The 60,948-nt window shown below is 41.8% G+C and overlaps 1 long non-coding RNA gene across 3 annotated transcripts; it reads left to right on the plus strand.

Annotated features, from left to right (window-relative positions):
- The first annotated feature begins 33,288 nt into the window (after positions 1-33,288).
- Positions 33,289-37,102, plus strand: LOC127343823 (uncharacterized). Of its 3 annotated transcripts, none has more exons than XR_007877514.2 (4): positions 33,289-33,883; positions 34,083-34,173; positions 35,185-35,424; positions 36,854-37,102. It is a non-coding gene; the product is annotated as an uncharacterized lncRNA (long non-coding RNA). The 3 variants fall into 3 exon arrangements; XR_007877517.2 differs by lacking the exon at positions 36,854-37,102 and adding an exon at positions 36,533-36,550; XR_007877516.2 differs by lacking the exon at positions 36,854-37,102 and adding an exon at positions 35,715-36,339.
- Positions 37,103-60,948: the final 23,846 nt, after the last annotated feature.

Below are 60,948 nucleotides of genomic sequence, written 5' to 3' on the forward strand. Positions count from 1 at the left end.
TATCTAGTCATTTGTACTTTTAATCAAGTGGCCTGTGCATATTGCACGGCTAGACTTGTGTCAAGCTTATGTGTGTTGTAGGTGAATTTTGTAATATGTTTATCTTCATTAAATGCATAGTTGTTTCATATAATATCTGATCTGCATTGTGTCCTTAAACTTTTAATAATTGTGAAAAAATAGAAAAGCATATGAGTATGTATATACTAAATCATCTATGTTCTTTACCAACTTTGGGGTCTTATTGTCATGAAATAGTTGTAACACTCATTTATGCCAGTAGCTTGCTACCTTATGAAATAAAGTATGACAGACGGTGCAATTTGACCTTAATGATTTCAGATCTAGTTAGAATTTCATACTTGAGTACGGCAGTGTCATGATATTATGGATAAATATATATTATAAACATCATTATTCAGTTTGCGATTTTTAATACTGTTTTTCTTGTATTTCAAACGGCAACGCTATAATGGACATGTAATATGAGTATAAATTTTAAATTATTTGACACGAATAGCTTGCCTGAAGTGTTGAAGATTCTAGTGCTAGTGTCGGACTAAATCTTCCATTACCCTGTATAATTTAGATAAATCTAAAACATCTTTTATGGACGAAGGGAGTAGAACTAACATACACAACATTTTCTCACCGGAGATGAAACTATAGCTTTTATATAGCTAACCCTGAGTAATTTACATAGCTTTTATATACCAGTATGCTCTGCCAGGAATCACTGAAGATCGGTATTGAGATGGTCCGTCATTGAAAATATTCAGCAACGCCATAGTCTAGAAAAGAGTATTTATACCAAACCTGCAACAAAAATATGTTAACACATATTATATACACATTAGCACATGGAAATTTTTCAATCAAAATCATATAATGCACGACATTAATAAAAATACTCTCAATAATTTATGGAAAATAATGCCGAATAGAAGATAGAAATACAAACCAGCCTAAGGTTTTAATCAGCATTTTGTTTAGCTCGGCGTTGTAATGAGATTTGACTACATGGAAGCATTTGCATGATGAGATGCTGCGGATAGGCCGATAAGATCTCGACGGCGAGCTTGTCGATGATTTGATGACCCTCTACAATCTGTAGCCGTGAAGACTGCCATCAGTCGAAGCCGGTGACCACAGCTTGGTGCTCTCCTCGTGATTCCCCAGTGATTCTCTTTCCTCATAATCTCATTGGCATCCCCAGATCCTTGCATAGAAACTGACAATGAAGTGCACTTGAGCTCCTCGCTCATGAATCCACCAAGGGCACGACGATGGTAGCATGCATAGGGGGGGGGGCATCCCGGCCGAGCTCTTGCCCAGCACGGAGGGGAGCATATGCTGAGGGCTGTAGATGCTCGTTCGCTATGTGCGAGTAGTGCTGCCAAGGCTGTCCAGCTCTACTCTGGAAGCTCACATGCAGCTCGGGCTTGCCGATGGGCATGGATCGCAGCTCCATAGATGCCTCGAGCGATTGCCCATGTTGACGGATCTGCAATGCATCATGCGCAATTTCAATCGGAAAGATATATAGTAGAGAAAGGTTTGAAGTAGAGATAAGTTAGATCGGAAAATTTCTACACGTTAGCCTAGTTGTGTACGAAATATATGCCTATATTTGATCCCATTATCCCATCAGTGTAATTAAACCACATGCATATATCTCACAAACACACACATATATGTAGGAATGTAGGATAGCTGCTAACTATACGATTATGTATAATAACATGCATTAAATCAAACGTACCTGCTTGGAGTTGCTAAACAGACACGATGATTTATTCGACGCCAATTATGCCGTCCAGGTCCACCGGTCACACGTCTTCAATCAGAGGCGCGTCGAAGCGTGGTATACTAAATCTTGTCTAGGTAGTCAACACTGGTAGAGCCTGCCGCTTGCCTCCTTAGTATTGGTGCGTTGGCTTGCAAGACCGCATGCGCCAGCATGATCACCATGCTTGACGTGGTGACTGCATAATTAAACATAGTAGCTGCGGCGCCCGGGGCTGAAAACGCCAGCATGATTTACATGAGGTGGTGATTCCTCGTTGCTGCACCAAACTCGAAGCCAACAAACGTACGCCCGCTGGCCGGAGAGAATCGCCATGTCACACATACACACATGAAAGTCATACAGTAGGATCAACGATCAACCTTGGATGGCACCTGCTTGTATTGCGGCCACGCCCACGCAGGTCCTGACAGGAGGCGCGTGATCTGATTTTGTGCTTGGAGACCTCGCCGTTTTTCATGCTAGCAAGGCTGCCTTTTGAGATCGGGGCTGGTGCCGACTTGGCGGTGCGAGAGATCGCTGCTCTCCATCTTTTTGGCGAGGCTGACACCCTATGTAGAGGGCAGGCGATCTACTTGCTTGGGAATCGTGACTGTCGGCAGAGCGGAGAATAGGAACAGAAGAATAACTTGCTTTGTAATGATGGCGCCATGGTAAAGAATCTGCAAAGCTCGGAGAAGACGCCGGCCACGGACAGAGAGAAGAAATTAGCCGATGGAAGAAGATCCAGCCGAGCCATGCGGAGCGGCGGCAATGACGGCCGCAAGGAGTGGCGGCGATAGATTAGGGTTCGTTTCATCATCCTAGAAGGCTAGAATTGTATTTGCGGAAGGACGGGCTATAGGCCCGTATCAAAATCGATATATACCAGCAGCGCCGTAGCAATTCAATCTTGGCCATTATTTTTGATTTGCTTATTCTCAGCTAATCTGGATCGTTGGTTGTTTGTTGTTTTAATAATATAATAGATCCTTTGGATAATTCTTTCAATAAAGTGCTTAAAGCAATCACTTCTATCAGCCCCGACTAGTGCAGGGAGTCCCAAATATTTATCCGATAAAGCTTATGTATCAATATGAAGAGCTGATACGTCTCAAACGTATCCATAATTTCTTATGTTCCATGCTACTTTTATGATGATACTCACATGTTTTATACACACTTTATGTCATTATTATGCATTTTCCGGCACTACCTATTGACGAGATGCCGAAGAGCCAGTTGCTGTTTTCTGCTGTTTTTGGTTTCAGAAATCCTACAAAGGAAATATACTCGGAATTGGACGAAATCAACGCCCAGGGTCTTATTTTTCCACGAAGCTTCCAGAAGACCGGAGAGGATACGAAGTGGGGCCACGAGGCGCCGCCACCATAGGGCCGCGTGGCCTAAGGGGGGCCCGCGCCGCCCTATGGGGTGGGCCCCTCGTCAGCCCTCCGACTCCGCCCTTCCGCCTACTTATAGCCTTCGTCGCGAAACCCTCTGTACCGAGAGCCACGATACGGAAAACCTTCCAGAGACGCAGCCGCCGCCAATCCCATCTCGGGGGATTCAGGAGATCGCCTCCGGCACCCTGCCGGAGAGGGGAATCATCTCCCGGAGGGCTCTTCATCGCCATGATCGCCTCCGGATCGATGTGTGAGTAGTTCACCCCTGGACTATGGGTCCATAGCAGTAGCTAGATGGTTGTCTTCTCCTCATTGTGCTATCATGTTAGATCTTGTGAGCTGCCTATCATGATCAAGATCATCTATTTGTAATGCTACATGTTGTGTTTGTTGGGATCCGATGAATATGGAATACTATGTCAAGTTGATTATCAATCTATCATATGTGTTGTTTATGTTCTTGCATGCTCTCCGTTGCTAGTAGAGGCTCTGGCCAAGTTGATACTTGTAACTCCAAGAGGGAGTATTTATGCTCGATAGTGGGTTCATGCCTCCATTGAATCTGGGACAATGACAGAAAGTTCTAAGGTTGTGGATGTGCTGTTGCCACTAGGGATAAAACATCGATGCTTTGTCCAAGGATATTTGTGTTGATTACATTACGCACCATACTTAATGCAATTGTCTGTTGTTTGCAAATTAATACTGGAAGGGGTTCGGATGATAACCTGAAAGTGGACTTTTTAGGCATAGATGCATGCTGGATAGCGGTCTATGTACTTTGTCGTAATGCCCTGATTAAATCTCATAGTACTCATCGTGATATATGTATGTGCATTATTATGCCTTCTTTATTTGTCAATTGCCCAACTGTAATTTGTTCACCCAACATGCTATTTATCTTATGGGAGAGACACCACTAGTGAACTGCGGACCCGGTCCATTCTTTACATCAGAAATACAATCTACTGCAATACTTGTTCTTTACTGTTTTTCGCAAACAAACATCATCTTCGACACTATACGGTTAATCCTTTGTTTTCAGCAAGACGGTGAGATTGACAACCTCACTGTTACGTTGGGGCAAAGTACTTTGATTGTGTTGTGCAGGTTCCACGTTGGCGCTGGAATCTCTGGTGTTGCGCCGCACTACACTCCGTCACCAACAACCTTCACGTGTTCCTTGACTCCTACTGGTTCGATAACCTTGGTTTCTTACTGAGGGAAAACTTGCTACTGTACGCATCACACCTTCCTCTTGGGGTTCCCAACGGACGTGTGTTAACTGCACACATATTTCAAGATATGTACGTGATGTCTACGTGTGCTTCTATTCTTGTAGACAGTGTTGGGCCTCCAAGAGCAGAGGTTTGTAGAACAGCAGCAAGTTTCCCTTAAGTGGATCACCCAAGGTTTATCGAACTCGGGGAGGAAGAGGTCAAAGATATCCCTCTCAAGCAACCCTGCAATCACAAAGCAAGAAGTCTCTTGTGTCCCCAACACACCAAATACACTTGTCAGATGTATAGGTGCACTAGTTCGGCGAAGAGATAGTGAAATACAAGTAGTATGGATGTATATGAGTGGTAATAGCAATCTGAATAAAATATGGCAGCGAGTAAACATGCAACAAAATAGTAAACAAACGGAGATTCGATGCTTGGAAGCAAGGCCTAGGGATCCTGCTTTCACTAGTGGACACTCTCAACTTTGATCACATAATAAAGCCACTCTACACTCCTTTGTTGGATGATGAACACCACTAATTGTGTAGGATTACACGAACCCTCAATGCCGGAGTTAGCAAGCTCCACAATATTCGATATTCATGTTTAAATAACCTTAGAGTGCACGATAGATCAACACAACTAAACCAAGTACTAACATAGCATGCACACTGTCACCATCACACTATGAAGGAGGAATAGATCACATCAATACTATCATAGCAATAGTTAACTTCATAATCTACAAGAGATTACAATCATAACCTACGCCAAGTACTACACGATGCACACACTGTCACCATTACACCGTGGAGGAGGAATAGAGTACTTTAATAACATCACTAGAGTAGCACATAGATGATATTCAACTGGATCACATAAAGAGAGAGATGAACCACATAGCTACAGCGGAGCCCTCAGCCTCGGGGGAGAATTACTCCCTCCTCATCATGGAGACAGCGATGGCGGTGAAGATGGCGGTGGAGATGCGTTCCGGGGGCACTTCCCCGTCCCGGCAGGGTGCCGGAACAGAGACTTCTGTCCCCCGAATTGGAGTTTCGCGATGGCGGCGGCTCTGGAAGGTTTTCTCTGGTTTCGTCAATCCGGCTCGAGGATTTAGATCAGGGACGACTAAATAGGCGAAGAGGCGGAGTCGGAGGGGCCACGGGGTGGTGACACAATAGGGGGGCGCGCCCCCCCTTTGGGCCGCGCCGCCCTGGCGTCTGGTGGCCCTGTGGCCCCCCTCTGGTTGCTCTCGGGTGTTCTGGAAGCTTCGTGGAAAAATAGGATGCTGGGCATTGATTTCGTCCGATTCCGAGAATATTTCCTTACTAGGATTTCTGAAACCAAAAGCAGCAGAAAACAGGAACTGCCACTTCGGCATCTCGTTAATAGGTTAGTTCCGGAAAATGCATCAAAACGATATAAAGTGTGTATAAAACATGTAGGTATTGTCATAAAACAAGCATGGAACATAAGAAATTATAGATACGTTTAAGACGTATCAAGCATCCCCAAGCTTAGTTCCTACTCGCCCTCGAGTAGGTAAACGGTAACAAGGATAATTTCTTAAGTGACATGCTACCAACATAATCTTGATCAACCTTATTGTAAAGCATATGAGATGAATGAAGTAATTCAAAGCAATGGTGAAGACAATGACTAAACAACTGAATCATATAGCAAAGACTTTTCATGAATAGTACTTTCAAGACAAGCATCAATAAGACTTGCATAAGAGTTAACTCATAAAGCAATAAATTCTTAGTAAAAGACATTGAAGCAACACAAAGGATGATTAAGTTTCAGCGATTGCTTTCAACTTGTAACATGTATATCTCATGGATAGTTGTCAACATAAAGCAATATAACAAGTGCAATAAGTAAATATGTAAGAATCAATGCACACAGTTGACACAAGTGTTTGCTTCTAAGATGGAAAGAAGTGGGTAAACTGACTCAACATAAAGTAAAAGAATGGCCCTTCGCAGAGGGAAGCAGGGATTAAATCATGTGCTAGAGCTTTTTAAGTTTTGAAATCATATAGAGAGCATAAAAGTAAAATTTTGAGAGGTGTTTGTTGTTGTCAATGAATGGTAGCGGGTACTCTAACTACCTCATCAACCATACTTTCAAGAGCGGCTCCCATGAAGGACGTTATCTCTACCAGCAAGGTAGATCATCCCTCTTCTCTTTGTTTACACATGTACTTTAGTTTAGTTTATGTTTTTTATTTTTATTTTTTTAGATGACACTCCTCCCAACCTTTGCTTTCTCAAGCCATGGCTAACCGAATCCTCGGGTGCCTTCCAACAATCACATACCATGAAGGAGTGTCTGTTTGCAAAATTAAGTTGCTTACTGATGAATCAGAGCAAAACATGTGAAGAGAATTATTAATGCAAGTTGTAATTAATTGGGGCTGGGAACCCCATTGCCAGCTCTTTTTGCAAAATTATTGGATAAGCGGATGAAGCCACTAGTCCATTGTGAAAGTCTGTCAGAAGTAAATGACAAGATCAAAAGATAAAACACCACATACTTCCTCATGAGCTATAAAACATTGACACAAATAAGAGATAATAGCTTTTGAATTGTTTAAAGGTAGCACATGAAGTATTTGCTTGGAATGGCAGAGAAATACCATGTGGTAGGTAGGTATGGTGGACACAAATGGCATGGTTTTTGGCACAAGGATTTGGATGCACGAGAAGAATTCCTCTCAATACAAGGCTAGGCTAGCAAGGTTGTTTGAAGCAAACTCAAGTATAAAACGGTGCAACAAGACTCACATATGAACATATTGTAAGCATTATAAGACTTTACATCGTCTTCATTGTTGTTCAAACACCTTTACCAGAAAATATCTAGACTCTAGAGAGACCACTCATGCAAACCAAATTTTAACAAGATCTATGTATTTCTTCACTAATAGGTGCAAAGTATATGATGCAAGAGCTTAATCATGAGCACAACAATTGCCAAGTATCAAGTTATTCAAGACATCATACCAATTACTACATGTAGCATTTCCCGTTTCCAACCATATAACAACTAACGAAGCAGTTTCAACCTTCGCCATGAAAATTAAAAGCTAAGAACACATGTGTTCATATGAACCAGCGGAGCGTGTCTCTCTCCCACACAAGCATTTATTCAAACAAAAACAGAAACAAAAACAAACAGACGCTCCAAGTAAAGTACATATGATGTGACCGAATAAAAATATAGTTTCAAGAGAAGGAACCTGATAATTTTGTCGATGAAGAAGGGGATGCCTTGGGCATCCCCAAGCTTAGACGCTTGAGTCTTCTTGAAATATGCAGGGATGAACCACCGGGGCATCCCCAAGGTTAGACTTTTCACTCTTCTTGATCATAGTATATCATCCTCCTCTCTTGACCCTTGAAAACTTCCTCCACACCAAACTCAAAACAACTCATTAGAAGGTTAGTGCATAATCAAAAACTCACATGTTCAGAGGTGACACAATCATTCTTAACACTTCTGGTCATTGACCAAAGCTACTAGAAGTTTTTTTTTGCGGGGAAAAGAGATTTCTCCTATAAAGGTTGCAAGACTACCCAGCCATCCAGGGGGTTTGAGAGGGGCAAACGAATCTGGTTCACCCATTGGTAAACAACTGAGCCCACTTTTCACCCTGGCCGTTGGATGTGGTGATTTTTTCTTTACCTCTGCCTCCTCGTTTATGGTCAATGACGCGTGGGCCTGTTTCATGCGGGGCCAGTTGCGAGATGGTAGGGTGCGTTTGTTCCGAGTCAGTCGTTTCTCCTGGCAACGCCCGTGCCTGCACCCGGGGTGAAAACCCTAGATCGTAAAATATCTGGCCCATTCTCAGCACCGCGTCTCCTCTCTTCCGTCCCTCAACCGCGCCAGCCGCCGCGTCGCTGCCGCCGCCGAGCTCTCTCATGTCGCCAGCGGACGGCAGCCCGGAGCCGCCGCAGTCGCGCGTCCCCCCTCGACCTACCCAGCGTCGGCGTGGCGCGTTGCCTCGCCTCCTCGCGCCTCCTCCTCGACGACCCCGAGCCGCCGTCGTCGCGCCTCTCTCCCTCGACCTACCTAGCACCGGAGGTGGAGGATGATGACGCGTAAAGCACACGCTCGTTGGGAACCCCAAGTGGAAGGTGTGATGCGTACAGCAGCAAGTTTCCCTCAGTAAGAAACCAAGGTTTATCGAACCAGTAGGAGTCAAGAAGCACGTTGAAGGTTGATGGCGGCGAGATATAGTGCGGCGCAACACCAGGGATTCCGGCGCCAACGTGGAACCTGCACAACACAACCAAAGTACTTTGCCCCAACGAAACAGTGAGGTTGTCAATCTCACCAGCTTGCTGTAACAAAGGATTAACCGTATTGTGTGGAAGATGATTGTTTGCAGAAAACAAAGAGAACAAAGATTACAAGAGATTGTATTTCAGTAAAGAGAATTGGACCGGGGTCCACAGTTCACTAGAGGTGTCTCTCCCATAAGATAAACAGCATGTTGGGTGAACAAATTACAGTTGGGCAATTGACAAATAAAGAGAGCATGACCATGCACATACATATCATGATGAGTATAGTGAGATTTAATTGGGCATTACGACAAAGTACATAGACCGCCATCCAGCATGCATCTATGCCTAAAAAGTCCACCTTCAGGTTATCATCCGAACCCCCTCCAGTATTAAGTTGCTAACAACAGACAATTGCATTAAGTATTGCGCGTAATGTAACTAGTGACTACATCCTTGAACATAGCACCAATGTTTTATCCCTAGTGGCAACAGCACATCCATAACCTTAGAGGTTCTTGTCACCCCTCCAGATTCACGGAGACATGAACCCACTGATACGTCTCCGACGTATCGATAATTTCTTATGTTCCATGCCACATTATTGATGTTATCTACATGTTTTATGCACACTTTATGTCATATTCGTGCATTTTCTGGAACTAACCTATTAACAAGATGCCGAAGTGCCAGTTCTGTTTCTGCTGTTTTTGGTTTCAGAAATCCTAGTAACGAAATATTCTCGAATCGGACGAAATCAACGCCCAAGTTCCTATTTTCACCTAAGCATCCAGAACACCCGGGAAGGACCAGAGGGGGGGCACTGGGCCCCCAGACCATAGGCCGGCGCGGCCCAGGCCCTGGCCGCGCCGCCCTATGGTGTCATCGCCCCTTCGACCCTCCTGCGCCGCCTCTTCGCCTATATAAAGCCCCTGGATCGAAAACCCTGATACGTTCGACAAAACCCACAGAAACCTTCCAGAGCCGCCGCCATCGCGAAGCCAAGATCTGGGGGACAGGAGTCTCTGTTCCGGCACGCTGCCGGAACGGGGAAGTGCCCCCGGAAGGCTTCTCCATCATCACCACCGCCATCTTCATCATCGCTGCTGCTCCCATGAGGAGGAGTAGTTCTCCATCGAGGCTCGGGGCTGTACCGGTAGCTATGTGGTTCATCTCTCCCATGTACCTCAATACAATAATCTCATGAGCTGCTTTACATGATTGAGATTCATATGAGTTTGTATCACAATTTATCTATGTGCTACTCTAGCAATGTTATTAAAGTAGTTTTATTCCTCATGCACGTGTGTAAAGGTGACAGTGTGAGCACCGTGTTAGTACTTGGTTTATGCTATGATCATGATCTCTTGTAGATTGCGAAGTTAACTATTGCTATGATAAAATTGATGTGATCTATTCCTCCTACATATGCATGAAGGTGACAGTGTGCATGCTATGTTAGTACTTGGTTTAATCTGTTGATCTATCTTACACTACAAGGTTACTAAAATATGAACAGTAATTGTGGAGCTTGTTAACTCCGGCATTGAGGGTTCGTGTAATCCTACGCAATGTGTTCATCATCCAACAAAAGTGTAGAGTATGCATTTATCTGTTCTGTTATGTGATCAATGTTGAGAGTGTCCACTAGTGAAAGTGTAATCCCTAGGCCTTGTTCCTAAATACTGCTATCGCTGCTTGTTTACTGTTTTACTGCGTTACTACTGCTGCAATACTACCACCATCAACTACACGCCAGCAAGCTATTTTCTGGCACCGTTGCTACTGCTCATACTTATTCATACCACCTGTATTTCACTATCTCTTCGCCGAACTAGTGCACCTATTAGGTGTGTTGGGGACACAAGAGACTTCTTGCTTTGTGGTTGCAGGGTTGCATGAGAGGGATATCTTTGACCTCTTCCTCCCTGAGTTCGATAAACCTTGGGTGATCCACTTAAGGGAAAACTTGCTGCTGTTCTACAAACCTCTGCTCTTGGAGGCCCAACACTGTCTACAGGAAAAGGAGGGGGCGTAGACATCAAGCTAATTTTCTGGCGCCGTTGCCGGGGAGGAAAGGTAAAAGGTACTCACACTCCGGACCTCGGCTACTAAGCTATTTTCCGGCGTTGTAAGTACTCGAAGCTATTTCCTTTAGATCCTGCAATTGCATCTTTTTGTTTCTTGTTTACACTAGTTTGGCATAATGGACAACAATGAGCTTTTTACTCTATTTCCTGATTTAAGACATGGATGGTTTGATCTGAAAATTAAAAAACCCATGGAACATATTAATATGAACACTTTGAACACCATTGTTGCTAATGATATGGAAAATTCTAAGCTTGGGGAAGCTGGTTTTGATGAGCATGATCTTTTTAGTCCCGCAAGCATTGAGGAGAAAATTTACTTTGATGATACTCTACCTCCTATTTATGATGATTATAATGATAGTAGTCTTTTGGTACCACCTGTTATGGAGGATAAATTTGATTATGATTACAATATACCTCCTATATATGATAGCTACTTTGTTGAATTTGCTCCCACTACAACTAATAAAATTGATTATGCTTATGTTGGGAGTAGTAATAATTTTATGCATGAGACTCATGATAAGAATGCTTTATGTGATAGTTATATTGTTGAGTTTGCTCATGTTGCTACTGAAAGTTATTATGAGAGAGGAAAATATGGTTGTAGAAATTTTCATGTTACTAAAATGCCTCTCTATGTGCTGAAATTTTTGAAGCTACACTTGTTTTATCTTCCTATGCTTGTTACTTTGCTCTTCATGAACTTGTTTATTTACAAGATTCCTATGCATAGGAAGCATGTTAGACTTAAATGTGTTTTGAATTTGCCTTTTGATGCTCTCTTTTGCTTCAAATATTATTTCTTGCGAGTGCATCATTAAAACTGCTGAGCCCATCTTAACGGCTATAAAGAAAGAACTTCTTGGGAGATAACCCATGTGTTATTTTGCTACAGTACTTTGTTTTATATTTGTGTCTTGGAAGTTGTTTACTACTGTAGCAACCTCTCCTTATCTTAGTTTTGTGTTTTGTTGTGCCAAGTAAAGTCTTTGATAGTAAAGTCAATACTAGATTTGGATTACTGCGCAGAAACTGTTTTCTTGCTGTCACGAATCTGGGCCTAATTCTCTGTAGGTAACTCAGAAAATTATGCCAATTTACGTGAGTGATCCTCAGATATGTACGCAACTTTCATTCAATTTGGGCATTTTCATCTGAGCAAGTCTGGTGCCATTTTAAAATTCGTCTTTACGGACTGTTCTGTTTTGACAGATTCTGCCTTTTATTTCGCATTGCCTCTTTTGCTATGTTGGATGAATTTCTTTGATCCACCAATGTGCAGTAGCTTTATGCAATGTCCAGAAGTGTTAAGAATGATTGTGTCACCTCTGAACATGTGAGTTTTTGATTATGCACTAACCCTCTAATGAGTTTGTTTTGAGTTTGGTGTGAAGGAAGTTTTCAAGGGTCAAGAGAGGAGGATGATATATTATGATCAAGAAGAGTGAAAGCTCTAAGCTTGGGGATGCCCCGGTGGTTCACCCCTGCATATATCAAGAAGACTCAAGCGTCTAATCTTGGGGATGCCCAAGGCATCCCCTTCTTCATCGGCAACATTATCAGGTTCCTCCCCTGAAACTATATTTTTATTCCATCACATCTTATGTACTTTACTTGGAGCGTCTGTTTGTTTTTGTTTTTGTTTGTGTTTGAATAAATTGGATTACATCATGCTTGTGTGGAAGAGAGACACGCTCCGCTGGTTCGTATGAACACATGTGTTCTTAGCTCATAGTATTCATGGCGAAGTTTCTTCTTCGTTAAATTGTTATATGGTTGGAATTGGAAAATGATACATGTAGTAATTGCTATAATGTCTAGGGTAATGTGATACTTGGCAATTGTTGTGCTCATGATTAAGCTCTTGCATCATATGCTTTGCACCTATTAATGAAGAAATACATAGAGCATGCTTAAATTTGGTTTGCATATTTGGTTTCTCTAAGGTCTAGATAATTTCTAGTATTGAGTTTGAACAACAAGGAAGACGATGTAGATTCTTATAATGTTTGCAATATGTCTTTTATGTGAGTTTTGCTGCACCGGTTCATCCTTGTGTTTGTTTCAAATAACCTTGCTAGCCTAAACCTTGTATCAAGAGGGAATACTTCTCATGCATCCAAAATACTTGAGCCAACCACTATGCCATTTGTGTCCACCATACCTACCTACTACATGGTATTTTCCGCCATTCCAAAGTAAATTGCTTGAGTGCTACCTTTAAAATTCCATCATTCACCTTTGCAATATATAGCTCATGGGACAAATAGCTTAAAAACTATTGTGGTATTGAATATGTAATTATGCACTTTATCTCTTATTAAGTTGCTTGTTGTGCGATAACCATGTTCACTGGGGACGCCATTAACTATTCATTGTTGAATTTCATGTGAGTTGCTATGCATGTCCGTCTTGTTTGAAGTAAGAGCGATCTACCACCTTATGGTTAAGCATGCATATTGTTAGAGAAGAACATTGGGCCGCTAACTAAAGCCATGATCCATGGTGGAAGTTTCAGTTTTGGACATATATCCTCAATCTCAAATGAGAAAATTATTAATTGTTGTTACATGCTTATGCATAAAAGAGGAGTCCATTATCTGTTGTCTATGTTGTCCCGGTATGGATGTCTAAGTCGAGAATAATCAATAGCGAGAAATCCAATGCGAGCTTTCTCCTTAGACCTTTGTACAGGCGGCATAGAGGTACCCCTTTGTGACACTTGGTTAAAACATGTGCATTGCGATGATCCGGTAGTCCAAGCTAATTAGGACAAGGTGCGGGCACTATTAGTATACTATGCATGAGGCTTGCAACTTGTAAGATATAATTTACATGATACATATGCTTTATTACTACCGTTGACAAAATTGTTTCATGTTTTCAAAATCAAAGCTCTAGCACAAATATAGCAATCGATGCTTTTCCTCTATGAGGACCATTCTTTTACTTTCATTGTTGAGTCAGTTCACCTATTTCTCTCTACCTCAAGAAGCAAACACTTGTGTGAATTGTGCATTGATTCCTACATATTTGCATATTGCACTTGTTATATTACTCTATGTTGACAATTATCCATGAGATATACATGTTACAAGTTGAATGCAACCGCTGAAACTTAATCTTCTTTTGTGTTGCTTCAATGCCTTTACTTTGAATTATTGCTTTATGAGTTAACTCTTATGCAAGACTTAATTGATGCTTGTCTTGAAGTGCTATTCATGAAAAGTCTTTGCTATATGATTCACTTGTTTACTCATGTCATATACATTGTTTTGATCGCTGCATTCACTACATATGCTTTACAAATAGTATGATCAAGATTATGATGGCATGTCACTCCAGAAATTATCTGTGTTATCGTTTTACCTGCTCGGGACGAGCAGAACTAAGCTTGGGGATGCTGATACGTCTCCGACGTATCGATAATTTCTTATGTTCCATGCCACATTATTGATGTTATCTACATGTTTTATGCACACTTTATGTCATATTCGTGCATTTTCTGGAACTAACCTATTAACAAGATGCCGAAGTGCCAGTTCCTGTTTTCTGCTGTTTTTGGTTTCAGAAATCCTAGTAACGAAATATTCTCGGAATCGGACGAAATCAACGCCCAAGTTCCTATTTTCACCGGAAGCATCCAGAACACCCGGAAGGACCAGAGGGGGCACTGGGCCCCTGCACCATAGGCCGGCGCGGCCCAGCCCCGGCTGCGCCGCCCTATGGTGTCGTCGCCCTTCGACCCTCCTGCGCCGCCTCTTCGCCTATATAAAGCCCCTGGATCGAAAACCCTGATACGTTCGACAAAACCCACAGAAACCTTCCAGAGCCGCCGCCATCGCGAAGCCAAGATCTGGGGGACAGGAGTCTCTGTTCCGGCACGCTGCCGGAACGGGGAAGTGCCCCCGGAAGGCTTCTCCATCATCACCACCGCCATCTTCATCACCGCTGCTGCTCCCATGAGGAGGGAGTAGTTCTCCATCGAGGCTCAGGGCTGTACCGGTAGCTATGTGGTTCATCTCTCCCATGTACCTCAATACAATAATCTCATGAGCTGCTTTACATGATTGAGATTCATATGAGTTTGTATCACAATTTATCTATGTGCTACTCTAGCAATGTTATTAAAGTAGTTTTATTCCTCCTGCACGTGTGTAAAGGTGACAGTGTGTGCACCGTGTTAGTACTTGGTTTATGCTATGATCATGATCTCTTGTAGATTGCGAAGTTAACTATTGCTATGATAAAATTGATGTGATCTATTCCTCCTACATATGCATGAAGGTGACAGTGTGCATGCTATGTTAGTACTTGGTTTAATCTGTTGATCTATCTTACACTACAAGGTTACTAAAATATGAACAGTAATTGTGGAGCTTGTTAACTCCGGCATTGAGGGTTCGTGTAATCCTACGCAATGTGTTCATCATCCAACAAAAGTGTAGAGTATGCATTTATCTGTTCTGTTATGTGATCAATGTTGAGAGTGTCCACTAGTGAAAGTGTAATCCCTAGGCCTTGTTCCTAAATACTGCTATCGCTGCTTGTTTATCGTTTTATGCGTTACTACCGCTGCAATACTACCACCATCAACTACACGCCAGCAAGCTATTTTCTCGGCACCGTTGCTACTGCTCATACTTATTCATACCAATTCGTATTTCACTATCTCTTCGCCGAACTAGTGCACCTATTAGGTGTGTTGGGGACACAAGAGACTTCTTGCTTTGTGGTTGCAGGGTTGCATGAGAGGGATATCTTTGACCTCTTCCTCCCTAAGTTCGATAAACCTTGGGTGATCCATGTAGGATAACGTTGCATAGAAAACAAAAAATTTCCTACCGCGAACACGCAATCCAAGCCAAGATGCAATCTAGAAGACGGTAGCAACGAGAGGGTATCGAGTCTCACCCTTGAAGAGATTCCAAAGCCTACAAGAGGAGGCTCTTGTTGCTGCGGTAGACGATCACTTGCCGCTTGCAAAAGCGCGTAGAAGATCTTGATCACGATCGGTTCCGGCGCCACGAACGGGCAGCACCTCCGTACTCGGTCACACGTTCGGTTGTTGATGAAGACGACGTCCACCTCCCCGTTCCAGCGGGCAGCGGAAGTAGTAGCTCCTCTTGAATCCGACAGCACGACGGCGTGGTGTCGGTGGCGGTGTAGAAGTCCGGCGGAGCTTCGCTAAGCTACGCGGGCAATATGGAGTGGAGGAGCAAAGCTAGGGTTTGGGAGGGGGTGGCCGGCCACTCAAGGGGGGCGGCCAGCTTCTGGTCTTGGGGTGGCCGGCCCCCTCCCTTGGATCCTCATTATATAGGTGGATCCCAAGTGTTGGTGTCCAAGTCTTCGAATAAGACCCGAAACCAAAACCTTCCATAGGAGGGGGGAAACCTAGCCCAACTAGGACTCCCACCCAAAGGTGGGATTCCCACCTCCCATGTGGGGGGTGGCCGGCCCCCTATGGTGGAGTCCACTTGGGACTCCACCCCATCTAGGGCTGGCCGGCCATGGTGGTGGAGTCCCATGTGGACTCCACCTTCCTTGGTGGTTTCTTCCGGACTTTTCTAGAACCTTCTAGAACCTTCCATAGAACCTTCCGCGACATTTTATTTCACATAAAATGACATCCTATATATGAATCTTATTCTCCGAACCATTCCGGAACTCCTCGTGATGTCCGGGATCTCATCCGGACTCCGAACAAATATTCGAACTCCATTCCATAATTCAAGTGCTACCATTTCAACATCCAACTTTAAGTGTGTCACCCTACGGTTCGAGAACTATGCGGACATGGTTGAGTACTCACTCCGACCAATAACCAATAGCGGGATCTGGAGATCCATAATGGCTCCCACATATTCAACGATGACTTTAGTGATCGAATGAACCATTCACATATATTACCAATTCCCTTTGTCTCGCGATATTTTACTTGTCCGAGGTTTGATCTTCGGTATCACTCTATACCTTGTTCAACCTCGTCTCCTGACAAGTACTCTTTACTCGTACCGTGGTATGTGGTCTCTTATGAACTCATTCATATGCTTGCAAGACATTAGACGACATTCCACCGAGAGGGCCCAGAGTATATCTATCCGTCATCGGGATGGACAAATCCCACTGTTGATCCATATGCCTCAACTCATACTTTCCGGATACTTAATCCCACCTTTATAGCCACCCATTTACGCAGTGGTGTTTGGTGTAATCAAAGTACCTTTCCGGTATAAGTGATTTACATGATCTCATGGTCATAAGGACTAGGTAACTATGTATCAAAAGCTTATAGCAAATAACTTAATGACGAGATCTTATGCTACGCTTAATTGGGTGTGTCCATTATATCATTCACACAATGACATAACCTTGTTATTAATAACATCCAATGTTCATGATTATGAAACTAATCATCCATTAATCAACAAGCTAGTTTAAGAGGCATACTAGGGACTTCTTGTTTGTCTACATATCACACATGTACTAATGTTTCGGTTAATACAATTCTAGCATGATATATAAACATTTATCATAAACATAAAGATATAAATAATAACCACTTTATTATTGCCTCTAGGGCATATCTCCTTCAGTCTCCCACTTGCACTAGAGTCAACAATCTAGTTTACATTTGTAAAGATATAACACCTTGGCCTTCTGGTGCTTTATCATGTATTGCTCACGGGAGAGGTTTTTAGTCATCGGATCTGACACGCTCAGAAACGTATGTATTTTGTAATTCATTTGCGTCTCAACGCATCACTCATTTCCAAATGAGTTGGCATTATATATGTTTGATCTTCTGGTGGAACCTTAATTCCGCTGTCTGAAATATGTCACTTATATTGTCACACACAATATAGCTTCAAAGTTCTGACTCTGTCGGAACTACACCAAGTTCTCAAAGAACCTCTTGACTTAACATCCTTTGTCATTGTCAAAACAATGACATACTCTGCCTTCTTTTGTAGAATCCGTCACAATATTTAGAACTCTTCTAAATCTAGTATAGACAACTTCTAGCTCATTGTGCTACCTTTTAAACAACACTTCGTCTAATTTGAGATTATATTTTATATGTGACAAAACCAATATCGGTGTAACACCTTACAGCGATTTGTTTGTCATTTCTTCATATATAAAAAAAAATATATATATATATCCTTAGTTCTTCTAAAGTACTCAAGGATATTCTTACTGTCGTCCAATGATCATCATATGAATCATTCTGGTATATGCTCATAACACTTTATAGCACATGATATCTGATTGTGTACATATTATTCGTGATCTATAATCACTCATGTGTTTTTACTCATTGAGTGTCAGATACACTCAAGTCTTGTTAAAACTTTCACATGACAAGAACATTTTCTTAATATTTCTATATTGAACTACTTCAATATCCATCATATGTACTTTGACTTAAACTTATTTATGTGTTTCAATCTATCTTCATAGATCTTGACACTAAATTTGTTTCAGTCCATATCCTTTCATTGAAGTTAATTCTCAATGAAACCTTTTAATCAAGTATATAATTACATCATTTATAACCAACTATATGTCACCTACATAAAGTATTATAAATGTGTCTTAGCGCTCCCACTTAATTTCTTGCAAATGCAAGTCTCTTCATCGTCTCTGATGAAATCAAAAACTCTTTGACTATTTCATCTGGTGAAGATTCCAACTCCGCGATACTCACTTCATCCAATTGAAGTTCGTATACCTATCTAGTATTCTACGGACTAGCAAAACAATTGGTTGTATCTTATATACTCCTTTAATACACACTTCTGTTAAGTAGTGTATTTTGCCATCCTACTAACATATCTCATAAAAAAAATATGTAGTGATTACTAGAATAATCCACATAGACTATAAGCATTGCTACGGAAGATCTAATCTTATCATATTCAACTCTTTGAACTTTGTCGTAAACGACTTTTCGACAAGTCAAGCTTCTTCAAGGATATTCCATCCAAGTCCATCAATTTTATAGATCCATTTACTTTCAAAAAGTTTTTATCTATCTTGGATTTCATGGCATATAGCCATTTTAACGGAGTCAGGGCCCATCATAACTTCTTTGTTTGTAGTTGGTTTATCATTTTTCAAAATCAATCCTTTGTCCACAAATCATTTATTTGATCACAAAGTAAACCATACCTACAAGGTTCAATATGTACTTCGATCTCCATGGCTAAAACACTTTGTAGTCATGGGAGCCATGATCGTCGTGGCCGCTTCCGAAACAAATTCCGATGCTGCGCTACTCTGATCATTATGCTCAGGTTCATAAACCTTATCAAATTATATTGTCCTCCCACTCAAAAACTTCACTAGAAACAATTTCTTGGAAATAAGAAACATTGACAAACACTTTTGTCTTTGTCTCCATAGTGGCAAGAATTCCCAATCAATTCTCTGGGATAACCAACAAAGACATTCATCCGATTTTGGTTGTAAACTTATTTACTTATGCTATGCATACCAAAATTTTAAGAAAAGACTATTAGGATTCATACCCATACCATAACTCGTATGGTGTCATTTCAACGGATCATGATGATGCTCTATTAAGTGTAAAAGCGGTAGTCACTAAAGCATAATCCACAAAAATATAATGGCGTCATAATATTTTATCATTAATCCAACAAGGTTTGGATACATCTCTCGGATACTTTATCATCACTATGATACTCCAAGAAACGTGAGTTGTAGAACAATTTCATAACTCTCTTAGATGTTCGCTAAAACTCGTAATTCAAATATTTCCACCATGATCCTATCATAGATATTTAACTTTTCTATTACGATGATTTCTACTTCATGCTGAAATTTATTTGAATCCATTCAAATGTTTCAAACTTCTTCCTTATTGAATATATCCACATATATATACTCAATTCATTGTTGGAAGTTTTCATGAAGTAGAAGAATCTCCCGCACACAACTATGCCCAGTGAACCATATACATCATCATGTATTTTTCACTAAGTTAGTTGCCCATTCAACTCTTGGCCTATGAACGGTATTTTAATCATTCTCTTTAGAAAAGATTTGCAAGCACCAAATGATTCAAAAAATCAAATGACTCCAGAAATCCATTTGCATGGAGTTCCTTCATGCGTTCCTTTCTAACATGACCTAAATGGCGGTTCCACAAATAAGTGGAATTCAAATCATTTGCCTTATGGCATTTTAGCGCTTTTATGTATGTGTGTTTCACCATTAAGATTTATAATAACTTATCCATCGTATATGGAGTAATGTCATAATTTGAACAACTCATTGTTTTCATTTGACCAGAGCAAAATAACAATTATTAAGTTCTTTATTATAAATTCTAAGGGCTAGATAGAATGCTAACGACGAACATAATAACACTTTATTTTGTTCCAGTCGTGCATTCCTATCATATTCCTTGTCAGTCACTTAGGCCATTGTATTCTTGTATTGCGTTGTTTTGTATGACACTTCATACCAACCAATATAGTACTAATACCCAAGAATTTCATATTGTGACCTAACTAGGAATACAACCATAACATGTATATCATTTATATACACCGAGCTAGACTTTCTAGTCTTTTCTTTCTTTCTGCCAATAATCTTTTGTAGTTTCTCTTTTAGCTTCCCTCATTATTCAGAAAAACACATCAACATCATTAACTTCTAGGTTTGTTGGTCAAATACCAATAACCTTGAGGTTCTTACTTTGAAGTTGATCATCATATGACAAGTGTTCCAGATTTCACTATTAGTAACTTTGTAATATGATGAACAGTTTCACTCATAATTTTATCCATCATATCATGACGACTTTCCGAGACCATGTCTCGTACATGCTAGGCTCGTAAAGTTTTAACCTTGGTATTTGCATGTGCAAATCTAGCTTGCACCCGTGCTTTATGCACACGTAGAATCTATCACACCCGATCATCACGTGATGCTTCAAACGACGAGTCTTAGTAACGGTGCATATTTAAGGATGGTCACTTCATGGATATGCGAATATCGTTAGTGCCCCAATAGTTGGAGGATTGTGACGCCTTGCGTCTTCAACCTTCGTACATTCCCATAAAACTTATGAGTTCATGTAGTCTCACCAAATTATATTCTATCATCTTGCAATAAGGTCTTAGATATCACATATATCTCATACCTTGATTATTTCTGAAAACTAAATTTTCAGCTCCTTACTTTTCAAACAGATTTGAACTTCAAGTTTCACGGAGACAAGATAACTTTAGGTACTAATTGAAACCATAGCTCTTTGAATCAACAATGTGAGGTTTACTAAAAGTTTGCAATAGGACTTAATTAATTCTTGATCTTTTAACAATACGGTACCAAACCGTAAAGTTTCTTGTCAGATTTTAACAGTATTTCTATCTCAATTACAAGACTAGCGCATAGAAGTAAACGGATGCCAATACTACAAAATTAATTCAAAATACTACTCAGACTATGTTTAAGATAATTAGTTCATGGTTTAATCTAATTACTAATGAACTCCCACTTAATACAACATCCCTCATAGTTGTTAAGTGGTACACGATCCAAATTCACTACACCAAAAACCGATCATCACGTGAGATGATGTAGCTTCAATGGTGAACATCAACATGTTGATCATATCATCCATATGACTCGTGTTCAACCTTTCGGTTTCCGTTGTCCCGAGGCCATGTCCGTACATGCTAGGCTCGTCAAGCAAACCCAAGTATTCCGCGTGTGCAACATGGCTTACACCCGTTGTATGTGAATCGTTGAATCTATCACATCCGATCATCACGAGATGCTTCGAAACGACGAACTGTTACAACGGTGCATACGAGGGAAGAACACTTTATTATCTTGATATTAATGTGAGGGATCATCTTATAATGCTACCGTCGCGATCTAAGCAAAATAAGATGCATAAAAGGATTAACATCACATGCAGTTCATATGTGATATGATATGGCCCTTTTGTCTTTGCGCCTTCGATCTTCATCTCCAAAGCACGGACATGATCTCCATCATCAACGAGCATGATCTCCATCATCGTCGGCGTAGCGTCAAGGTTCATGGCGCCGTCTTCATGGTTGTTCACCTCATGTATCAACTATTACAACTACTTTGAAATACTACTCAACATGAAAATTAAAGACAACCATAAGGCTCCTGCCGGTTGCCACAATACAATAATGATCATCTCATACATATTCATTATCATATTATGGCCATATCACATCACCAAACCCTGCAAAAACAAGTTAGACGTCTCTAATTTGGTTTGCATATTTTACGTGGTTTAGGGTTTTCGAGAGAGATCTAATCTACCTACGAACATGAACCACAACGTTGATACTAATGTTTTCAATAGAAGAGTAAATTGAATCTTCACTATAGTAGGAGAGACAGACACCCGCAAAGCCTCTTATGCAATACATGTTGCATGTCGAACGAGGAACAAGTCTCATGAACGCGGTCATGTAAAGTTAGTCCGAGCCGCTTCATCCCACTATGCCATAAAGATGCAAAGTACTCAAACTAAAGATAACAAGAGCATCAACGCCCACAAACCATTGTGTTCTACTTGTGCAACCATCTATGCATAGACACGGCTCTGATACCACTGTAGGATAACGTTGCATAGAAAACAAAAATTTTCCTACCGCGAACACGCAATCCAAGCCAAGATGCAATCTAGAAGACGGTAGCAACGAGAGGGTATCGAGTCTCACCCTTGAAGAGATTCCAAAGCCTACAAGAGGAGGCTCTTGTTGCTGCAGTAGACGATCACTTGCCGCTTGCAAAAGCGCGTAGAAGATCTTGATCACGATCGGTTCCGGCGCCACGAACGGGCAGCACCTCCGTACTCGGTCACACGTTCGGTTGTTGATGAAGACGACGTCCACCTCCCCGTTCCAGCGGGCAGCGGAAGTAGTAGCTCCTCTTGAATCCGACAGCACGACGGCGTGGTGTCGGTGGCGGTGTAGAAGTCCGGCGGAGCTTCGCTAAGCTACGCGGGCAATATGGAGTGGAGGAGCAAAGCTAGGGTTTGGGAGGGGGTGGCCGGCCACTCAAGGGGGGCGGCCAGCTTCTGGTCTTGGGGTGGCCGGCCCCCTCCCTTGGCTCCTCATTATATAGGTGGATCCCAAGTGTTGGTGTCCAAGTCTTCGAATAAGACCCGAAACCAAAACCTTCCATAGGAGGGGGGAAACCTAGCCCAACTAGGACTCCCACCCAAAGGTGGGATTCCCACCTCCCATGTGGGGGGTGGCCGGCCCCCTATGGTGGAGTCCACTTGGGACTCCACCCCATCTAGGGCTGGCCGGCCATGGTGGTGGAGTCCCATGTGGACTCCACCTTCCTTGGTGGTTTCTTCCGGACTTTTCTAGAACCTTCTAGAACCTTCCATAGAACCTTCCGCGACATTTTATTTCACATAAAATGACATCCTATATATGAATCTTATTCTCCGAACCATTCCGGAACTCCTCGTGATGTCCGGGATCTCATCCGGGACTCCGAACAAATATTCGAACTCCATTCCATAATTCAAGTGCTACCATTTCAACATCCAACTTTAAGTGTGTCACCCTACGGTTCGAGAACTATGCGGACATGGTTGAGTACTCACTCCGACCAATAACCAATAGCGGGATCTGGAGATCCATAATGGCTCCCACATATTCAACGATGACTTTAGTGATCGAATGAACCATTCACATATATTACCAATTCCCTTTGTCTCGCGATATTTTACTTGTCCGAGGTTTGATCTTCGGTATCACTCTATACCTTGTTCAACCTCGTCTCCTGACAAGTACTCTTTACTCGTACCGTGGTATGTGGTCTCTTATGAACTCATTCATATGCTTGCAAGACATTAGACGACATTCCACCGAGAGGGCCCAGAGTATATCTATCCGTCATCGGGATGGACAAATCCCACTGTTGATCCATATGCCTCAACTCATACTTTCCGGATACTTAATCCCACCTTTATAGCCACCCATTTACGCAGTGGTGTTTGGTGTAATCAAAGTACCTTTCCGGTATAAGTGATTTACATGATCTCATGGTCATAAGGACTAGGTAACTATGTATCAAAAGCTTATATCAAATAACTTAATGACGAGATCTTATGCTACGCTTAATTGGGTGTGTCCATTATATCATTCACACAATGACATAACCTTGTTATTAATAACATCCAATGTTCATGATTATGAAACTAATCATCCATTAATCAACAAGCTAGTTTAAGAGGCATACTAGGGACTTCTTGTTTGTCTACATATCACACATGTACTAATGTTTCGGTTAATACAATTCTAGCATGATATATAAACATTTATCATAAACATAAAGATATAAATAATAACCACTTTATTATTGCCTCTAGGGCATATCTCCTTCAATCCACTTAAGGGAAAACTTGCTGCTGTTCTACAAACCTCTGCTCTTGGAGGCCCAACACTGTCTACAGGAAAAGGAGGGGGCGTAGACATCACCCACTATCGAGCATAAATACTCCCTCTTGGAGTTACTAGCATCAACTTGGCCAGAGCATCTACTAATAACGGAGAGCATGCAAGATCATAAACAACACATAGATATAACTTTGATAATCAACATAACAAGTATTCTCTATTCATCGGATCCCAACAAACGCAACATATAGAATTACAGATAGATGATCTTGATCATGTTAGGCAGCTCACAAGATCCGACAATGATAGCACAATGGGGAGAAGACAACCATCTAGCTACTGCTATGGACCCATAGTCCAGGGGTAGACTACTCACACATCACACCGGAGGCGACCATGGCGGCGTAGAGTCCTCCGGGAGATGATTCCCCTCTCCGGCAGGGTGCCGGAGGCGATCTCCTGGATCCCCCGAGATGGGATCGGCGGTGGCGGCGTCTCAGTAAGGTTTTCCGTATCGTGGCTCTTTGCGGGGGTTTCGTCACGGAGGCTTTAAGTAGGCGGAAGGGCAAGTCAGGAGGGGGCACAGGGGCCCCACACCATAGGTCGGCGCGGCCAGGGGGTGGGCCGCGCCGCCCAAGGGTTTGGCCACCCTGTGGCCCCACTTCGTTTCGTCTTCGGACTTCTGGAAGCTTCGTGGAAAAATAGGCCCCTGGGCGTTGATTTCGTCCAATTCCGAGAATATTTCGTTACTAGGATTTCTGAAACCAAAAACAGAAAAACAAAGAATCGGCACTTCGGCATCTTGTTAATAGGTTAGTTCCAGAAAATGCACGAATATGACATAAAGTGTGCATAAAACATGTAGATAACATCAATAATGTGGCATGGAACATAAGAAATTATCGATACGTTGGAGACGTATCAGCATCCCCAAGCTTAGTTCTGCTCGTCCCAAGCAGGTAAAACGATAACACAGATAATTTCTGGAGTGACATGCCATCATAATCTTGATCATACTATTTGTAAAGCATATGTAGTGAATGCAGCGATCAAAACAATGTATATGACATGAGTAAACAAGTGAATCATATAGCAAAGACTTTTCATGAATAGTACTTCAAGACAAGCATCAATAAGTCTTGCATGAGAGTTAACTCATAAAGCAATAATTCAAAGTAAAAGCATTGAAGCAACACAAAAGAAGATTAAGTTTCAGCGGTTGCTTTCAACTTGTAACATGTATATCTCATGGATATTGTCAACATAGAGTAATATAATAAGTGCAATAAGCAAGTATGTAGGAATCAATGCATAGTTCACACAAGTGTTTGCTTCTTGAGGTGGAGAGAAATAGGTGAACTGACTCAACATTGAAAGTAAAAGAATTGTCCTCCATAGAGGAAAAGCATCGATTGCTATATTTGTGCTAGAGCTTTGATTTTGAAAACATGAAACAATTTTGTCAACGGTAGTAATAAAGCATATGTATCATGTAAATTATATCTTATAAGTTGCAAGCCTCATGCATAGTGTACTAATAGTGCCCGCACCTTGTCCTAATTAGCTTGGACTACCGGATCATCACAATGCACATGTTTTGACCAAGTGTCACAAAGGGGTACCTCTATGCCGCCTGTACAAAGGTCTAAGGAGAAAGCTCGCATTGGATTTCTCGCTATTGATTATTCTCAACTTAGACATCCATACCGGGACAACATAGACAACAGATAATGGACTCCTCTTTTATGCATAAGCATGTACCAACAATTAATAATTTTCTCATATGAGATTGAGGATATATGTCCAAAACTGAAACTTCCACCATGGATCATGGCTTTAGTTAGCGGCCCAATGTTCTTCTCTAACAATATGCATGCTTAACCATAAGGTGGTAGATCGCTCTTACTTCAGACAAGACGAACATGCATAGCAACTCACATGAAATTCAACAATGAATAGTTGATGGCGTCGCCAGTGAACATGGTTATCGCACAACAAGCAACTTAATAAGAGATAAAGTGCATAATTACATATTCAATACCACAATAGTTTTTAAGCTATTTGTCCCATGAGCTATATATTGCAAAGGTGAATGATGGAATTTTAAAGGTAGCACTCAAGCAATTTACTTTGGAATGGCGGAGAAATACCATGTAGTAGGTAGGTATGGTGGACACAAATGGCATAGTGGTTGGCTCAAGTATTTTGGATGCATGAGAAGTATTCCCTCTCGATACAAGGTTTAGGCTAGCAAGGCTTATTTGAAACAAACACAAGGATGAACCGGTGCAGCAAAACTCACATAAAAGACATATTGAAAACATTATAAGACTCTACACCGTCTTCCTTGTTGTTCAAACTCAATACTAGAAATTATCTAGACCCTAGAGAAACCAAATATGCAAACCAAATTTTAGCATGCTCTATGTATTTCTTCATTAATGGGTGCAAAGCATATGATGCAAGAGCTTAATCATGAGCACAACAATTGCCAAGTATCACATTACCCAAGACATTTATAGCAATTACTACATGTATCATTTTCCAATTCCAACCATATAACAATTTAACGAAGGAGAAACTTCGCCATGAATACTATGAGTAGAAACCAAGGACATACTTGTCCATATGCTACAGCGGAGCGTGTCTCTCTCCCATAAAGTGAATGCTAGGATCCATTTTATTCAAACAAAACAAAAACAAAAACAAACCGACGCTCCAAGAAAAAGCACATAAGATGTGATGGAATAAAAATATAGTTTCAGGGGAGGAACCTGATAATGTTGTCGATGAAGAAGGGGATGCCTTGGGCATCCCCAAGCTTAGACGCTTGGTTCTTCTTGATATATGCAGGGGTGAACCACCGGGGCATCCCCAAGCTTAGAGCTTTCACTCTCCTTGATCATGTTGCATCATACTCCTCTCTTGATCCTTGAAAACTTCCTCCACACCAAACTCGAAACAACTCATTAGAGGGTTAGTGCACAATAAAAATTAACATATTCAGAGGTGACACAATCATTCTTAACACTTCTGGACATTACATAATGCTACTGGACATTAGTGGATCAAAGAAATTCATCCATCATAGCAAAAGAGGCAATGCGAAATAAAAGGCAGAATCTGTCAAAACAGAACAGTTCGTATTGACGAATTTTAAAATGGCACCAGACTTGCTCAAATGAAAATGCTCAAATTTAATGAAAGTTGCGTACATATCTGAGGATCATGCACGTAAATTGGCTTAATTTTCTGAGCTACCTACAGAGAGGTAGACCCAGATTCGTGACAGCAAAGAAATCTGGAACTGCGCAGTAATCCAAATCTAGTACTTACTTTTCTATCAACGGCTTAACTTGGCACAACAAAACACAAAACTAAGATAAGGAGAGGTTGCTAAAGTAGTACACAACTTCCAAGACACAAATTAAAAACAAAGTACTGTAGGTAAAACATGGGTTGTCTCCCATAAGCGCTTTTCTTTAACGCCTTTCAGCTAGGCGCAGAAAGTGTGTATCAAGTATTATCAAGAGACGAAGTGTCAACATCATAATTTGTTCTCATAATAGAATCAAAAGGTAACTTTATTCTATTTCTAGGGAAGTGTTCCATACCTTTCTTGAGAGGAAATTGATATTTTATATTACCTTCCTTCATATCAATAATAGCATCAACAGTTTGAAGAAAAGGTCTTCCCAATATAATGGGACAAGATGCATTGCATTCAATATCCAAGACAACAAAATCAACGGGAACAAGGTTATTGTTAACGGTAATACGAACATTATCAACTTTACCCAAAGGTTTCTTTGTAGAATGATCAGCAAGATTAACATCCAAATAACAATTTTTCAGCGGTGGCAAGTCAAGCATATTATAAATTTTCGTAGGCATAACAGAAATACTTGAACCAAGATCACATAAAGCATTACAATCAAAATCTTTAACCTTCATCTTAATGATGGGCTCCCAACCATCCTCTAGCTTTTTAGGAATAGAGGCTTCGCGCTCTAGTTTCTCTTCTCTAGCTTTTATGAGAGCATTTGTAATATGTTGCGTGAAAGCCAAATTTATAGCACTAGCATTAGGACTTTTAGCAAGTTTTTGCAAGAATTTTATAACTTCAGAGATGTGTCAATCATCAAAATTCAAACCATTATAATCTAAAGCAATGGGGTCATCATCCCCAATGTTGGAAAAAATTTCAGCAGCTTTATCACAGGCAGTTTCAGCAGTTTTAGCAGTTTCAGGCAGTTTTTCGCGCTTTGCATTAGAAGGGGAAACATTGCTAACACCAATTCTTTTATTAGTATTAGTAGGAGGTGCAGCAACATGTGTAGCATTAGCATTACAAGTGGTGGTAATAGTCCAAACTTTAGCTACATTCTTCTCTTTAGCTAGTTTTTCATTTTCTTCTCTATCCCACCTAGCACGCAGTTCAGCCATTAATCTTATATTCTCATTAATTCTAACTTGAATGGCATTTGCTGTAGTAAAAAATTTATTATGATGATTTTCATTAGGCATAACTTTCGATTTCAAAAGATCAACATCAGCAGCAAGACTATCGACTTTAGAAGCGAGTATATCAATTTTCCCAAGCTTTTCTTCAACAGATTTGTTAAAAGCAGTTTGTGTACTAATAAATTCTTTAAGCATGGCTTCAAGTCCAGGGGGTGAACTCCTATTATTGTTGTAAGAATTCCCATAAGAATTACCATAGCCGTTGCCATTATTATAAGGATATGGCCTATAGTTGTTACTAGAATTGTTTCGGTAAGCATTGTTGTTGAAATTATTATTTTTAATGAAGTTTACATCAACATGTTCTTCTTGTGCAACCAATGAAGCTAATGGAACATTATTAGGATCAATATTAGTCCTATCATTCACAAGCATAGACATAATAGCATCAATCTTATCACTCAAGGAAGAGGTTTCTTCGACAGAATTTACCTTCTTACCTTGTGGAGCTCTTTCCGTGTGCCATTCAGAGTAGTTGATCATCATATTATCAAGAAGCTTTGTTGCTTCACCAAGAGTGATGGACATAAAGGTACCTCCAGCAGCTGAATCCAATAAATTCCGTGAAGAAAAATTTAGTCCTGCATAGAAGGTTTGGATGATCATCCAAGTAGTCAGTCCATGGGTTGGGCAATTTTTAACCAGAGATTTCATTCTTTCCCAAGCTTGAGCAACATGTTCAGTATCTAATTGTTTAAAATTCATTATGCTACTCCTCAAAGATATAATTTTAGCAGGGGGATAATATCTACCAATAAAAGCATCCTTGCATTTAGTCCATGAATCAATACTATTCTTAGGCAGAGATAGCAACCAATCTTTAGCTCTTCCTCTTAATGAGAAAGGGAACAATTTTAATTTTATAATGTCACCATCTACATCCTTATATTTTTGCATTTCACATAATTCAACAAAATTATTAAGATGGGCAGCAGCATCATCAGAACTAACACCAGAAAATTGCTCTCGCATAACAAGATTCAGTAAAGCAGGTTTGATTTCAAAGAATTCTGCTGTAGTAGCAGGTGGAGCAATAGGTGTGCATAAGAAATCATTATTATCTGTGGTTGTGAAGTCACACAACTTAGTATTTTTAGCGTTGGCCATTTTAGCAACAGTAAATAAAGCAAACTAGATAAAGTAAATGCAAGTAAACTAATTTTTTTGTGTTTTCGATATAGCAAACAAGATAGCAAATAAAGTAAAACTAAGCAAGACAAAAACAAAGTAAAGAGATTGAGAAGTGGAGACTCCCCTTGCAGCGTGTCTTGATCTCCCCGGCAGCGGCGCCAGAAATTTAGCTTGATGACGCGTAAAGCACACGCTCGTTGGGAACCCCAAGTGGAAGGTGTGATGCGTACAACAGCAAGTTTCCCTCAGTAAGAAACCAAGGTTTATCGAACCAGTAGGAGTCAAGAAGCACGTTGAAGGTTGATGGCGGCGAGATATAGTGCGGCGCAACACCAGGGATTCCGGCGCCAACGTGGAACCTGCACAACACAACCAAAGTACTTTGCCCCAATGAAACAGTGAGGTTGTCAATCTCACCGGCTTGCTGTAACAAAGGATTAACCGTATTGTGTGGAAGATGATTGTTTGCAGAAAACGAGAACAAAGATTAGAGATTGTATTTCAGTAAAGAGAATTGGACCGGGGTCCACAATTCACTAGAGGTGTCTCTCCCATAAGATAAACAGCATGTTGGGTGAACAAATTACAGTTGGGCAATTGACAAATAAAGAGAGCATGACCATGCACATACATATCATGATGAGTATAGTGAGATTTAATTGGGCATTACAACAAAGTACATAGACCGCCATCCAGCATGCATCTATGCCTAAAAAGTCCACCTTCAGGTTATCATCCGAACCCCCTCCAGTATTAAGTTGCTAACAACAGACAATTGCATTAAGTATTGCGCGTAATGTAACTAGTGACTACATCCTTGAACATAGCACCAATGTTTTATCCCTAGTGGCAACAGCACATCCATAACCTTAGAGGTTCTTGTCGCCCCTCCAGATTCACGGAGACATGAACCCACTATCGAGCATAAATACTCCCTCTTGGAGTTACTAGCATCAACTTGGCCAGAGCATCTACTAATAACGGAGAGCATGCAAGATCATAAACAACACATAGATATAACTTTGATAATCAACATAACAAGTATTCTCTATTCATCGGATCCCAACAAACGCAACATATAGAATTACAGATAGATGATCTTGATCATGTTAGGCAGCTCACAAGATCCGACAATGATAGCACAATGGGGAGAAGACAACCATCTAGCTACTGCTATGGACCCATAGTCCAGGGGTAGACTACTCACACATCACACCGGAGGCGACCATGGCGGCGTAGAGTCCTCCGAGAGATGATTCCCCTCTCCGGCAGGGTGCCGGAGGCGATCTCCTGGATCCCCCGAGATGGGATCGGCGGTGGCGGCGTCTCAGTAAGGTTTTCCGTATCGTGGCTCTCGGTACTGGGGGTTTCGTCACGGAGGCTTTAAGTAGGCGGAAGGGCAAGTCAGGAGGGGGCACAGGGGCCCCACACCATAGGTCGGCGCGGCCAGGGGGTGGGCCGCGCTGCCCTAGGGTTTGGCCACCCTGTGGCCCCACTTCGTTCGTCTTCGGACTCGGAAGCTTCGTGGAAAAATAGGCCCTGGGCGTTGATTTCGTCCAATTCCGAGAATATTTCGTTACTAGGATTTCTGAAACCAAAAACAGCAGAAACAAAGAATCGGCACTTCGGCATCTTGTTAATAGGTTAGTTCCAGAAAATGCACGAATATGACATAAAGTGTGCATAAAACATGTAGATAACATCAATAATGTGGCATGGAACATAAGAAATTATCGATACGTTGGAGACGTATCAGAGGAGCAGCGAGGATCGGCGCTGGTACGGAGGTGGAGGAGCAGTGAGGTGATGCGCTGGGACAGAGGTGGAGGAGCAGCGACGGGCGGCGGCTTGGGTGGCGCTGGGTGAAGGGGGCTCTGGTGGCAGGCCGACCGGTGTCGGCCGCGCTCCCTCAGCCGTGCCCTCGCTCTTCATCATCTGCCGTCACGCCTCTCTCCCTCGTCCTAGCATGGTACGTGGTTCCAAGGCAGCGCCTCCCTCTCGTCTACATCGAGATCCAGCGAATGGCGGTGAGGTGCACATGGTGAGGGATCTATCCTCACAGTCTTCTGCAGGTCCTTCAACGTGTTGTAGATCTTATGTACCTACTTTGTGGATATGCTATGCCGCTGCAGGATGTGGATGGACTCTGCCTAGACCTTGGCCGTCTCCCCTGTCTTCCTCCTCTTTTGGTGAGGTCTTCTTCACTCGGTTTGGTTCTTTGTTATACACAGCTGGCTTCAATAATTTTGGGACATTATGAGGTTGATTAGTACCTTGTCGTGCAGGTTGGCGGAGGTTTGTGGATGAAGCATCCGAGTTGGTCAGTAGCTTCTACCGAAGGACATCATGCTCAGACCTCCCAAGCATCAGATGGAAACACTACATGGACAGTAGGAATATTGCAATGAAGTCGATTGTTTGAAGATGATGGTGGAGCTCTAAACACTATGCGTGCAAATCTGATGAAGAATCTCACGGAAGAGTTTCATGAAGGAGAACAAGGTGATCTCTCTCTTGTGAATACAATGAAGTTTGTTCCTGCATTTTTATGTTATTATTTATTCTAGCACTGCTTAGATTTGTTTCAGTATATGCTAGATTAATTATTGTCTTTGCTTATATTCCAGTGATATATGTTGTATACAAAAATAATATATTTTGGACTGCTTTTTTTATGAAATTCTCATGGTGCATCTTCCAGGTTATACTCTATTCAGGAGCCACTGTACATGATTTGTGTTGGCTTTGGTGTTTCCAAACGAATGTTGTTGGAAGTCATGTAAGATTAATGGTACTGAATTGTCATATTAATAAGTATTGATGAACTGGGCTAGGTAATGAGAAGAAAACAAGTTGCTGATCTGTTTTTGCAAAACAGTAGTTATATAGCTTTTGTTCATAGATTTCAGTGCTGTAAATAAATACAACCTTTCAGCTCATATGCCGATTTGTAGGATTGTACAGGTCATTGTGTTCATGTTGATGAAATTGTGAACGGTTTTATTCTTATTTGCAGGCAACAATCGCACGATTGAAAACTTGATTGGTTAATTAGGACATGGTTAATTATTTCTGCATCTTTCTTTCTTGAAAGGTGTAATTTTTGCAGTGTTCAAAGGTACAATTTTCTATTCAATATTTACTTATTTCATAGACTATGTTATTTGAAATTTTCATGGTTTTGTGATTTGATTGTGAACGAGATTAATCTAACATATGTATCCTTTTAAGTTATGCTCATTCAAGTGATTCCTTGGTATTGCAGCCTTTTGATTGCACATAAGTCGTTTGTTGCATGCTGATTGCTTGTATTTGACCCCGCAATATCTTTTCTCGCTTGATAATTTGATAATATTTTACAGGAGCACAGTATTTTGGCCCCTCTATTCATGTGGGTATCGAACATGCCAAAACAGGCTGTATGTTCTTCATATCACTTATTATCACCATTTTCTTGTTGTTGTTTTACAAAGATTTTTCTTTCCATTTGGTGTTTCTCATCTCAAAATGGATTCAAACCAGATCAATTTTTATATATAGGTAAACCGCTTTGTCTTCATTCTGTCTTTGTTTCTTTGAGGTGTCAAAATCTTATCAAATGCATACTATGTGGTGCTAAATTAAAATTATAAGCTATCGCAACAGTATACAATATTTAGCATGTTTATTACATTACTTGTACAATATTACGGGGTGCTTTTAGCTTCCTTTTGTATGTAAATGGTCCCTTTGGTATTTTCAGAAGTTTTGAGTTTTATTTGCGTGCTTACATCTTTAGTTTTTGATTTCTTTTGTACATTTTCGTCCTCCTCTCTGCAATAATTTTCTGGAGGCCAAGGTCTGCTTTCCTCCCCCATTTCATCGTCTAACCAGGATTATGATTCAGCTCAGTGTTTTGTTCTTCAGTCAAACCGAACTGGTAAATGCATGCTTGTCTGGAAAGTCACATACTCAAGTATTGTATCAATTGGCACTCACCTCAGGTACACACTTCTCATTTTTTTCACATTGTTAATTGGATACATGCCTATGATTATGAATTTTATTTGTCGTACCCCTATAACTGAATGTTTTCTTATGTAAGATCAGAGAAGTCGCCATTATTTTACACTACAGTGTTTCTCCATATTAATTGCAACTTACTTTCCCATTCTGTTTTGCTCGCCATTGTTGTATGCTTAGGACTTGTGAGCTCTCTGATTGGCGATTTATGAAATCCTCTAAAGATCAATATTACCTGGAGTATGTTGTTCTTTGAGTTGTCTCACACCAGGTACATTTTCTTAGCATGGCATACTCTTAAACACCATAAACTTTATCGGGTCAAATCCACGTGTTGCCAAATTATGTATGTCGTCAGTCCAATTAGGCAGTTCTAAGAAGTTAGTACTCCATATCTTTCTATTCATGTCAATTACAGGTGGAGTGCTACTTGCAGTTGTTTGTGTTTTGCAATTCTTATTTTATATTTGCATATAATATATTTTCTCAAGTATGCCGCCACTTCATTTAATGTTTTTTTATCATGGTGGCATGGTTGGTTCGATATGGTTTGCTTGTTCCGTTCATGTACTGATTCGAAAGCTAGGGCAGCAGTTAGTTTTCAAGAATCAGTTTTGTGACTTCTAGCACAGAACTAATCTGCAGTTCGCTAGCTCCCTCTCTACCTAGGTTCAGCTAGAGGAGGTACTCTTGCTGATGCCTCAAGACACTAATCTTTTACTTGAATTCTATCCATAATTTCAAATTATTCTTGAAACATAAGTTGTAGAATATGTTTCAGGCTTTCCATAGAGTATCTATTGTGCAGTTTGGCTGGACGGTTTGCTTGCAGCGGTCAGTTCAGTGTAATGTCCAGAACAGATTTTTTTATTGCATGGAGTGATCTTTTGTGCAACTTTAGTCATTTTTGACATTTTAATTAAATTATGAGCTAAACATGAAAACTCTGGAGGATGTTTTGTTGATGTTATAACTTTTATTGTTTGCAAGATTTCGTTTAGAATATTGGTGCAGTGATTTTTCCAACTCTGGCATAAATTAGTAGATGTGATATACATTCAAACCGTAATAATAAAAATGCAGCTCAAATCAATACCAGCCTTGAATATGAAGCAATCAATTACCTTTTTTTTCCTTTACCATGGTAGCGCGCTCATTAATTTCAGATTTAGTTGTGTATTATTTTATTTATGAACTATGCATGCATTGCTGCATAATATGGAAATCAAGGTCAAGCATTACCTGACATTCTATTCGTTACACTCTTTTGAACTAAAAAAAGTTACTCCCTCCGACCTCTACGGCCTGCTGCCACGCCACCGTCTGTAGATCCTGCACAAAGTCCATGGCGTCCTATCTCTACGGCACGGGCTGCCGCCACACCACCATCTGCAGCTCCTGCGGTAAGGCCATGGCGCACGCCCTGCTCCGCCTCGGTCACCAATTCCTTTTGACGCCTCCTAATCGACGGTGGAGGCGCCGACGACGAAGCAAGCAGCCGGCCGCCGCAGCCACGGTCGCGGTACGCCTCTACTCAGCTAACTGTCTTTGTTTCAGTCGCAACCCTCTGTTCCTCCTTTTCCTCGTAATTATTGGCAGACAGAGTAATTCGTGTGTGAATGGTGCCGAAGTTGTATTTACCGTGATTTAGTTTCATCAAACAACATGTTGAGCATGCTATTTGTTCTCTTCCATCTTTAGACCAGTTGTTAGATTCATTCAGGAGAATTATTTTAGTGGCCAAGCAGTAACAACAACGATTTCTGTACTCAATTTTTTTACTCATCTGGGTTTTGATAGTTCCTGCTCCAGATGCTATCCCTCATCCAGGTACTGTGCTACTAGATACCTATACTGTCACAAGTTGAGTTTATTTTTGGATAAAGATGTGGTTCCAGATTAACCAACCATCTATATAGTTGTTGAATGCAAGAAACCTTCCCTAAGTAAGGTTTGAGACAGTATTTCCTTCATAAGCAAGTGCTTCGACTACCAATGGATACATCAATTTGTTTTTATCTTGTAGTTTTGCACTGATGCTAATAATAGCTTGCTAGCAAAGATGTCATGAATTGCAAAGAGTGAAATTCCAGATGACTGAGTAGATAGATAAGCACAATGCTCTATAAACACCAAGATCCTCCTACTCCATCTTGACTTGGGCTTCCTTGGGCATGGTATAAGTAGAGAGCCACCAATTCAGACTAATGATAGGACACCAATTCAGAATATAATGGTAAGATATTAGGAGACCGATTCAGAATATAATGGACACCATTCCTTGGGCATGGTGTAAGTAGAAGTCCCTGCTTTCTTTGTACAGAATATAATGAACACATAGGACAATGTTAGGACACCAATTCAGACCACATATATACAATTGCTTAATGTCATATATACACTTGACACCATGGTCTTTAAGGCGACGCCTTAGCGCCTTAAGGAGGGAGGGCGCTTTGGTGCCTAGGCGGGCACTTTGGACGCCTAGGCGCCTAAAGCGGCCGTTTTTACAAAGCGGAGGGGGAGCGCCTTGACGCCTAGGCGTCGCCTAGGCGACGACTAAGCGACGCTTTTTAAACCATGCTTGACACAATTACATAGGTTGACTCCACTCTTGGATCTCATGCTAGGATGGCTTCGGGTATTTCTACATCTTCAGCTTTGGGTACTTGTACATCTTCTTCCTCTTCCTCGTGTGGACTAAAGTTAAGATCCAAATAAATCACCATTTGTGGAGGCAAGTTGAGATCGAGGTCCATCTCCTCTTGTCGTACCTGCACTAAAAGAAACAAAAAAAAAACAGTAATGCATCAAAAGGAACAAAAATTATCAGTAATGCATCATAGATGATCCCTTATTTATTTCATTGGTTTCTCTTAATGCTTCATATGAATGTGCAAGTGTGTGTTCCTTTGTTTCTCTACTAACAAAGGAACAATGCATATTTTCAGCTTCAGAGTTGGAGCTGGAGGGGAAGATGCAAATAATGGGAAATCTGGAGTTGGCGATCGACAAATAGAAGCTAAGCCTGATACGCTGACAGTTGATACTGGTGCTGGGGTTCCATTCCATCAAATATTTTAGTCAGTTTTCAAGTTCTTTGTATATGACCAGATATACAGAAAGCATGCTCAACAACAAGGTAGAGCTGCAAATATCTCTTCAAAGAATAATTATGTCCTTATGAAGAAGGTACAGCTGCAAATATCTCTACAAAAATATTTCTGTATATGACCAGGTATACAGAAAGCATGCTCAACAACAAGTTTCTTTAATACACTGAATCGACCATTCGAGACTTTGAACCCACTCTCAGAAGATATCTGCATGATTCCTCTTAAGAAGCTGAAGAGTTTGCCTTCTGGATTTACTTTGATGACAGTTGCATTTTTGGTGTAGAATTTATCAAGGTTATCACTGTGAAAACAACAGATACTACTTCAGAAAACCTGTATATTCAGCAGAGCAACACCTTTGATGACCATGGAGTGTATACTTGGATTATTGAAGGCTTCACCACACCTCAGACCCCATGCAACTCTCCAACATTTGTAACTGGCGGATACAGATGGTACAGTATCTGATTTTGACCTTGCAATATTTATCTGGTTGTTTTATGTTGCTTCCTTGTCTCCATTAACCTGTTTTGCATAGCACTGATATTGCAGCTATTGTGCTATGCATCCTTCTTGAACAAAATTGTTTTCTAGGAGTTGTCTTTAATGCTTTAATATAAGTCTACAATGCGATTTATAATGGACTAAATGGAACAGTGTCTGATCTTCAGGTATCTAAGTATCAAGACATCTAACATGGATGTGGATGGCAGCACGAATTTTCTCTCTCTGTTCCTGCATCCGTAAGATATGCTCCCCAGAAATCATGGAATACTGGTAGAAGTCAGCTTTTCTCTCATGGACCAAGCAAATGGCAACCACAGGAAGTTCAGAGGTTCACATTCAGTCTAAACTTCAGTGGCCGAGAACAGTTTGGATGGAGCAAACCTTACAGTTGTCATTTGACAGGAATTGGCAGGGCATGTGGATGGAGCAAACCTTCCAAGATGCTCGGTTTAGGTGCGACTCTCCACCGTTTCCTGCGGCCGCAGCAGCGACGGCAAGCGGCTCTCCTCCTTGGAGCCTCAGGTGAGGCGACCCCGCGGCGAGCGGAGCAGCGACGGCGGGAGGGAGCTGCGGACAGCGCCACAGCGGCGGGGCGATGAGGGGCGGCAACGAAGCTACTTGATGCGGGGGATGGCCGGCGGGGGAACTCGCCTTCTCTGCTCCTGGAGGCTCCGCCTCTGCCCCGCATCCCCTGTTCCTGGAGGCCCCGACTCCTATGCTCCTATGTTTCGGACGGCTGGCGGGGATGCGGGCTCACCGTTGACGTCGAGGGCGCGAGCCCAGCTCCGGAGCGGGACGGGGACGGAGCTCCGGCGCGGGACGGGGACATCGGGATCTTGAATTTATATGTACAAGTGATATTTACTAGCTGAATTTCTCATCACATCATCGATCCTCACATGTCAAATACAATTTCTTTACTTTTTCCATACAAGTAGTAGACTGAAATTTGACGAGTCTTGCTCGAAGCATTTGCTGCTGTATGGTTTTTTATATGGTTTAAGTTAAACGATGTGACAGCTTACAAACAGTTGGTGAGCACTGCTGGTTGTTAAGATTATTTGAGAGTTGGAGGATATGCTTCTTCAGGTAACCTGATTGTTTTAGTTTGGTTGTCGATCCAGCTTCAGTAATGCTTGTTCATTATTCAGATCCAGCTTGGCTCTTGACAGAAAAAAAACAGATTGAGGATGTTGTTTCTCTTTCCATGTGTAGCAATAATGCATTAGAGCAGAACGATTTGCGGACTTTGCTAAATAAAGCAAATTTAATGAGAAGTTTGGGCACTCACTTAAACCCAAATTTGAAAAATCATTTAGAATCTGGAAAACTGCTCTAATATTGCTTTAGTTTTACGAAGAAATAAATGTTGATATGTGCTGCTACTTTGCTAAAATATAATGATATGAACTTACTTATTGTGTTTAGACATCCACGCGATATATTGATGATTTAGTTTTATACCATATGGTGCTTACCAATGTGGTTTCGGTAAAGCCTGACAAGTTGTAGAAATTATGAAATATTTAATATCAATGGACAATAGCATAAAATGGGAAAACAAAATCTCATGGCAAAAATGGAAGGCGAATCTAATAGAACCGTGGACACTCTCCGCATTAACTTTGAATGACCAATACATGAAAGATCGTCTTACAACTATTTTGGTATGAAACATCCTGTAGAATTCTGTAAAATTTAGAGGAACAAGAAATAAACGTCATATTTGATGCGTATATAGCAACTCAAGACATGAACCATCACCCAAAAAATATATTTAAGCACCAAAATAAATTATTTATTAAATTACCGTTCTATATGTCAGCATTCATTGGCATATTAATACGCTTTCATTTGCACTTGCGCGATAGCGCAACAGGTCATCTAGTTTTATTAAACGTTCACAGGGTTACAATCATGGCCAATCACCACAGTGATCTCTGGCGGGCAACCAAACCACGCCTCATTTCTACCCTGAATCCGGGCTAACTTTGCTAACTCATGGCTAGCATTGTTGGCCTCTCTACCTATTTTAACTAAAGGACTATCTCTTTCCCGAAGAACTTCTCGAATCTCATTTATCCTAAAAGCGTATGCAGAGATATTTGGCGGTGTTTGTTTGATCATGTTGATCGCCTCCACGCAATCCGATTCCACGCTAAAGGTCTGCTGTGTCCACTGCAATGCCTGCTTCACACCCATCTCAATCGCCATCAGCTCCACTTCAAGGGCGTCGCTACAGTGATACACTTGTTGGCATGCTGCATATATAACCTCTCCATTGCAGTTTCGCAGCACCATACCAATCCCTGCGCGCCCATCCATGGAAAACGCTCCGTCTACATTGAGTTTCACTTCACTTTCCGCCGGGTGTGTCCATCGCTGATGCTCAGTTCTGACAATTTCCCTCCTGCCTTTTTCTTTCCTAAAGCCTTGCCCTTGGTCGATCACCATTTTGCCTTTGGTAATATCAGAGTCTGGGAATTGCTTGATAATTTTGAGGGAATTCAGATCACTTACCAGGAACCGTCTGGACCCCTCAATCGACGAACATGGTTTGTTGTGGGTTAGCTCATTATGTGCATGCCAAATACGCCATATGACCATCAGGGTCATCGCGCGCTGTTCCTCCGAGCTAGCATGAAGGATCTGGAGGAGCCACTCGTGCCCCATTGGCTGCATGGTTTGGAAGTTGGGAAGGTCCCATACTTCTGTCATTGCCTGCCATAATGTTGAGGCATGCGGGCACCTTAAGAATGTATGTAGAGAATTCTCCTTCTCACGTCCGCATATCTGGCATAGCTCTGTGGTTGCCATACCCCTTCTGAACATGTTTACTTGGGTTGCGATAGCATTACGGCATATTTTCCATGCCAAAATTCGGATTTTATGAGGAACTGGGCACTTCCAAATCAGCCTCCAGCTTGGCCTAGCTCCATCTGGTCGCGAGCTTGTTGCCCCACGATCCTGCTGCATCATATCACGGTGTAGAGCTAGACGGTATGCACTCCTGACCGTGAACAGACCACTTTTCTCCGGGAACCAAGACACGAAGTCTGTTTCATTCCGTCGAGATGGCTTGATCTGCAATATGTCCATGACGTCCACAGCCGAGAAATATTGCTCCAGGCGCTGTATATTCCATGCACCATCCACGGTCAAAAATCTGCTACCCATCGATAACGACACCGTCCTCGAGGAGTATGTGGCTAGATTCCCTGGGTATCCACGGATCGCGCCATACACGTATGCTCGCACCATTACCAACCCTCCATATAACTCCAGTCTTGAGCAGCTCTAGCCCATACTCAATTGCGTGCCATGTCGATGATCCATTACCTGAAAACACAGTATCCAACAGGAGTCCATTAGGGTATGATGTCTACGGGTGCTTCTATTCTTGTAGACAGTGTTGGGCCTCCAAGAGCAGAGGTTTGTAGAACAGCAGCAAGTTTCCCTTAAGTGGATCACCCAAGGTTTATCGAACTCAGGGAGGAAGAGGTCAAAGATATCCCTCTCATGCAACCCTGCAACCACAAAGCAAGAAGTCTCTTGTGTCCCCAACACACCTAATAGGTGCACTAGTTCGGCGAAGAGATAGTGAAATACAAGTGGTATGAATGAATATGAGCAGTAGTACGGCACCAGAAAAGTGCTTGCTGGCGTGCAGTTGATGGTAGTAATATTGCAGGCAGTATAAATGCAGTAAAACAGTAAACAAGCAGCGATAGCAGTATTTAGGAACAAGGCCTAGGGATCATACTTTCACTAGTGGACACTCTCAACATTGATCACATAACAGAATAAATAGATAGATGCTAGACTCTACACCCTCTTGTTGGATGATGAACACCACTAACTGTGTAGGATTACACGAACCCTCAATGCCGGAGTTAACAAGCTCCACAATATTCAATGTTCATATTTAAATAACCTTAGAGTGCATGACAGATCAACATAACCAAACCAAGTACTAACATAGCATGCACACTGTCACCTTCACACTACGAAAGGAGGAATAGATCACATCAATACTATCATAGCAATAGTTAACTTCATAATCTACAAGAGATCACAATCATAGCCTACGCCAAGTACTACACGATGCACACACTGTCACCATTACACCGTGCAGGAGGAATAAACTACTTTAATAACATCACTAGAGTAGCACACAGATAAATTGTGATACAAAACACATTGCAATCATAAAGAGATATAAATAAGCACTTCACTATGCCATTCATAACAACGAATAAGTATTCTATGAAATATAGCCTAAGAGACCCACACGGTGCACACACTGTCACCTTTACACACGTGGGACAAGGAGTCTCCGGAGATCACATAAGTAAAATCCACTTGACTAGCATAATGACATCTAGATTACAAGCATCATCATATGAATCTCAATCATGTAAGGCAGCTCATGAGATTATTGTATTGAAGTACATAGGAGAGAGATGAACCACATAGCTACCGGTACAGCCCCGAGCCTCGATGGAGAACTACTCCCTCCTCATGGGAGACAGCAGCGTTGGTGAAGATGGCGGTGGTGTTGATGGAGAAGCCTTCCGGGGGCACTTCCCCGTCCCGGCGGCGTGCCGGAATAGAGACTCCTGTCCCCCAGATCTTGGCTTCGCGATGGCGGCGGCTCTGGAAGGTTTTCTCTGGTTTCGTCGAACGTAATAGGGTTTTCGCGACGGAGACCTTAAGTAGGCGAAAGGGCAGCCTCGGAGGGGGCCTGGTGGGCCCACACACTAGGGGGCGCGGTCCCCCTCTGGCCGCGCCAGGGTGTTGTTTTCGTCCAATTCCGAGAATATTTCCTTACTAGGATTTCTGAAACCAAAAACAGCAGAAAACAACAACTGGCCCTTCGGCATCTCGTCAATAGGTTAGTTTCGGAAAACGCATAAATATGACATAAAGTATGCATAAAATATATAGATATCATCAATAATGTGGCATGGAACATAAGAAATTATCGATACGTCGGAGACGTATCAGCATCCCAAGCTTAGTTCCTGCTCGTCCCGAGCAGGTAAACGATAACAAAGATAATTTCTGGAGTGACATGTCATCATAACCTTGATCATACTATTGTAAGCATATGTAATGAATGCAGCGATCAAAACAATGGTAATGACATGAGTAAACAACTGAATCATAAAGCAAAGAATTTTCATGAATAGTACTTCAAGACAAGCATCAATAAGTCTTGCATAAGAGTTAACTCATAAAGCAATGAATCAAAGTAAAGGTATTGAAGCAACACAAAGGAAGATTAAGTTTCAGCGGTTGCTTTCAACTTATAACATGTATATCTCATGGATAGTGTCAATGTAAAGTAATATAACAAGTGCAATATGCAAGTATGTAGGAATTAATGCACAGTTCACACAAGTGTTTGCTTCTTGAGGTGGAGAGAAATAGGTGAACTGACTCAACATAAAAGTAAAAGAAAGGTCCTTCAAAGAGGAAAGCATCGATTGCTATATTTGTGCTAGAGCTTTTATTTTGAAAACATGAAACAATTTTGTCAACGGTAGTAATAAAGCATATGTATCATGTAAATTATGTCTTACAAGTTGCAAGCCTCATGCATAGTATACTAGTAGTGCCCGCACCTTGTCCTAATTAGCTCGGATTAACACGGATTATCATTGCATAACATATGTTTCAACCAAGTGTCACAAAGGGGTACCTCTATGCCGCCTGTACAAGGGTCTAAGGAGAAAGTTCGCATTGGATTTCTCGCTTTTGATCATTCTTCAACTTAGACACCCATACCGGGACAACATAGACAACAGATAATGGACTCCTCTTTTAATGCTTAAGCATTCAACAGTTAATATTCTCATAAGAGATTGAGGTTTTATGTCCAAACTGAAACTTCCACCATGATTCATGGCTTTAGTTAGCGGCCCAATGTTCTTCTCTAACAGTATGCATACTCAAACCATTTGATTGTGAAAACCGCCCTTACTTCAGACAAGACGAACATGCATAGCAACTCACATGATATTCAACAAAGGTAAAAAGTTGATGGCGTCCCCAGAAAACATGGTTACCGCACAACAAGCAACTTAATAAGAGATAAAGTGCATAAGTACATATTCAATACCACAATAGTTTTTAAGGCTATTTTGTCCCATGAGCTATATATTGCAAAGGCGAATGATGGAAATTTAAAGGTAGCACTCAAGCAATTTACTTTGGAATGGCGGAGAAATACCATGTAGTAGGTAGGTATGGTGGACACAAATGGCATAGTGGTTGGCTCAAGGATTTTGGATGCATGAGAAGTATTCCCTCTCGATACAAGGTTTAGGCTAGCAAGGTTATTTGAAACAAACACAAGTATAAAACGGTGCAGCAAGACTCACATATGAACATATTGTAAGCATTATAAGACTTTACATCGTCTTCCTTGTTGTTCAAACACCTTAACCAGAAAATATCTAGACTCTAGAGACCAATCATGCAAACCAAATTTTAACAAGCTCTATGTAGTTCTTCATTAATAGGTGCAAAGTACATGATGCAAGAGCTTAAACATGATCTATATGAGCACAACAATTGCCAAGTATCAAATTATTCAAGACCATATACCAATTACCACATGAAGCATTTTCTTTTTCCAACCAAATAGCAATCAACGAAGCGGTTTTCAACTCCGCCATGAACATTAAAGATAGAACTAAGAACACCAGTGTTCATATGAAAAAGCAGAGCGTGTCTCTCTCCCACACAAGCATGAATTTATTCAAACATAAACAAAAATAAAAGCAAACAGACGCTCCAAGTAAAGTACATAAGATGTGACCGAATAAAAATATAGTTTCAAGAGAAGAAACCTGATAAATTGTTGATGAAGAAGGGGATGCCTTGGGCATCCCCAAGCTTAGATGCTTGAGTCTTCTTGAAATATGCAGGGATGAACCACCGGGGCATCCCCAAGCTTAGACTTTTCACTCTTCTTGATCATAGTATATCATCCTCCTCTCTTGACCCTTGAAAACTTCCTCCACACCAAACTCGAAACAAACTCATTAGAGGGTTAGTGCATAATCAAAAATTTCACATGTTCAGAGGTGACACAATCATTCTTAACACTTCTGGACATTGCCCAAAGCTACTGGAAGTCAATGGAACAAAGAAATCCATCCAACACAGCAAAAGAGGCAATGCGAAATAAAAGGCAGAATCTGTCAAAACAGAACAGTCCGTAAAGACGAATTTTAAAGTGGCACCAGACTTGCTCAGATGAAAATGCCCAAATTGAATGAAAGTTGCGTACATATCTGAGGATCACGGACGTAAATTGGCAGATTTTTCTGAGTTACCGACAGAGAATTCTGCCCAGATTCGTGACAGACAGAAATCGGTTTCTGCGCAGTAATCCAAATCTAGTATCAACTCTACTATCAAAGACTTTACTTGGCACAACAATGCAATAAAATAAGATAAGGAGAGGTTGCTACAGTAGTAACAACTTCCAAGACACAAATATAAAAAAAAGTACTGTAGTGAAATAAACACATGGGTTATCTCCCAAGAAGTTCTTTCTTTATAGCCATTAAGATGGGCTCAGCAATTTTAATGATGCTCACATAAGGATGAGAGTTGAAGCGAAAAGAGAGCATCAAGAAGCAAATTCAAAACACATTTAAGTCTAACATGCTTCCTATGCATAGGAATCTTGTAAATAAACAAGTTCATGAAGAGCAAAGTAACAAGCATAGGAAGATAAAACCAGTGTAACTTCAAAAATTTCAGCATATAGAGAGGTGTTTTAGTAACATGAAAATTTCTACAACCATATTTTCCTCTCTCATAATAATATCCAGTGGCATCATGAGCAAACTCAACAATATAACTATCACATAAAGCATTCTTATCATGAGTCTCATGCATAAAATTATTACTCTCCACATAAGCATAATCAATTTTATTAGTTGTAGTGGGATCAAATTCAACAAAGTAACTATCATTATTATTCTCATCATCAAATATAGGAGGCATATTGTAATCATAATCAAATTTATCCTCCATAACAGGCGGTACTAAAAGACTACTATCATTATAATCATCATAAATAAGAGGCAGAGTATCATCAAAGTAAATTTTCTCCTCAATGCTTGGGGGACTAAAAATATCATGCTCATCAAAGCCAGCTTCCCCAAGCTTAGAATTTTCCATATCATTAGCAACAATGGTGTTCAAAGCGTTCATACTAATATGTTCCATAGGTTTTTTAATTTTCGCATCAAACCATCCATGTCTTAAATCAGGAAATAGAATAAGAAGCTCATTGTTGTCCATTATGCCTAACTAGTGTAAACAAGAAACAAAAAGATGCAATTGCAGGATCTAAAGGAAATAGCTTCGAGCACACACACAACGGCAACAGAAAAGTACTTTACCTGGGACCGGAGTATGAGAGCCTTTTAACTTTCCTCCCCGGCAACGGCGCCAGAAAAGTGCTTGATGTCTACGGGTGCTTCTATTCTTGCAGACAGTGTTGGGCCTCCAAGAGCAGAGGTTTGTAGAACAGCAGCAAGTTTCCCTTAAGTGGATCACCCAAGGTTTATCGAACTCAGGGAGGAAGAGGTCAAAGATATCCCTCTCACGCAACCTTGCAACCACAAAGCAAGAAGTCTCTTGTGTCCCCAACACACCTAATAGTTGCACTAGTTCGGCGAAGAGATAGTGAAATACAAGTGGTATGAATGAATATGAGCAGTAGTACGGCGCCAGAAAAGTGCTTGCTGGCGTGCAGTTGATGGTAGTAATATTGCAGGCAGTATAAATGCAGTAAAACAGTAAACAAGCAGCGATAGCAGTATTTAGGAACAAGGCCTAGGGATCATACTTTCACTAGTGGGCACTCTCAACATTGATCACATAACAGAATAAATAGATAGATGCTAGACTCTACACCCTCTTGTTGGATGATGAACACCACTAACTGTGTAGGATTACACGAACCCTCAATGCCGGAGTTAACAAGCTCCACAATATTCAATGTTCATATTTAAATAACCCTAGAGTGCATGACAGATCAACATAACCAAACCAAGTACTAACATAGCATGCACACTGTCACCTTCACACTACGAAAGGAGGAATAGATCACATCAATACTATCATAGCAATAGTTAACTTCATAATCTACAAGAGATCACAATCATAGCCTACGCCAAGTACTACACGATGCACACACTGTCACCATTACACCGTGCAGGAGGAATAAACTACTTTAATAACATCACTAGAGTAGCACACAGATAAATTGTGATACAAAACACATTGCAATCATAAAGAGATATAAATAAGCACTTCACTATGCCATTCATAACAACGAATAAGTATTCTGTGAAATATAGCCTAAGAGACCCACACGGTGCACACACTGTCACCTTTACACACGTGGGACAAGGAGTCTCCGGAGATCACATAAGTAAAATCCACTTGACTAGCATAATGACATCTAGATTACAAGCATCATCATATGAATCTCAATCATGTAAGGCAGCTCATGAGATTATTGTATTGAAGTACATAGGAGAGAGATGAACCACATAGCTACCGGTACAGCCCCGAGCCTCGATGGAGAACTACTCCCTCCTCATGGGAGACAGCAGCGTTGGTGAAGATGGCGGTGGTGTTGATGGAGAAGCCTTCCGGGGGCACTTCCCCGTCCCGGCGGCGTGCCGGAACAGAGACTCCTGTCCCCCAGATCTTGGCTTCGCGATGGCGGCGGCTCTGGAAGGTTTTCTCTGGTTTCGTCGAATGTAATAGGGTTTTCGCGACGGAGACCTTAAGTAGGCGAAAGGGCAGCCTCGGAGGGGGCCCTGGTGGGCCCACACACTAGGGGGGCGCGACCCCCCCTCTGGCTGCGCCAGGGTGTTGAGTGGGGCCCCCAGGGCTCCCCTCTGGCGGCTCTCGGGTGTTCTGGAAGCTTCGTCCAATTATAAGACTCTGGGCGTTGATTTCGTCCAATTCCGAGAATATTTCCTTACTAGGATTTCTGAAACCAAAAACAGCAGAAAACAGCAACTGGCCCTTCGGCATCTCGTCAATAGGTTAGTTCCGGAAAACGCATAAATATGACATAAAGTATGCATAAAACATGTAGATATCATCAATAATGTGGCATGGAACATAAGAAATTATCGATACGTCAGAGACTTATCAGGGTAATATTTAGCTTTTAGGATTTGTGCACAGAGTGTATCAGGGAATTGTAGTAGACGCCACGCCTGCCGGGCCAACAAGGCTTGGTTAAAGATTCTCATATCTCGAAAGCCAACGCCTCCATAATCTTTGGGTCGTAGCATGATGTCCCATGTGATCCAATGAGTCTTCCTTCTCCCATTTTCCGCACCCCACCAGTACCTCCTAATCATTTTTGTTAGCTCATCACATAGGCCAAGTGGGAGCTTAAAGACACTCATCACATAGACTGGAATTGACTGAGCAATCGATTTAATTAGGACTTCCTTTGCCGCCTGAGACTTATGATTATCATCCCATTCCACGAGGCATTTAGCCAATTTTGCTTGGAGGCTTTGAAATTTATCCCTGGACATTCTCCCCTCCGGTGTTGGGAGCCCCAAATACTTTGATTCAAATGTTTCTTGTGCTATACTGAGTATCTCCTTTACTTCCACTCTCCTGTCCTCCGGGCATGCCTCACCAAAGTAAATTGAGCATTTTCCAGGATTGATGAGTTGGCCTGTGCTACTAGCATAAGTGTCCAGAATCTCAAGGACCCGCTGCGCCTGGTCCCCCTGCGCTTTGAAGAACAATAAACTGTCATCTGCAAATAAGAGGTGAGATACACCAGGAGCATTACGGCAAACTCTGAGCGGTTCAATGGTATGTATGTCGATAGCATTCTGTAATAGTGTGGACAGCCCATCCGCAACAAACAGAAACAAAAATGGAGAGAGAGGATCACCCTGTCGGAGGCCCCGAGAGGGAGAAAATGAATCCAGGAGGTTTCCATTGAATTTAACCTTGTAACTCACTGAGGTGACACATGCCATTATCCAGTCCACCCATCGATGACAGAAACCCATCCTTTGCATCACTTCCTTCAGAAAGTCCCAATCCACTCTGTCATAAGCCTTGGATAAGTCTAGCTTATACGCACAGAAATCTTTGCTTGTACTTGTATTATGCTCAATAAAATGAATGCATTCAAAGGCCACCAATGCATTATCTGTTATTAATCTTCCTGGTACAAAGGCACTCTGGTTAATAGAGATAATTTCACCCAATATTGGTCTCATTCTATTCACCATACATTTTGCAATGATCTTGTAAATGACTGTACAGAGACTTATTGGCCGAAAGTCCTTTAGTGTTTCAGGCTGGTCATTCTTTGGAATCAGGACAATAGCTGTGTCATTTACCCCTTCAGGCATATGTCCTGTCACAAAGAACAACTTAACTGCATTTATAACTTGTTCTTTGATAGTACCCCAATTTCTTTGATAGAACCGGCCTGGGAACCCATCCACCCCTAGCGCCTTCAATGGTCCTATTTGGAATAGAGCATCACCTATCTCTTCATCCGTGAAGTCCCTGCATAGGTCATCATTCATAGCATTTGTTATTTTTTCTTTAGTGAGGCCAATGAGATCATCAGAATTCAGTGATGGGTCATGAGTGAATAATTCTTTGAAATATGATGTAGCCATTCTCTCCATGTCCGTCGGTGCATCCTGCCAAACTCCTTCATTATCTTTGAGTCTTTTTATTTTATTCCTCCGAGCCCGCCAAACTGCTTTTTGGTGAAAAAATTTCGTATTTCTATCACCTTCTTTCAGCCAGGTGACGCGGGACCGCTGCAACCATAGCATTTCTTCCTTATACAGTAGTTCATTCATCTGATTAGTAGCTTGGCGTATTTCCCGCTGGTCAGCATTTTCAATCTTTAGAGTTTCCAGGCGCTTCCTTGATTTATCCAATTCCCTTAAGATATTACCAAACCGTTTCTTACTCCAGGATTGCAGAGTAGTCATGACTCGATCCAACCCCTGCATGATATCAGCCAGATCATTTTTATGTCCTGCTTCACCCCATGCCATGGCTATTCTTTCTGCGAGATCAAATTCCCTCTCCCACATGATTTCATACTGTCGTCTGGGCTGACGTTGTGGCATACGGACCTCTTGTTCCATCTGGACAAGGACTGGGCAGTGATCCGATACAGGCGACGTTAGGTGTAATACCCTTGTGTCCGCATACCTATCCCGCCACGCGGGGCAAGCCACCGCCCTGTCCAGGCGAACACGAACATTAGCCCTTCCCAGCCTCTTGTTGTCGTACGTGTATGGCACACCTGAAAAGCCAAGATCAGTTAGGTTGCATTCATATAAAACCTCACGGAACGCATCCATCTGATTTACTGGTCTAGGGGTACAAGAGAGATGCTCCTCTTGCCACAGAGCTTCATTAAAATCACCCAAAACCATCCACGGTAAATTCGACGTAGTTTTTAGTTGTCGAAGCTTATCCCACATAAGATGACGATCTTCTACCCGTGGTTCACCATAAACACAAGTTAGGTGCCATTGCGGTGCCGTTGAGGACTCACGCACATACACATCAATATATCTTTCATTAATCGCTTGGACCTCTACAATAAGTTGATCATGCCAGAAAAGTGCTAAACCACCACTAAGACCATCACTACTGCTACCAGCAAAACCTCTTAAGCCTAACCTATGACGCAAACGGCGCATCTTATTTATACTCTGCCTAGTTTCACATAAGAAAAATAAACGCGGACTCCAAACTTGGGAAATTGTAGCCAGTTCACGCACTGTCGGGTTTTTCCCCCCCCCCCCCCCCCCCGACAGTTGAACGCTAGACAATTCATTTCTCCTGACGAGGCTCTACATTCGGCCTCGTCAGGTTTCTAGGCTTCGAATGCCCAGTAGCGATCCTCCTCCTTGTCCTTGCCGCAACACTCTCCACATGCCCATCCTTCTTCTCCTCTTGTGCTTCTGCTATCCCTGCCTTCCTGCCCTTCTTCGGTTTACCGCCCCCTGTCACATTAAGGGCCAGGGACAGATCAAGCTTTTGGCCCGTACCATCAGATGCATCATCCTCGCCCGCAGTTCGCTTGCCTAATATCGACTCCCCATCTGCCATTGATACATCAGAGCCACTCAGTGGTGTGCCTAGCTGGGATAGGCCTCGCAATGGTGGAATCATATCGCTGGAGTTCGGTCCCGATGGTGTACCCCGGCTGTTACTGGTGATCGACGTCAGATTCTGCATGATCTGCACGACATTTGGTGCTAGCCTCACCTCCTCTTTGCTGCTCCCTACCCCCTGTGCAGCCGTCCGGTTCCCTGTTACCACCTCCATCGCGTGAAGCGAACGCTCCTGCTCCCTAGCCTCCTTGTCCTTACTCTGTTTCAGCTACAGGTTATTCACTGTATTTTCCAAGTCTCTTTCTATCTCCTCTCCAGTACGACGTTCCTGCTCCTCAAAACCATCATTCGCATCGACAGCTGAGGGAATGTCAGTGCCTGGCACACCTTGGTCGGCCTGTGCTTGGCGCCCGACCATCGGTGGGATCCCCAGCGATGACGAGTTAACGCTGCCCTCCGGTGTGTTGAAGTTCAGGAATTTCTTGGCTGCAGGCTCATCCGGCGTTGAGACGGCTCTACTCTGGAACTTCCTCTTTGGCGAACACCGCAACGTAGCATCATACTGCAAGGAAGGTGTACCTATGATTCTCCGTTCACATTGTTCCTCGTTGTGCCCAATGAATCCACAGTGGAAGCAGAAAAAGGGGACTCGCTCATATCTCATGTGGTAGATTTTAGCCACTTGCTGTCCCTTGGTTATTTTGAAGCGGGCTAGAAGCCTCTGATCCAGCGGCCAGTCAATACGAACCCGCAGATACTCACTGAGCTCTAGTCCTTCTGCATCCACGTCTACTGCCACCACCTTGCCAAACTTTGACCCCAACGTTTCTCCATACTCCTTGGTCTGCTTCTTCCATGGAACATCATAAAAGCGCACCCATAAGCGGACTGTGTCCAAGACAGTGTCAGATGGTTGTGCACTATCAACAAACGGTGCTATCAGGCAGGCCACACCTTGGTGGATCCATGGACCACCTTGTTCAACAAATTTATAGTCTCCCTCTTGATTGAACGTGATGATAAAGAAGTTGTCTTTGAGGGGCTTAAAGATCATCTTACCACGGACACGCCAAACCTCCGTGAAGTGCTTATGGATCAGCGTATAATTCGCCGCCTTGATCGAATAATAGCGTGCAAGCATCCACCACACAGTGGGTGCCGCCACCGGGGTCTCCTCATCATCATCTTCTTCCATGCAGAACTCATCATCCATGGTGGTATCGCCAGCAAGCCTCGCTTCCGGTCCTGCGTTCTTACCCTCTGCCTGCTCTCCATCCCAATTACTCTCCATAGCTTCATCCGCACTCATGATCGCCAGTCGCGACTCTGTTTGGCCCAGCGCAAAGACAGTACCCACCGCCGGCTTCGGGTGGGCAGGACCCTCATCGGTTCCCCCTTGATCACCCCCACCGCCGGCCAGCACCATCCTTTTCGCCGGAGCCTAACTCATCTGCACGCCTGGATCGTAAGTCGCCGATTGGTTACTAAAGATCTTGATTAGTTCCGATACTCTTCCGCCGCCGTTCGGTTTATATCCCTTCCCTTCCCGATCCGATCTGGAACGTCTTTGATGGCGTGTATTTCACACGTTCGTTGGGCAACCCCAAGAGGAAGGTATGATGCGCACAGCAGCAAGTTTTCCCTCAGAAAGAAACCAAGGTTTATCGAACCAGGAGGAGCCAAGAAGCACGTTGAAGGTTGATGGCGGCGGGATGTAGTGCGGCGCAACACCAGAGATTCCGGCGCCAACGTGGAACCTGCACAACACAACCAAAGTACTTTGCCCCAACGAAACAGTGAGGTTGTCAATCTCACCGGCTTGCTGTAACAAAGGATTAATCGTATTGTGTGGAAGATGATTGTTTGCAGAAAACAGTAGAACAGTATTGCAGTAGATTGTATTTCAGTAAAGAGAATTGGACCGGGGTCCACAGTTCACTAGAGGTGTCTCTCCCATAAGACGAACAGCATGTTGGGTGAACAAATTACAGTTGGGCAATTGACAAATAAAGAGAGCATGACCATGCACATACATATCATGATGAGTATAGTGAGATTTAATTGGGCATTACGACAAAGTACATAGACCGCCATCCAACTGCATCTATGCCTAAAAAGTCCACCTTCAGGTTATCATCCGAACCCCCTCCAGTATTAAGTTGCAAAGCAACAGACAATTGCATTAAGTATGGTGCGTAATGTAACTAGTGACTACATCCTTGAACATAGCACTAATGTTTTATCCCTAGTGGCAACAGCACAACACAACCTTAGAACTTTCATCCTTGTCCCAGGTGTCAATGCAGGCATGAACCCACTATCGAGCATAAATACTCCCTCTTGGAGTTACAAGCATCTACTTGGCCAGAGCATCTACTAGTAACGGAGAGCATGCAAGATCATAAACAACACATAAGCATAGCTTTGATAATCAACATAACAAGTATTCTCTATTCATCGGATCCCAACAAACGCAACATATAGAATTACGGATAGATGATCTTGATCATGTTAGGCAGCTCACAAGATCCGACAATGATAGCACAATGGGGAGAAGACAACCATCTAGCTACTGCTATGGACCCATAGTCCAGGGGTAGACTACTCACACATCACACCGGAGGCGACCATGGCGGCGTAGAGTCCTCCGGGAGATGATTCCCCTCTCCGGCAGGGTGCCGGAGGCGATCTCTGGATCCCCCGAGATGGGATCGGCGGCGGCGTCTCTGGAAGGTTTTCCGTATCGTGGTTCTCGTGCGGGGTTTTCGTCACGGAGACTTTTATAGGCGAAAGGGCAGGTCAAGAGGCGGCACGGGGCCCCACACCACAGGGCCGCGCGGCCAAGGGGGGCCGCGCCGCCCTAGGGTGTGGCCCCTCCGTGGCCCCTCTTCGTCTCTCCTTCGGACTTACGGAAGCTTCGTGAGAAAATAGGCCCCGGGCTTTGATTTCATCCAATTCCGAGAATATTTCCTTACTAGGATTTCTGAAACCAAAAACAGCAGAACAAAGAATCGGCACTTCGGCATCTTGTTAATAGGTTAGTTCCTGAAAATGCACGAATATGACATAAAGTGTGCATAAAACATGTAGATAACATCAATAATGTGGCATGGAACATAAGAAATTATCGATACGTCGGAGACGTATCAGCATCCCCAAGCTTAGTTCTGCTCGTCCCGAGCGGGTAAAACGATAACACGGATAATTTACGGAGTGACATGCCATCATAATCTTGATCATACTATTTGTAAAGCATATGTAGTGAATGCAGCGATCAAAACAATGTATATGACATGAGTAAACAAGTGAATCATATAGCAAAGACTTTTCATGAATAGCACTTCAAGACAAGCATCAATAAGTCTTGCATAAGAGTTAACTCATAAAGCAATAATTCAAAGTAAAAGGTATTGAAGCAACACAAAAGAAGATTAAGTTTCAGCGGTTGCTTTCAACTTGTAACATGTATATCTCATGGATATTGTCAACATAGAGTAATATAATAAGTGCAATAAGCAAGTATGTAGGAATCAATGCATAGTTCACACAAGTGTTTGCTTCTTGAGGTGGAGAGAAATAGGTGAACCGACTCAACATTGAAAGTAAAAGAATGGTCCTCCATAGAGGAAAAGCATCGATTGCTATATTTGTGCTAGAGCTTTGATTTTGAAAACATAAAGAGAGCATAAAAATAAAGTTTTGAGAGGTGTATGTTGTTGTCAACGAATGGTAGCGGGTACTCTAACCCCCTTGCCGGACAAACCTTCAAAGAGCGGCTCCCATTTTATTTTATTTTGGGTGGCACTCCTTCCAACCTTTCTTTCACAAACCATGGCTAACCGAATCCTCGGGTGCCTGCCAACAATCTCATACCATGAAGGAGTGCCTTTTTATTTTAGTTTTATTATGATGACACTCCTCCCAACCTTTGCTTACACAAGCCATGGCTAACCGAATCCTTCGGGTGCCGTCCAACAATCACATACCATGGAGGAGTGTCTATTTTTGTTAATTAATTTGGGACTGGGAATCCCATTGCCAGCTCTTTTTGCAAAATTATTGGATAAGCGGATGAAGCCACTAGTCCATTGGTGAAAGTTGCCCAACAAGATTGAAAGATAAACACCACATACTTCCTCATGAGCTATAAAACATTGACACAAATCAGAGGTGATAAATTTTGAATTGTTTAAAGGTAGCACTCAAGCAATTTACTTTGGAATGGCGGAAAATACCATGTAGTATAGGTAGGTATGGTGGACACAAATGGCATAGTGGTTGTCTCAAGTATTTTGGATGCATGAGAAGTATTCCCTCTCGATACAAGGTTTAGGCTAGCAAGGCTTATTTGAAACAAACACAAGGATGAACCGGTGCAGCAAAACTCACATAAAAGACATATTGAAAACATTATAAGACTCTACACCGTCTTCCTTGTTGTTCAAACTCAATACTAGAAATTATCTAGACCTTAGAGAAACCAAATATGCAAACCAAATTTTAGCATGCTCTATGTATTTCTTCATTAATGGGTGCAAAGCATATGATGCAAGAGCTTAATCATGAGCACAACAATTGCCAAGTATCACATTACCCAAGACATTTATAGCAATTACTACATGTATCATTTTCCAATTCCAACCATATAACAATTTAACGAAGGAGAAACTTCGCCATGAATACTATGAGTAGAAACCAAGGACATACTTGTCCATATGCTACAGCGGAGCGTGTATCTCTCCCATAAAGTGAATGCTAGGATCCATTTTATTCAAACAAAACAAAAAACAAAAACAAACCGACGCTCCAAGAAAAAGCACATAAGATGTGATGGAATAAAAATATAGTTTCAGGGGAGGAACCTGATAATGTTGTCGATGAAGAAGGGGATGCCTTGGGCATCCCCAAGCTTAGACGCTTGAGTCTTCTTGATATATGCAGGGGTGAACCACCGGGTGCATCCCCAAGCTTAGAGCTTTCACTCTCCTTGATCATGTTGCATCATACTCCTCTCTTGATCCTTGAAAACTTCCTCCACACCAAACTCGAAACAACTCATTAGAGGGTTAGTGCACATTATAAATTGACATATTCAGAGGTGACACAATCATTCTTAACACTTCTGGACATTGCATAATGCTACTGGACATTAGTGGATCAAAGAAATTCATCCAACTTAGCGAAAGAGGCAATGCGAAATAAAAGGCAGAATCTGTCAAAACAGAACAGTTCGTATTGACGAATTTTAAAATGGCACCAGACTTGCTCAAATGAAAATGCTCAAATTGAATGAAAGTTGCGTACATATCTGAGGATCATGCATGTAAATTGGCTTAATTTTCTGAGTTACCTACAGGGAGGTGGACCCAGATTCGTGACAGCAAAGAAATCTGGAACTGTGCAGTAATCCAAATCTAGTACTTACTTTTCTATCAACGGCTTAACTTGGCACAACAAAACACAAAACTAAGATAAGGAGAGGTTGCTACAGTAGTAAACAACTTCCAAGACATAAAATAAAAACAAAGTACTGTAGGTAAAAACATATGGGTTGTCTCCCATAAGCGCTTTTCTTTAACGCCTTTCAGCTAGGCGCAGAAAGTGTGTATCAAGTATTATCAAGAGATGAAGTGTCAACATCATAATTTGTTCTCATAATAGAATCAAAAGGTACCTTCATTCTCTTTCTAGGGAAGTGTTCCATACCTTTCTTGAGAGGAAATTGATATTTTATATTACCTTCCTTCATATCAATGATAGCACCAACAGTTCAAGAAAAGGTCTTCCCAATATAATGGGGCAAGATGCATTGTATTCAATATCCAAGACAACAAAATCAACGGGAACCAGGTTATTGTTAATGGTAATGCGAACATTATCAACTTTACCCAAAGGTTTCTTTGTAGAATGATCAGCAAGATTAACATCCAAATAACAATTTTTCAGCGGTGGCAAGTCAAGCATATTATAAATTTTCTTAGGCATAACAGAGATACTTGCACCAAGATCACATAAAGCATTACAATCAAAATCTTTAATCTTCATCTTAATGATGGGCTCCCAACCATCTTCTAGCTTTTTAGGAATAGAGGCTTCACGCTCTAGTTTCTCTTCTCTAGCTTTTATAAGAGCATTTGTAATATGATGCGTGAAAGCCAAATTTATAGCACTAGCATTAGGACTTTTAGCAAGTTTTTGCAAGAACTTTATAACTTCAGAGATGTGGCAATCATCAAAATTCAAACCATTATAATCTAAAGCAATGGGATCATCATCCCCAATGTTGGAAAAAATTTCAGCAGCTTTATCACATGAGTTTCAGCTTTTAGCAGCTTTCTGTAGTTTTTCGCGCTTTGCATTAGAAGTGGAAACATTGCTAACACCAATTCTTTTATTAGTATGAGTAGGAGGTGCAGCAACATGTGTAGCATTAGCATTACTAGTGGTGGTAATAGTCCAAACTTTAGCTATATTCTTCTCTTTAGCTAGTTTTTCATTTTCTTCTCTATCCCACCTAGCACGCAGTTCAGCCATTAATCTTATATTCTCATTAATTCTAACTTGAATGGCATTTGCTGTAGTAACAATTTTATTATGATGATTCTCATTAGGCAAAACCTTTGATTTCAAAAGATCAACATCAGCAGCAAGACTATCGACTTTAGAAGCAAGTATATCAATTTTCCCAAGCTTTTCTTCAACAGATTTGTTAAAAGCAGTTTGTGTACTAATAAATTCCTTAAGCATGGATTCAAGTCCAGGGGGTGAATTCCTATTATTGTTGTAAGAATTCCCATAAGAATTACCATAGCCGTTGCCATTATTATAAGGATATGGCCTATAGTTGTTACTAGAATTGTTCCGGTAAGCATTGTTGTTGAAATTATTATTTTTAATGAAGTTTACATCAACATGTTCTTCTTGTGCAACCAATGAAGCTAATGGAACATTATTAGGATCAATATTAGTCCTATCATTCACAAGCATAGACATAATAGCATCAATCTTATCACTCAAGGAAGAGGTTTCTTCGACAGAATTTACCTTCTTACCTTGTGGAGCTCTTTCCGTGTGCCATTCAGAGTAGTTGATCATCATATTATCAAGAAGCTTTGTTGCTTCACCAAGAGTGATGGACATAAAGGTACCTCCAGCAGCTGAATCCAATAAATTCCGTGAAGAAAAATTTAGTCCTGCATAGAAGGTTTGGATGATCATCCAAGTAGTCAGTCCATGGGTTGGGCAATTTTTAACCAGAGATTTCATTCTTTCCCAAGCTTGAGCAACATGTTCAGTATCTAATTGTTTAAAATTCATTATGCTACTCCTCAAAGATATAATTTTAGCAGGGGGATAATATCTACCAATAAAAGCATCCTTGCATTTAGTCCATGAATCGATACTATTCTTAGGCAGAGATAGCAACCAATCTTTAGCTCTTCCTCTTAATGAGAAAGGGAACAATTTTAGTTTAATAATATCACCATCTACATCTTTATATTTTTGCATTTCACATAGTTCAACAAAATTATTAAGATGGGCAGCAGCATCATCAGAACTAACACCAGAAAATTGCTCTCGCATAACAAGATTCAGTAAAGCAGGTTTAATTTCAAAGAATTCTGCTGTAGTAGCAGGTGGAGCAATAGGTGTGCATAAGAAATCATTATTATTTGTGGTTGTGAAGTCACACAACTTAGTGTTTTCAGCGTTGGCCATTTTAGCAACAGTAAATAAAGCAAACTAGATAAAGTAAATGCAAGTAAACTAATTTTTTTTGTGTTTTTGATATAGCAAACAGGATAGCAAATAAAGTAAAACTAGCAACTAATTTTTTTGTATTTTGATTTAGTGCAGCAAACAAAGTAGTAAATAAAACTAAGCAAGACAAAAACAAAGTAAAGAGATTGAGAAGTGGAGACTCCCCTTGCAGCGTGTCTTGATCTCCCCGGCAACGGCGCCAGAAAATATGCTTGATGGCGTGTATTTCACACGTTCGTTGGGCAACCCCAAGAGGAAGGTATGATGCGCACAGCAGCAAGTTTTCCCTCAGAAAGAAACCAAGGTTTATCAAACCAGGAGGAGCCAAGAAGCACGTTGAAGGTTGATGGCGGCGGGATGTAGTGCGGCGCAACACCAGAGATTCCGGCGCCAACGTGGAACCTGCACAACACAACCAAAGTACTTTGCCCCAACGAAACAGTGAGGTTGTCAATCTCACCGGCTTGCTGTAACAAAGGATTAACCGTATTGTGTGGAAGATGATTGTTTGCAGAAACAGTAGAACAGTATTGCAAGAGATTGTATTTCAAGAAAGAGAATTGGACCGGGGTCCACAGCTCACTAGAGGTGTCTCTCCCATAAGACGAACAAAGCATGTTGGGTGAACAAATTACGGTTGGGCAATTGACAAATAAAGAGAGCATGACCATGCACATACATATCATGATGAGTATAGTGAGATTTAATTGGGCATTACGACAAAGTACATAGACCGCCATCCAACCGCATCTATGCCTAAAAAGTCCACCTTCAAAGTTATCATCCGAACCCCCTCCAGTATTAAGTTGCAAAGCAACAGACAATTGCATTAAGTATGGTGCGTAATGTAACTAGTGACTACATCCTTGAACATAGCACTAATGTTTTATCCCTAGTGGCAACAGCACAACACAACCTTAGAACTTTCTCACATCGTCCTGTGTCAATGCAGGCATGAACCCACTATCGAGCATAAATACTCCCTCTTGGAGTTACAAGCATCTACTTGGCCAGAGCATCTACTAGTAACGGAGAGCATGCAAGATCATAAACAACACATAAGCATAGCTTTGATAATCAACATAACAAGTATTCTCTATTCATCGGATCCCAACAAACGCAACATATAGAATTACAGATAGATGATCTTGATCATGTTAGGCAGCTCACAAGATCCGACAATGATAGCACAATGGGGAGAAGACAACCATCTAGCTACTGCTATGGACCCATAGTCCAGGGGTAGACTACTCACACATCACACCGGAGGCGACCATGGCGGCGTAGAGTCCTCCGGGAGATGATTCCCCTCTCCGGCAGGGTGCCGGAGGCGATCTCCTGGATCCCCCGAGATGGGATCGGCGGCGGCGGCGTCTCTGGAAGGTTTTCCGTATCGTGGTTCTCGGTACTGGGGTTTTCGTCACGGAGACTTTTTATAGGCGAAAGGGCAGGTCAAGAGGCGGCACGGGGGCCCCACACCACAGGGCCGCGCGGCCAAGGGGGGGGCCGCGCCGCCCTAGGGTGTGGCCCCTCCGTGGCCCCTCTTCGTCTCTCCTTCGGACTTCCGGAAGCTTCGTGAGAAAATAGGCCCCTGGGCTTTGATTTCGTCCAATTCCGAGAATATTTCCTTACTAGGATTTCTGAAACCAAAAACAGCAGAAAACAGCAACTGGCACTTCGGCATCTTGTTAATAGGTTAGTTCCAGAAAATGCACGAATATGACATAAAGTGTGCATAAAACATGTAGATAACATCAATAATGTGGCATGGAACATAAGAAATTATCGATACGTCGGAGACGTATCAGTCTTCTTGGCGGACACGGTTCCAACACCTCTCCCCCGTCGACGTGCTTCTCCTGGACTCTTCCTGGCACTCGTAGGCACTTAGACTTCTCAGATCGGACGCGCTCCCGTCCATGGTAGGGTGGCGGCGGCCGATCGCCTCGGTGTCGCCCTTAGCCCCAAACCCTAGACGTAGCGAAGACATAAGTGAACCAAAAATGGTTTAGATTAGCTGAGAATAAAGCTACTGGAAGTTAATGGAACAAAGAAATCCATCCCACATAGCAAAAGAGGCAATGCGAAATAAAAGACAGAATCTGTCAAAACAGAACAGTCCGTAAAGACGAATTTTAAAGAGGCACCAGACTTGCTCAAATGAAAATTCTCAAATTGAATGAAAGTTGCGTACATATCTGAGGATCACACACAAAAATTGGCAGATTTTTTTGAGTTACCTACAGAGAATTCTGCCCAAATTCGTGACAGACAGAAATCTGTTTCTGCGCAGTAATCCAAATCTAGTATCAACCTTTCTATCAAAGACTTTACTTGGCACAACAATGCAACAAAACTAAGATAAGAGAGGTTGCTACAGTAGTAACAACTTACAAGACACAAATATAAAACAAAGCTACTGTAGCAAAATAAACACATGGGTTATCTCCCAAGAAGTTCTTTCTTTATAGCCATAAAGATGGGCTC

Source organism: Lolium perenne, chromosome 3 (genome assembly GCF_019359855.2).
Source record: "Lolium perenne isolate Kyuss_39 chromosome 3, Kyuss_2.0, whole genome shotgun sequence".
Taxonomy (NCBI): domain Eukaryota; kingdom Viridiplantae; phylum Streptophyta; class Magnoliopsida; order Poales; family Poaceae; genus Lolium; species Lolium perenne.